Source organism: Cricetulus griseus, assembly GCF_003668045.3.
Source record: "Cricetulus griseus strain 17A/GY chromosome 1 unlocalized genomic scaffold, alternate assembly CriGri-PICRH-1.0 chr1_0, whole genome shotgun sequence".
Taxonomy (NCBI): domain Eukaryota; kingdom Metazoa; phylum Chordata; class Mammalia; order Rodentia; family Cricetidae; genus Cricetulus; species Cricetulus griseus.
In genome coordinates this window covers 218,577,977-218,650,065 of record NW_023276806.1, presented here as the reverse complement: position 1 = coordinate 218,650,065, position 72,089 = coordinate 218,577,977, and the positions used below count along the sequence as shown (strand labels likewise).

At 41.9% G+C, this 72,089-nt stretch overlaps 1 long non-coding RNA gene and 1 pseudogene across 1 annotated transcript; one reads left to right on the top strand and one right to left on the bottom strand.

The window, feature by feature from the left end:
• Positions 1-4,680: 4,680 nt before the first annotated feature.
• On the bottom strand, positions 4,681-5,139 carry LOC100766503 (annotated as a pseudogene).
• Positions 5,140-31,297: 26,158 nt separating this feature from the next.
• Positions 31,298-31,947, top strand: LOC107979434. The gene is made up of 2 exons (XR_003479919.1): positions 31,298-31,441; positions 31,784-31,947. It is a non-coding gene; the product is annotated as an uncharacterized LOC107979434 (long non-coding RNA).
• Positions 31,948-72,089: the final 40,142 nt, after the last annotated feature.

The window sequence follows — 72,089 nt, the reverse complement described above, 5'->3', positions numbered from 1 at the left end:
GTTTGTGTGATGATGACTGATCTTCACGGTCAATCGGACTGGATTGGCAATGACCTAGGAGACACACCCCAGGAATGAGTCTGTGAGGGTGTTTCCAGAGACCCTTAACGGGGGAGGAAAGATCGATCCTGAATGTGGGTGTCATGGGCTAGGGTCCACAATGAGGACAAAGAAACATGAGAAAAGAGCTCAGCACCAGTGTCCTTCTCTTTCTGTCTCTGGCCAGGAGACCTTTGCCTTCCTGCCCCACAGCTGGAGCTGTTCTTGTCACCATCCCTTCTTTGCTATGACTAACTAGAACTCCACAACTGTGACTCAGAATAAACTGTTCTTTCCACTAGTTGTTTTCATCAGGCATTTTGTTATAACAGTTGTACAGAGAAGATATTGAAGGTACTTGAATTACCCAAAGCCTGCATTCTAGAACGATTACCACACAGCAGCTGTCCAACGGCAGCGCTTACCTTAGTGGCTACAGTATCAGGAAGTCAACTAATGATTATTAGTTTCTTTAAGCCATTGAGCTTTGGAAAGAGGTAATTTTTGCGAAATGGTTTAGCTTTGCCCTAAATAACATACATGTGCATGTGTGCCTACCCTGTGCAAGACATAATGTGACTGGATAGCTGGGCTTAGGTATTGCACTGCATAAAAAAGAGAAAGCTTGCTGAGCACAGTGATTTGTCCGCCACTGGTTTCATCTATACATGTATGTGTGTATGTATATAGTTAGCTAGCTACTTACTTATTTATTTAGTTGTTTATTTTGAGATACGGTCTCTCTCTATATAGTATGGGGTGTCTGAGATCTCACTATGTAGACCAGGATGGCCTTGAACTCACAAAGCCCCTCCATCCTCTGTCTCTTGATTAAAGTAACCTCTGCCTGTTGGGATTAAAGACGTGTACCACTACATGTGGCTCCCTTAAGATGCCTTTGTAAAGTATTTTATCCTAGCAATGGAAATGATAACAAAGAGAGTATGCTCATGTTCTTTATATTGGGAGAATTTCAAATAAGAAGTAAATTCTCCACAAAAAAAAAAAAAAAAAAAAGCACGGGTCAGGATTTGAGGTCTGCTTTTCCTTCAGGAAAGATGGACATCCTGATGAGCCTGAGGAGTAAGCTCAGGTTAGACCTGTAGACCCCTGCAACAGAACCACATGAAGTCATTTTAGATGCCACAAAACCCAAGGAGTACAGGACACAATTGTTAGAGCACACTGTGCATTGTAAAGGATGCTTCATAGTTCAGTAAGATCTAGACTGTATTATTAGTGAGTTCAGCTATTCCTCAGAATTATGTCATCCAAACATTGTAACACAAACATACACACACGTTATACCTTTTGGATCCTAAATTATTGTCACGAATCACCCAAAGTTAAGTATGAGAAAGGCAACAACATCTCTTTTAGCTTGACTATTTCATATGAAACATCTTATGGAAATCCCTGGAATTATTGCTCTCTCAGGTGAAGAAAGACCTAGCCCTTGAGACATGCCTCACTCTGCCCTAAGGCAGAGAGAGAGAGAGAGAGAGAGAGAGAGAGAGAGAGAGAGAGAGAGACAGAGACAGAGACAGAGACAGAGAGAAGAGGCCATTATCCAAGTTTCCAAGGGCATCAGAGTAAAGAAGGGGGAGAAAAGTCTGCTCCTGGGCTGGATTCCCGCACAGATGAAGTATGGTACAATAAGAAGTGATCTTGGTAAGTTGATGTCTGCCTACCATTTTGCAAAAATGGATGCAGTAGGTTTGATTAATGAATACACACTCATGAGCCAGGAAACATACCATATTAAACAGTAACCTGCTGATATTGCACCCACAAACATAGAGCGCTTCAGATCAACTGTGCTGCTGAGACAAACTGCAGTGTAGGAAAGATAAGTTTTGATGGTGGATAGATGCTGTGAGGCAGTGGCCAGTGTGTGGAAGAAACATGGCAGAAACCTCGATATCCTGAAATATAAAATGCACTGCACACGACTTTGTAATGGTGGTGGGCCTCTGGGAGTTGGGATCCCCTAAAAGAGGTACCATCGACGGAGCGGATACTGGTAGCAGTTGAAAGGGTGTCAATTGCTCATTTTTCTTTTGAAACAGGTTTTTCTATAACTGGTCTATTGGAGTGAGTACAGAGAAGTTTCTGCAGTAATTAGAGAACATTGTTTGAAGGAAGGAGGTGAGGTAACAGTTTATGGTTCTAGCAGATCCAACTTACTCAGTTACATAGGACTTGGGGTTTAAGTTTTTAAAATTATGTTTATCTACTTGTGTATGTATAAATGTGTTTATATGTATGGGTATTTGTGGAAGTCAGTGGAGAACTTGAGAAAATCAGGTATCTCCTTCTGCCACATGGGACCTGGGGGTTGAACTCAGGGCATCGGGCTTGTTGGCAAACACATTTATCTGTTGAGCCTCCTCAGGAGCCCAGGAGTCAGGACTTTATGAGTGTTTTAGATACAATATCTTTAACGATCTTTGAAGTGAACATTTCAGTTAAAATCACATATATTGGCTGCATTGACTCACTGTTAATCCATCTTGTATTTATATTTGTATTTATAAATACTAGCTGGATATTTATCATGTGCCAGGCTGCAGATGTCCATTATGATCAAAAGAAATAAATCTGTGTCCTTGGGGGACCATAGAGAGACATGAAGAGCCTTGTGTTCATAATTAGGTAGGTATCTGGCTACCTGGACCTTAAAAGTATCAGGCTTTTTGTTGTTAGTGGAAGGGGCTTTCTTTTAGAAGACCATCCAAAGACAAGCTGGGAACATACATCACTTGAATATGTATCTGGAAAACTTAATATTTAGAGGAAGTGGATGTGGGAAGTGCCAGCAAGGCTGAGGTCTTGAATTCAATTCTATCCCAGTGGAGATGGTTATTCTTGAATAGAGTCGCTGTAACTTGGTTTAATTCATGGGCCTGTGCTAATAGTCTCTGATAGCTCCCTGATTCTGTTTTATTATTATTACTAAATTTATGTTACCATTCAGGAGCTAGGGTTACACCGTAGGATTGTTCTTAAAGCCAGACCGAAGGTTTTCAGACACCCAAGACCCAGGAATGTGAAAAGCCGACCCCAGTCTCCTGGAACTAAATAAATCCACAGCTCAGCTCAGATCTGCAAAACCCAGCAGGCAGAGCATATGGGGAACACGCCAAGCACATTTCCCAGACATGCAAAGTAAGCAGTGATCAGCCTCCAGCTGAGAGGCTTTGGTTAAATTCCACCAGGAAGAAGCCAGCTGGGACCCTGCAGCCCAGTGAGACCTCAGAAAGAGTGACATCTCCCACTATATTGCTTAAGCTCCAGCTTGACTCATTTGCTGGACAGATTGTGGTCCCTAAGACAGTGCACGAAATAACAGAGTTTGGTAACAGCAGGAGGCTTGTACCTAGACTCAGTCATCTTCAGTTGCTTGTTGGAGGTAAGCCACAGTACCTAATAGCATTAATAAAAGTCTGAGAGTGCATCTGGGACAGGAAGGGCCACTACATGCCACGCACAAACATTTTATCAAAGATCTTGGGGTAGTCTTTTATCTCATCTTCTCCTTCATTATTTTCACTTGGTTCAAGAACTCTTTGTGTGTGTGTGTGTGTGTGTGTGTGTGTGTGATACAGTGTCTGCCATGGGATTTTGCAGCTTATGGGAATCTTCTTAGAAAGAAAACAGCATTACAAAAGTGGCTACATATGATAAAATAAAAGAATATTGGAAACAAATTCATGATATGGTAAGATCTATGCTTCCTTATTAATACATTAAATAACAATATCGAAGGCCGAAAATAAAAATTGCATCGTTTCAAAATAGGGATGAGACTAGAAGATATTTTTGAGGTGCAAGTGACATGACAGCCTATATATAAAAATTCTACTTGTGGCCTCTTATGTGGGCTGCCCTCAGCTTTCTCTGTTAGAGTAATGAGTCATAACAAGCTCAGCATCTTTTCCTGTTTTGTTTCATTTTAAAGAAAGGGTTGTAATATGTGGCCCAGGCCACATGCATAATTCTCCTGCCTCAGACTCAGCACCAGGATTACAGGTACACATCAGCATGCCAATCTCATTTATCTTTCAACTACACAATAATCTTGTGACTTAGAGACTGCATGCTCCATTCTGTAGATAAGAGGAAAAGCTCCCATCCTTGTCTAAGTCCTCCTCATTTCATACTTGGAACATGGCACTTGACTTATTTTGCTTTTGTCTGATGAGCTGTATTCCTTCCATTCTCTGCTGGCCTAATTTTGTCATCTTTGTCTTCTCAGAGAAGCACTTTCCCATGGGATGCCAAATCATAACTCATGTGACTGCTCCTAGATCAAGAGTAGGGATTTAGGTTCCATGGCAAGGTTCTACTTCTCCAAGCTTTTATTTCTTACTCGAATTTGAGCATTTGGCTGCATGATGCTTAATGTTTTCTTTACACTTTTCCAAACTGATCATTTGTGTGTCAATCAGTGTTCTAGAATGATTCTCTGAGGTATCAGGTTGAACTGAGAGTTTCCTCTGAACTTTGCTACAGCAATCAGTGCCTTAGCACTCATCCAAATCTACCCATTCATTTGTTTAGCACATATTTCTTGTTTTGCTCTCCCCCCCGACACACACAGGTATATAAACTATTTATTAACAGCGAAGGCCCAGGGACTCATTTCTTCTTGGATGTACCCACAGTACGGCCCCGGCGGCCAGTGGTCTTGGTGTGCTGACCTCGGACACGAAGGCCCCAAAAGTGGAACAGCTCCCTGTGGGCTCTGACCTTCTTCCATCGCTCCAGGTCCTCATGTAGCTTGTTGTCCAGACCGTTGGTCAGAACCTGGCTATACTTTCCATCCTTCATGTCCTTCTGTCTGTTCAAGAACCAGTCTGGGATCTTGTCCTGTCATGGGTTCTGCATGATGGTGGTCACGCGCTCCACCTCATCCTCTGTGGGCTCTCCAGCCCTCTTGGTGAGGTTGATGTCTGCTTTCCTCAACACCACGTGGGCCTGTCTCTGCCCCGCACCCTTGGTGACAGTGATGGCAATGGCTATTTTCCGCCGCGCATGGATGTTGGTGTCGAGTACTCTCAGAATGTGCTGGAACTTTTCGGGGATCACTAGAGACATGGAGGCGGCACAATCAGTGGCGTGTAGGCCTCCTGTCATTTCTTGGGTTTTGTGGTAGGGGAAGTAGTCTCTCAAGTTTACCCATGTTCCAATCCCTGGAAAGTGGGAATATGTTAAATTGCATAACTATTATGGACTGAATTGTGTTCCCCTAAATTCATATATTTAAGCCTTACCTACAGTATGGCTGAGTTTGAGAATGGGACCGTTAAGGAGGTAAATGAAGTTAAATGAAGTCTTAGAGCACCGCCTTATTAGTCTGGAAGAAACATTATTATCACAGGAAGAGAAAGAGACACCTGGAATGCCCACATAGGCACAGAGGGAAGACCACCTTTAGGCAGACATCGACAAGCCAAGAACACAAATCTGTCCTGCTAGCACCTTGATCTTGGATTTATAGTCTTCAGACCTATGAGAAAATAAAATGCCTTACTATTGTCTAAGTTTCATAGTCTTTGGTGGTTTTCATGGCATCTCTTACTGGCTAGAACAATGGCAAAGGGGAAACAAGGTGTGGAAGAGACGAGGTTGCCGGGCGGCACATCTTGCCTTTTCCAGATCAGCTTCAGACCTCTGACATCTAGAACCATAAGATAATAAAATTATGTTGTTTTAAGAACTGGTAATTTGGATCTCTATGAGTTTGAGGTTAGCCAGGTCTACAGAGCTCCAGGACAACCAGGGCTATAGAGAAACCCTGTCTCAAAATGCAAAAGAAAACAAAACAAACAAAAATTGATAATTTGGGAGTGAGATATAGTTTAGTGGTAGAGTATATACTTATGATACACAAAGTCCCAGGTTTATTCCTCAACATGAGAACTAAAAAAATAAAATAAAAGCACCAAGCAATAATCAATTTTGTCAATCTGTCTTGGTGGTGACTGGAAACAAATTCAAGTGCTACAGTGTTCAGATTATCACCGAAACATGTTGGTACTACTGCCTACTCAGATCATAGCCCACCGCAAAATGGTAAACTTCCTGTGACTCCTTCCTTTGGAAACTCAGTTAAAAGCAGCTAAAAATGCATAGTCTTACTCTGCTGTCTCTCTGAGGTTCCTTTATATTCCATCTCTTTTTCATACTCAGGGACCTTTGTGATTGCTTTGGGCCCACCCACGTAATAAGGCTGTTCCCTCCCCCCATTATTAGACTAGCAACCTTCATTCCCTTGTCTCTGTGGTCTCTTGATTAATGATCCTCTCTGAATGCAGTTTCTAGCTTAAAACACAGTTTCCAGATGTGGTCCACAGACAGCAGTGGTGAACAAATGATTATCTTTTGTGATCAGTATATGAGGCTATGTGGACTCTACTAATTTTGTAGGGAGAAGGAAATCATTTATTAATTGTGTTTAGCTTGCAGTCTGTTTTGATATTGTAAAAGTATATTAAACTGACCTTTCTTAATGCCATACTTTTAAAATTGATTATTGGAGTTCAAGAGGGCAGAATGCATTTCTCCTTTTTCCAGTATTATTGTATTTATATTTTACTTTCTTTCTGCCTAATGAATTAATTTACAATTGTGATTCCATCAAGTAAAACATCAACAGTTTCCTCCTGATTAAATTCAACATTTATTGAACTAAATGCCTAGCATTGCACTAGATGAATTGGGCCATCTGTAAAATTAATATTCTGTGTCACTATATGTGATTATAAGTTTGATGAATTGGGCAGAGTTAAAATTAGAGCCCTTTCTAGAAAATGTAGAGAATTCATTCATCAACACCTTCTGGGTATTGTCAGATGTGAGCTAGTCTAACCACACAACCTTATACAATCTCCATTTCTTCACCTCATTCCTTGTCCTGAAACTTAGCCAAACACCTTTTGGAAATCCAGACGAATTACGCTGCTATTCCACATCTATGGAGTCATATATTTTAACAAGGAAATGAGCTTAGATTCTATACTTGTATACCTGCAAGAACCTCGTCCTAAGCTTCGAGGGTTATACCAGATGCACACATACTCCCCTCTGCTCCTTTTAGAGACTTTTCTTTCCTTTCTTTTTTTGAAATAGAAAACTAGCAAATGAGAATTAAATATCTGAAAATAAAGTCAAATTGAACCTTAAATTGTTTTCATTTAAAGAGGAGAGGGTTTGTGGCTAGTAAAATTGATAACAGGAATAAAACAGTTGATAGAAAAGGGTTTCAAAGAGAGATTTAGAGGAGACAAGGGAAGAGGTTGTATTTATGGAGTTGTAATTTTCCAAGCAATCACCGAAGTTTTAGTCTGGGAGCTCAACAGAAAGCAGCTTGGTGTGATGGCCAAAGATGGAGATGTGTTAGCAAGGAGGCCCTTTCGCTGTCTGACTCAGCCTGGCGGGGAAATGAGGGCAGCTTTGAGGAATGTGCTGAACTTTACAAGGGGAGAGTTTCCAGCTCTCGGGCAAGTGAAATTAAAATGTCTTCAATGTATGTGATACTCTTATTTCTAAGCCTTATGGTTTAAAGAATTGGCTGGCGTGATGTCCTGACAAACAGGGTGGTGAGAGCCCTTAATGACATCCACAGGCAGTTCAAACACCGCTGCTTTCTCCTACTGCTAGAACATGCGGATGTCACCACAGTGTGAAGAGGCCCAAAGCACTCTGGCTACTAACTTGGGTGGAGCACTGTCTGTCTGTCTGCTTTCAGACCCCCTGCTAGTCATCTTCTTCTTCCAGTTGCTAGAAACATTTTTCTCCTCTGCTCTTCAGATGAGCTGATGCTATCCTTTGCTTCCAGAATAGGCATCTGCTGAAAAAGACCCTAGAAGATCTGGCTCCTGCCAGATGCCCACTGTCCCACTTTACTCTCAAACTTCAGGCCTCCAGGACTGCTGACATTTATTGATCACATCACACTAGTCACCATGGCCTGCTGCTTTATTGACTTGGGGTGTGGTACTTTTCAGATCTCAGGGGCATCATCCACTTTTCCCGGATGTCCCCAACCTCTCTTTCCCGACATTGTGGAGATAGCAGTTTCAGATGCCATTACTTTCGTGGCAATAATGCTTTTAAACAATAATGAAGGCGGGGGGGATGTTGGACAAGCATGAGGACCTGAGTTTAAAACCCTAACACCCATACAAAAGCTGGGTGTAGCTGCATGTGCCTGTAATCCCTTCTGGGGATTGAGACAGGCAGAGCTCTGGGAACTCACTGGACAGCCAGCCTACACAAAATAGATATTTCTGAAAAGTGAGTTGTAGATTCTGCAAAAGTCAATCAACCTATTAGAATTTCAATGACTGTGGAAATGTTGGGATGTTGCAGGCCCAGAGTCTAATCACAGTAATTTAGGACTGTCATTGGTTCTGTAAGCAACTATTCATTGCCCACCTGGGTCTGACCTAACCATCCATGAAACTATTATGTGAAACACTTTTCAATGTATCAACAGGCCACTCTTTTTAACAGACCCCAAAGCTAACAATGCACATCAGAGAGCATCTGAGGTCCATAGTGACAGTAACAGGAAGTAGAACTAGGCTGTGTATTTTAAGGTAAAACCACTCCCAGAGAAAAGTAACTCTCTTTCTTGACTAAAAGCCATGCCTTCGGACACCTTTGCAGCTTCATCATTTCCAGAGGGCAGAAATGATAGATGTGTTTGGGGGGTTCTGATTTCTTTTCTGCTTCCTAAATGTGTTTAGGGTGCTCTTCAGAGCGGAGTAGTGTTAGGGTAAAAACAGTGTTTGAGTAAAAGAACAGAACCTCTGACCTGGGTGGAGACCTGACACTTGAGGGGACCTGGTTTGCTCAGGATGGTTAAGAGACCATTCCTAGGAAGTGGATTCACCTGGAAAAGAATAACGTTTCCTTCCCAGAATCTCTGCTCTCCTGTAGTAGCTAACTCACAGCAGCCACACATAGAAGTCTGCGTACATTTCTGATTTATTTAGCTTAAATGGTACAAAGCCTTTCCCCCTTCTTCCTCCATTCTCCTCCTCTTGGTTTAGGAAACATAAAATACTTTTCTTTTTGGTTAAACGTTATAAAACTTCTGTTTGTCACAAAGAACTCAAATCTTTTTATCTCTCCCGTCGTGTAAAATCTTTATGCAAATGTTCTAATCTCCCACCGTAAAAACCTTTGTTTATGCAAAGCAAGGGCGCTGTTGCTCTCTCAGAATTTATGTGGTTTTAGTGGCTTCCTACTTTACTTCATTTCCTTTTTTGATGATTTTTCTAAAATTAGCCATTCACGAAAGACTGAGGTCAGACACCAGCCTATGAAGAAACAACACAGTAACACACACACACACACACACACACACACACACACACACACACACACGCACGCACGCACGCACGCGCGTGAGCAACACTGGAATAAAAAGCAAGTGCACTTGCTGTCCCTGTGTGTTCTCTCTTCTCCTTTCCCCCCTTAATTCTAGCAGCACTCCCTTAGGACTAGAGGTAAAGTTATCTTGTCAGGGAGGAAGCGTTCCCTGAGGGGCTGGGCTCTTTCTTTGTGACCCTGAAGTTATTTTTAACATGGGCAGACACTGAGATTTTATACCTTATCTGCCTGTGGATTTTCTTTTAATACAATTGTTCTTGAGCTTCCATTCGACTCGTTCTCAAATTCCTGTAACAACAAGACTAAGAACCCCAAAAGGGGATCCCTGATTTCTCCTGTATCTAAAGTACACTCCCCCACTTTTCTGTCATCTGTCCACTTGACGTTTTGTCAGCGTATTTGGAGAGTGTCTTTCTTAGTTTGTGACTTTCTTTGTCCCGTTACTATAAAAAGTTTACAAAATTGCTACTGCTTTGGAACATTGAAATTAAGATAACCTAAACTGTGTTCCTGGACCATGGTCACTCCTATTTGGCTCTAGAATAAACTCTTTCTTATGCTCTTTGAGGTGAGAGCTGTCATTAAATGAAGAGACCTTTTCTCAAGGGAATAAGGCCTAGTCACAGGGGGAAGAAACTAGACATCCTGCTGGTCTCCACATATGTATGCGTGGGAGTGCATATATGTACACATGCACATACATATGCTCACACACAAAATGAATACACAAAAATCAAAACATAAAAAACACTGCCCACAAACAAACCACAACACACACACACACACACACACACACACACACACACCTGCCCCCTGATGGCAAAAGACCTTATTTGAATGCATAGACACAGACACTTAATGTTTTTTACACATTATAGAAATTTATGCTTGTTAAGTAAAAATTGTAGGAGACAACTGTTTTGGTTCAAGCTCTTCTACTAAGTCCTACCAGCTCAATGTAAAATAAAAATGAAGTCAGTTAGTAGGGCCTAGTGTCACACATCTTTAATCTCAGCACTCAAGAGGCAGAGGCAGGAGGATCTCTGTGAGTTCTAGGCCAGTCTGGTCCACAAATGAATTCCAGGACAGCTAGGGCTACACAGATAAACCCTGTCTCAAAAACAAACAAAAACCTGGAGTCAATCAAACCAAATCTAAATTGTTATTGATATCTCAGCTTTCCAGACATGCATGGTCACATTTCCCCAACAATGTTGTTTCTTTGTTGTTTGTGTGTGTTTGACATGGGCATTATAGTCTTTGATTAAACTTAGTATGTAGTCCAAGCTGGTTTTGAACAGATGATCCTTTTGCCTCAACCTCCCAAGTGCTGGGATTACAAGCATGGCTGCCACCCTGAGCATATGTCTATTCATATAGAGTAACCTGGACCCTCTGGCAAGCTCAGAAAACTGTATAACTGAGCCTGAACAGGCCAGTTTCAATCATCGACAAAAATGATGAACAAAAATAATACAGAGACATATTCGGTACAAAGCTGCTTGGCCAATGACTAGGATTTCTCATCTGTTAGCTTAGTCTTAATTATCATAAATCTATATATTTTGTAAGACTTACCTTATAGAGGATGCCTTCCGCTGGCACCCTCTCTTGCTGGTGGCTCACATGGCTCCACTGGAGCAGGTGAAGAGGAAAGGGGACACTTCCTGCTTCTCCTTTCTTAAATATGAATCTCCTTGTATGTCACTTCCTGCCTGGAACACCACTTCTCTACTACATTTCCCAGAATCCTCTTTGACTCCTAGTCCTGCCTAACTTGCTGCCTTATTGGCTAAACAGTATTTTATTTATCATCCAGTAAGACAAACACACAGAAGCACTTTCCCCATCATCTCCTCTTTTCTGTCTAAATAAAAAGAAGGATAACTTATCTTTTATAATAACTGAAGAAACTATAACCATAACTATCTGTCTTCAACTCTATCAAAGACCACAGAAGGATAATATATAAACTCTAGAATTGACAGGACATCTCGCTACCTGGACAGTCACCCAAAGTTCATAAAGCATGTCACCAGTATACCACACAATCCTACGGGACAAGCAGTGGTTGACACATCTAATAGAACACTTAAGGAGATGCTCCACAAACAACCTTGGAAAACTAAACCCCCCAAACATAGGTTGCATAATGCTTTATTAACACTAAACTTTCTTAATGCCAATGAAAAAGGACAAACAGCTGTGGAAAGACACTGGACTACAGAAAAAAACTGCTGAACTGAATCTGCCGGTACACTTCAAAGATGTGCTAACCTCTGTATGGAAACCAGGACATGTGTTACGTTGGGGTAGGGGTTTTGCATTGGTTTCCACAGGAGAAGAAAAACTTTGGATACCATCAAAGTTGATCAAGATTCGAGTGGAAAAGGAAAAACCTCTTGACGAGGACAAATGACAGGTATTCTACTAAGGTATATCTTATAAATTAAATAGAAACCTCACAAAGGAAAGGGAAGTGTTTGCTTTTATCTTCACAGGAAAACTCATCTCCAGAAGTCAAAGGACACTGCATGGGTAGATACTTAAGAAGAGAAGGTAGCTATAACCATCAAACAAAAGGAATGGGCCATATGGTAAACTTTACAGCTGTCTCTCAGAGAACTCTATTTCTCTTTATTTCCTAGTCCCTATTCAATTAAACCAATGCTGGATTTAGAGGTGGATTTGGCTTTCCTCCTCTAAAATCCAAGCACTTTGTTTAACTAAATTTTAGAGTTTCTGTATTGTATCAAGAAGCCAATTGATGTAATACAGAATAAGAGAAGAATTTGGGGACTGTCTTTGTCTTTTCTTGTCTCTTTCTTTCAAAGTGTACACCCTCTCATAATTGTTATTCTCCTGTGGTTGCCTTTCCCAGAATGTGTACATACACAAGCAAACATTTCTCTGCTAACTGTTTATGTTTGAGTCCCACACAGCCAATGAAGACCTGCCTGACAGCAATCCCTGGACACCCCGGAAAGGAAATGGGCCACACCTCCTGGACTGCACTGGATCCAACTTTCTCCATTTCAACTGACACTCAGGCCAGAGGTTCGGGTACTGACTTCAGTCAAGTTGAGGATTTCAAGCGAGATCTTCAATCAAGCGAATCCCATCTAACATGGACTGGATACAATCCATTCAAGACTTTCACTATACTAACGTTTTCTTCCTACAGGACCCCACAAGGATGTCGTTGTCCAATTCAGCAGGAAGTAACTTGGAGAATGCTATGTCCCTTTTCCCCATTGTTGTCACTTAGGATAGTGTATATACCTAGTTAGGGATAGCTTGCTATTGTTTATTGGAAGGAGGTGTTCAAGCTTGGACACCTTTTTCAGATGTCTTTAGGGTTTAGTTAAAATAGATAGTTAGGATGTGACATAAGCAGATTATTGTATCTTCTTATATTTCACCTTTATGATTGTTAATTTTGGATACTTTACACTGTTAAGTTTTAATCCTCTTTTAGACTAAAAGGGGAATTGTAGGGGATGCTGTAGCCACGCCTGTGAGGGCGTGGTCAGGGTGATGTAGAGTGAGAGACATTCAGGTGACCAGTTTTGGTTTCTGTTTCACTTTCTGCAGGCTGTACAGACTGCTGCCGCGACGGCTGGCTAGGTGGCTCTGTAAGTAAGGCTTTTTCCCTATTAAAATCCCTTGTATTTCTCCCTGGTTCTGTATTGGTAATTTCCCACATTAGTTCTTTGAGATATTTATAGTACCAACTACCACAGTCAGTTTTCAATAAAATGGGTGATAATGGCTCTGAGAGCAGAAATGTCATCAGAAGTAACACAGAGGATTAAGTCTTTTTAGAGATAGGGTAACTCATGTTACCCTGAAAAAAATGCTCTCCTTCCTAAGCAAAATAATGGTAGCTCTTTAGTAATGCATGCTTGATTTAATTGAAAACTAAGTTACTATGGCTTAGATCTAAACTTGCTCTAAATGGATGTACTTAATGTCTATAATGTAGGAGCTAGTGAGATTGCTCAGTGATTAAGACTATATATTGCTTTTAGAGAGGACATAAGTTCACTTCCCCATAACAACCTGTAACTCCAGCTCCAGGGTCTGACACCCTCCTTTGGCCTCTGTGCATACCCCCATACATATAGTTAAAATAAAATGAGTATCAGAGAAACATCACCCTTTACAATTGCCACAAACAACATAAAATACCTTGAGGTAACACTAACCAAACAAGTAAAAGACCTGTATTTCAAGAGCTTTGAGCCCTTAAAGAAAGAAATTAAAGAAGATACCAGAAAATGGAAGGATCTCCCATGATCTTGGATAGATAGGATCAACATAGTAAAAATAGCAATCTTGCCAAAAGCAATTTATAGATTCAATGCAATGCCCATCAAAAATCCCAACACAATTCTTCACAGAACTTGAAAGAACAACTCTCAACTTTACATGGAAAAACAAAAGACCTAGGATAGACAAATCATCCCTATACAATAAAGGAACTTCTGGAGCATCACCATCCCTGACTTCAAGCTCTATTATAGAGCTATAGTCTTGAAAACAGCTTGGTATTGGTACAAAAATAGACAAGTAGATGAATGGAATCGAATTGAAAACCCTGATATTTACCTACACACCTAAGAACACCTGATTTTTGACAAAGAAGCTAAGATTATACAATGGAAAAAAGAAAGAATCTTCAATCAATGGTGCTGGTACAACTGGATTTGGACATGTAGACAATTGCAGATAGATCCATATCTATCACCGTGCACAAAACTTAAGTCCAAATGGATCAAAGACCTCAACATAAAATGAGCCACACTGAACCTCCTAGAAGAGAAAGTGGGAAATACCCTTGAGTGAATTGGTACAGGAGACAGCTTCCTGAACATAACACCAGTAGCACTGATACTGAGGTTGAAATTAATAAATGGGACATCTTGAAACTGAGAAGCCTCTGTTAGGAAAAGAATATAGTGAACAAGACAAAATGGCAGCCCACAGGATGGGAAAAGATATTCACCAACCCCACATCTGACAGAGGGTTGATTTCCAAAATATACAAGGAACTCAAGAAGCTAGTCTCCAAAACACCAACTAATCCAATTAAAAAGTGGGGTACAGAACTAAATAGAGAATCCTCAATGGAGGAATCTAAAATGGTTGAAAGACAAATAAGAAAGTGCTCAATGTCCTTAGCCATCAGGGAAATGCAAATCAAAACAACTCTGAGATACCATCTTACTCCTGTCAGAATGGCTAAAATCAAAAACACCAATGACAGTTTATGCTGAAAAGGATGTGGAGAAAGGGGATCACTCCTCCACCACTGGTGGAGTGCCAACTCATACAGCCACTTAGGAAATCAGTATGGTAGTTCCTCAGGAAAATGAAAATCAATCTACCACAAGATCCAGCAATTCCACTCTTAGGCATATACCCAAAAGATGCATATTCATTTAACTAGGACCTCTGTTCAACCATGTTCATTGCAGTGTTGTTTGTAATAGCTTTAGATCTAGAGCAAAGATGTAGCAGCCTACAATCCACACCGCCAGAGAAGCTAGGAAACAAGGAGGACCCTAAGAGAGACATACATGGTCCCCTGGAGAAGGGGGAAAGGGACAAGATCTCCTAAGCTAATGGGGATCATGGGGGGAGGGGAGAGGGAGTTAGAAGAAAGAGAGGGGGAGAAGGGTAAGGGAGAGGAGGATGTGAGGGAGGAGGAAGATCTAGTCAGGGGAAGAGTAGAGGAGAGCAAGAAAAGAGATACCACAATAGAGGGAGCCATTATAGGTTTAAAGAGAATTCTGGCACTAGGGAAATGTCCAGAGATCTACAAGGCTGACCCCAACTAACAATCTAAGCAATAGTGGAGAGGCTACTTTAAATACTCTTCTCTGATAATGAGATTGATGAGTACCTTGTATGCCATCCTAGAGCCTTCATCCAGTAGCTGATGGAAGCAGAAGCAGACACCCACAGCTAAACACTGAGCTGAACTCAGGAATCCAGTTGCAGAGAGGGAGGGGTGATGAGCAAAGGGGTCAAGACCAGGCTGGAGAAACTCACAGAAATAGCTGACCTGAACAAGGGGGAGCTTATGGACCCCAGACTGATAGCTGAGAAACCAGCATAGGACTGTTCCAGATCCCTTGAAAAAGGAGGTCAGTTTGGAGGTCTGGACAATCTATGGGGCCACTGGTAGTGGATCAGTATTTACCCCTAGTATACGAATGGACTTTGGTAGCCCTCTCCACATAGAGGGATACTCTCTCAGCCTAGACACATGGGGGAGGATGTAGGCTCTGCTCCAGATGATATGACAGACTTTGAAGACCCCCCAAGGAAGGCGTCACCCTCTCTGGGGAGCAGAAAGGGGTTGGGATAGGGGGTTGGTGGGTGGGGTGGCAGGGGAGGAGGGGAGAGAGAGGAAACTGAGATTGGCATGTAAAAGAAACTTGTTTGTAATTTAAATAAAAAAAGGAAAAAAAGTAAATAGTCTAACTCATAGTACATAATGAAATCACTAATTCTGCATTTGATCTAAGATTTTCTGGATGTGAAAATACCAAGCAAATTAAAATCCAGGAGAAATTCAGAGTCACATTGATCTTGTTCTTGGATTATGGGCCTCTTAAGAACAAGGATGTCATCTTTCAATTCTATGTAGTCAATATGAAACTATCTGAAACATTCAATTTAAACAAACAAAAGCCAACAATAATAAACATGGGTAGATGGTTCAATGGACCATGAAGCTAAAAAGAAATATGTGTGTATCTTAAGAGGACACATAAAAATCCAAATTCAAAATTATGTCTGGCAAAATGGATCATGATCTCTTAGCTAGTTTGCCGTTCAAGGGCACTCATCACTAAATATTTCCTAAAAATAACCAAGATTCTCTGCTGTAAACAAAAGTTAAAGAACATCATGACAATATAAACTAAACACAAAATATTAAACTATTGCTCACCACAGGTAAACTAATTTTTTTCTTATAAATTCAGGAAATCCATACTGTCTTAATTAATATCATAACAGTCAGATACTGATGACATAACTACCTAGGAGTATTGTATACACAATGAGCAAAACTTTTTACACACTTCTTTTAATCATTTCTTTTATTTGGGGGATTAGGATATCATTACTCTTTCTTCCTTCCAACCCCCCTTCCCTCTTTCAAATTCATGGACTCTTTTTTTATTAATTATTTTTACATAAATATATGGAAATTAACTTATAAAGATGTATGAGGGGACTGTATTATGTAATATGTTTATTGAAGAACAATACTATGTTAATATTTGTTACTGAAAATGGAATTTATAAAAATAAAGAATTTTGGAACTAAAAAAAAATTAAAATGAGTATCTTTTAAAACCCCCAAAGGAAGAAAATCTGTAATGTACAAGTATTCGGAGGTGGTACCTTTGGGGGTGATTGGCTCATGAGGACCTCTGACCTCATCAGTGGACCAATTTATTGACAGATGACTGCATTTTTGTCTCTTCAAAGATGTTTCTTTATTTTATTTGTATGCGTGTTTTGCCTGAATATATGTATCTACACCGCATATGTGCAAGGCCCGTGGAGGCCAGAAGAGGACATTGGAACTCTTGGAACTGTAGTTATGAGCCTTATGGGCAAGTGCTGTTAGCTGATGAGCTGTCTCTTGGGCCCCAAAGGATTCATTTCCTAATGGGCTGCTGGAGGTAGTGCAAGCTTTAAGATGGCATTCCCTTTTGGGGAAGCAGGTCGTCACAGATGTGCTCTGCGGGGACACAGCTGCTTGTCTCTGGTGCCTCCCCTTTCCCTCCCTTCCTCGCTTTCTGGGCTCATAGACTGAGTTACTGTCCTCTCCCACTCACTATACATCATCACCGTCTGACTTACCAGAGACTTTGAAATACTGAAGCTAACCTACAGAGGACACAATAAAGTCCCTGAAACTATGAGACAAACTGATCTTGCTACTTGTAAGTTTATTTTGTCACTAAGATAGAAATCTGACCAACACAGAAGATAAAGAGGAATCTAACAGGGTTTGCACTTCCTTTTCATTTTTTTTTTCACTTACTAGCTCTTCAGAAGTATATGCCGTATATCTTAAAGGGCCAATGACAACATTCTACTCTTTTTTTTTTTTTTTTTTTTTAAGATAGGGCCATCCTGATTGGCTTGGAACTTGCCATGCAGTCCTAGCTGGCCTTGAATGGAAGACCCTCCTGCCTCAGCCACTGTGGTGATTTGAATGAGAATGCCCCTGTAGGGTCATATATGGAAGTCTAGTCCCTTCCTGATGGACCATTTAGGGAAGGATTAGGAAATGTGGCCTTGTTGGAGTAGATGTGGCTTTGCTGAAGGATGTGTGACACTGAGGGTGGTCTTTGAGGTTTCAAAAGTCCTCTCCAAGGCCAGTCTCTCTCTCTCTCTCTCTCTCTCTCTCTCTCTCTCTCTCTCTCTCTTCTCTCTCTCTCTCTCTGCGCTCCAGCATCATGCCTGTCTGCTTCTCAGCATGATGATCATGGACTAACCCTCCACAACCGTAAGAAAGTCTCCAATTAAATGCTGTCCTTTATGAGAGTTGCCTTGGTCATGATGTCTCTTCACAGCAATAGAACAGTCACTAAGGCAGCCACCGAAGTGGTAGGCTTATAGGCATAAGTTCCCTTGCCTGGCATTCTCTTTCTTCATCTGTAGCATTTAAACACACTCACTTTGTGATTCTTTGCATTATAAATGATAATAATATTCATTATAAATAATCTCCATATCAGGGTGATGAACTGCAAAGACAAAACTCAACTGGTGATCGGGAGAGTGAGCCACAAATCTGTTTAGAACAGCATACAGAGGGATAAAGAGATCAAAAATAAAGGACAGAGTTTCGCCATGTAACAGTGCTGACTGTCCTGGAACTCACTCTGTAGACCAGGCTCACAGGCTCACCTGTCTCTGATTCCCCAGTGCTGGGATTAAAAGTGCATGCTGCCACTGCCCAGTTAGATGAAAGTTTTTAAGTTACAGAATCTTTTTAATAATATGTGGTTCCCCTTGGTGGCTCTGAAGGAATGAGATAGAGGAATGAAGGCAATCTTCATGTCAACAACAGCAAGAGAACCTGAAAAGCTAAATGACCTCTTTTTTTTTTCATTCATTTATTTAGCTCATAAATAAAGTCATGCACAATTATGATACAGAATACAGTATGTTCACAATGGCATGGCTAAATTAAACCAATTAACATGTTATATCACACATATTCATCATTTTTTGTTTTGAGAACACTTAAAGTATACTATCTCACAACTTTTAAAATACAGCAAATTGTTACCAACCATATTTATCATGCTCTCAGTAGACCTCAAGACTTCACAGAGTCCATGCCTCTTGTCCAACTGCAGTTTTATATCCTAAAACCAATCATTTCCCCATTGTTAAAAACCCACATTGAAGCATAATAGCCACAATTCTGCTCTCTGTTCCCATAAGTTCATCATTTCTAGGTTACACATAAAATTGAAATTGTGTGACATTTGTCTTCCAGTGTGTCACTTTTTTTTGGCAAGCATATAACTTTACTACTTACTAAAGATGAAATCAAATTTGCATGCACAGGTGAGCACTCACTGAAACACCTTGGATTCATCACATATTTGAGTTTCAATTAGCATATATATATATATATATATATATAGAGAGAGAGAGAGAGAGAGAGAGAGAGAGTGAGAGAGAGTGTGTGTGTGAGAGAGAGAGAGAGAGAGAGAGAGCACAATAATGGCAATATGTTATGCATCAATAGCAGCAACACCTTTTCCAGGTTCTGCAGTCATTTGAACAAAATTGTAGAGACATCTAGCACTCTCCACTTAAAAAACAAAATACAACAACAACAACAAAAAACAAAAACAAAAAAACAAGCAAACAACAACAACAAAAAAGTAAAAAACAAAATCCCGGAAAACAGCACACTTCTGTTACTCTTGTGGTACTTGGAACCATTTTTTTTTTTTTAAATTAGCTTCTCAGTCATCATTTGGGAGGAAACCATTCTGAGCAACATCATTAAAAACAGCTCTGATAAAGCATGGTCACTACTATGTATCATAAAGCAGGTCCACATATGAGTGAGTACATATCATGTTAGTCTTTTTGTGATTGGGTTACCTCGCTCAGAATGGTTTCTTCGAGTTCCATCCATTTTCCTGCAAATTTCAAGATTCCATTGTTTTTTTCTGCTGAGTAGTACTCCATTGTGTAAATGTACCACATTTTCTCTATCCATTCTTCGGTTGAGGGGCATCTAGGCTGCTTCCAGTTTCTGACTATTACAAATAATGCTGCTATGAACATGGTTGAACATATGTCCTTGTTATATGAATGTGCTTCTTTGGGGTATATGCCTATGAGTGGAATTGCTGGATTTTGTGGTAGACTCATTCCCATTTTCTTGAGGTCTCCATACTGATTTCTACAGTGGCTGTACAAGTTGGCACTCACATCAGCAGTGGAGGAGTGTTCCTCTTTCTCCACATCCTTTCCAGCATAAACTGTCATTGGTATTTTTGATTTTAGCCATTCTGACAGGAGTAAGATGGTATTTCAGAATTGTTTTGATTTGCATTTCCCTGATGGTTAAGGATGTTGAACACTTTCTCATGTGTCTTTCAGCCATTTTAGATTCCTCTATTGAGAATTGTCTATTTAGTTCTGTACCCCAGTTTTTAATTGGGTTGTTTGGTGTTTGGGGGGACTAGCTTCTTGAGTTCTTTGTATATTTTGGAGATCAGTCCTCTGTCAGATGTGGGGTTGGTGAATATCTTTCCCCAGTCTATGGGCTGCCGTTTTGTCTTGCTGACTATCTCCTTTGCCTTACAAGCTTCTCAGTTTCAGGAGGTCCCATTTATCAATTGTTGACCTCAGTGTCTGTGCTACTGGTGTAATGTTCAGGAAGCGGTCTCCTGTACCGATTAATTCAAGGGTATTTCCCACTTTGTCTTCTAATAGATTCAGTGTAGCTGGATTTATGTTGAGATCTTTGATCCATTTTGACTTAAGTTTTTTGCAAGGCGATAGGCTTGGGTCTAACTGCAGTCTTCTAAATGTCTTCAACCAGTTATGCCAGCACCATTTGTTGAAGATGTTCTCTTTGTTCCATCGTATAAATTTGGATTGTTTGTCAAAAATCAGGTGTTCATAGGTGTGTGGGTTAATATCAGGGTTTTCAACTCTATTCCATTGGTCTACCAGTCTATTTTTGTGCCAATACCAAGCTGTTTTCAGGACTATAGCTCTGTAATAGCTATAGGGATGGTGATGCCTCCAGAAGTTCCTTTATTGTATAGGATGTTTTGGCTATTCTGGGTCTTTTGTTTCTCCATATAAAGTTGCTAAATGACCTCTTAAGCCTGATGACATATTCCAAACAAGATAGAAGAGCCCACAAACCACACAAAATTACAACATTTTGGGTCAGCAATGTCACATCTAGCTAGATAAAGAAAATAAGTTGGGGAGAGTACTTCTAGGACCAAATAAAGAGTCTCAGTTTCCTTATTTGCAACATTGGATGAGAGAAGACAGGTAAAATCTTCATTGTTCAAGGCAAAAAGCTATTGAGTTTACAACTGAGATCTAGTAAGAGTTGGAGAGTTCCAACCAGCTGTGGGCATGATTCACTGTTCCTTCTACTTGACTTGTTGCCAGTAGCATGTGTTTGATGGAAGTGAACAATCTTTCCCCACATATTTGGGAATGAGGCAAGATGAACTCTGCCACTGGTACCAAGGTCTTACATTATGCTCCCTTATGTAGCCTAGCAACAAACTAAGTCAGGAAGAGCTATGGTATCTGTCTGTAGTTGATACCAGAGCTAGAAATAGAACTTGCCCAAATGGCTGACATTCAAAATACACATGTTCTCATGCCAGCAAGCCCATACCCCTGACTGGAAACTGTCATTGCTAAATTCCTGATGATCCAGATTCCTTGTAAATGACTAAAGGGCATAGTGTAAGCTGTCTGTCCTGGCATACTACTGTAGCTGAATCCTGCTTGACTTTGTCTAAGTGTGACCCTCGAGGGAGACCAGAGACGTCAGGGAGCACTTCCGGTGAACATTCTCCAGTACATCAGTTGTGTCCCAGGATGATGGTGCTGCTGTTGGTCCTTCAGTCTCAAAAAAAGTAGACCCTTGTCTGTACTAATTGTAGTAGTCTCATTGCCCTGGACAGTAGTTGTTTTACAAAGGGCTACATGTTTCATCCTGTCCAGTTAGAAAGGAGTCTATTGGTTGGCTTAAATGAAAGGTTTCTTTTCCTTGAAAGGAAGAGGTACCAGGTGGTGGTGGTGTACATCTTTAATCCCAGCATTCAGGAGGCAGAGGCAGGTGGATCTCTGGGAGTCTAAGGCTAGCCTGATCTACAGAGCAAGTTCTAGGACAGACAGAACTGTTTCACAGAAGAACCTTGTCTTTAAAAATAAAAAAGATAAAACAAAAAACCAAACGAAAAAAAAGAAAGGAAGGAAGAGGCAAAGAAGTCCTCTTGCTTTGGATATTGTCATGTCCATCCATGATTCCTGGACTGTCCTATCTATTGTCTAGAGGATGGTTAGTCCACAGTTGAACAGATAGGTAAAAGACATCAGAATAGGTGAGGGGTGGGCTCTTTCCTTTATGGGACCAGGAGTCACCATGTCTCAAGCCTTCTTGGCAAGGGAGATAATTGAGTATATTTGCTTCTTAATTTTATTGTAAATTAAAAATTATTTTATATGTACCTATGCTTTGTTTGCATGTGTATCTGTGTACCACATACATGCCTGGTGCCCAAAGAGGTCAGAAGAAGGTGTTGGGTCCCCTGGAACTGGAATTATGAATAGTTATGAACCACCCTGTAGATGCTGGGAATGAACCTAGATCTTCTACAAGCCAATAAGTGCTCTTAACCACTGGTCTATCTTTCCAGCCCTATTATTTGATTTTTTTCAAAAAATATTATTTATTAGTGTATATATATACATATATATAAATAATTTTATATGATTTTATATAATTTTGGGTCTGGAGAGGTGGCTCAGTGTTTACAAGTACCCATATCATAGAGTCAGAACTGCATGAAAATCCAGCTGCAGAATATCTGAAGCCCTCTTCAGGCCTTTGCAGGCACCCACAAGCATGTGAAGAAACATACACATAAACACATAAGATAAAAAGAAAACAATTAAAACTATGGAATAAGTACTCAACAATTTTTTAGAAAGTATCTTGTCATAAATAAGAGGACTTATGCTGGGAATGTAATGATTTCCTTGAGTAATTTTATATGTTGCTATGATTTGGTTATGAAGTGTACTATATAAAGGCTCATGTGTTGGGGACTTGACCCAGCCAGTTCCACTATTTTTGATGTCATGGAAAGTAAGAGATAGATTCTAGTTGGAGGAAGTATGTCACTGGTATCTTGCCTCTGTTCCCATTTTTCTGCTTGCTCTCTGTCCATCATGAGGCTGAAGAAACTACTCTACCATACACTCCTTCTACCATGATGTTCTGCCCAAACACAAAGGTCCACGAAACCATGGACCAAGTCCTTTGAAACTGTAAGCCAAAGCTAGTCTTTCATCCCTCAAGTTGTTTCTTTGTTTGTCCTGAGCAATGAGTAAATATCTAGCACGTGGCTTCCTTGACTAGGCCACAGGATAGCCATATAATCTGGTTAGACATCTGGGGATGTCTGTGAGCAGCATTGTAAAACACAGATTGAGTAAAACACATTGCTTTCCCCACTGCGGCTGGGCATCATCCTTGATTTCATCTCCTATGAACGAAAGGAGAGTTCTCTCTCCTCCTGAGTGCTAGAGTGGGGAAGTCTGTCTTTTCCTAATAGGAACAAGAGTTTTGTTTGCTTTTTTTTTTTTTTTTAGTTTTTAGCTTGTAGTTCAGTGTATTGTTGGCCAGACCCATCGCTTTTTGGTCCAACATGAAGCATAGTGTCATGGTAGGTAGAGAACCTGTGACAGAGCAAAGCTGTTTACCTCACGACAGCTGTGGAACAGAATGAGAGAGAAAGGCAGGAAAGGGTCTGGAACAAGTCATTCCTTTCTACGAGAACTTTCAAAAAATGGACTTCCTAGTAATCCTCACTTCCTAGTTTTTACCTCTTCACCAGAATACCACCAATTATCTCTACTGATGGATCAAGCTATTGATGAAAGGAGAGCCTTTGCAGTTCAGTTCTTCCCTTGAAGCCCCACTTCTGAACACCATGGTACTGGGAACGAAGCCCTCAACTGTAACACAGTAATATAAACCCAGAGACAGATATTGGGGTTAAAGTTGGAGATCTGAAAAGCCAAGCAACCAAGCCATCACAGAGCTCTTACCTCTACCAAGGCTGGGGAGAGCCTATCCTCAATGTGGCTGGAGACTAATTGTCAGTGGCTGGAAACTGAATGCCAGAATGAATCCAGCCTGAGACTCTGAGCTGTCTTATATACTTCTCTGGTGCTGGGATTAAAGCCATGCCGTCCCACGTGTTGGCATCAAAGAGTTAAGAGTTCTGTTTCTCTTTTCGACTGATTCACTATCATGTAGCCCTGGGTGGCCTTGAACTCACAGAGATCCATCTGCCTATGTCTCCTGAGTCCTGGGATTAAAGGTGTGTGCCACCATTGCCCAGCTTCTATAGCTAACTAGTGTGAGTGGCTTTGCATTTTGAACTTCAGTGGCTTTATTAGATCATAAATAATATATCATATCATCAGACTCAACACATGAGTCTTTTGGTCTTTGGTGGTGGTAGGGTATGACAGACAGCACTTTATACCTAAACCATAATACGCATATACAAGGAGGTCAGCTTTTATGACTTTGTACTTGACCTGGGACCTATCTCATTGATTCTCCTGGTTCTAAGAGTTTCCAGTTAAGGCCAGAGCACTACCACCTGCTCTTATGGATGTCTGTCTCTTAACTGGCAGGTCACGAGACTTCTTAGCTTCCATAACTGTGAGAATCAATTTCTTACTCAAGAAACAGCCTAATACAATAGAGGAGGCAGCAGTCAAGTTAGGTCTTAAAGTAGCATGGAATTTTAGAGTAAAAGAGCAGATGAAGAAACAGGGAAACACAAATGGAAAGCTGTGTCCATGGTGCATAGTGAATAGACAGTGATTGTTTTCCTAAGAAATGTTAAGTTCCCCAAGTGCTCTTTGGCCTCTGGTATTCTTTGGAAATGAAATGGAAAACTATTGTTGTACATATGTGCCCAAATGTAGGGCATATGTGTCTCCCAGCTTGGCAAGTCTCTCTATATCCAGAAAAAAAAATAAGGATGTTGGAAAAGGTCAAAGGAAGGGCACCTTAAACCATCGAAGGGCAGAGATACTTCTGGGGATATGATAATAGACTAGAAAATGAAGGGTTTTCCCATTGTACTGACAAAGAGAAGAGCAGGAAGGCATTTTGAGAGACTCACTAACTCTCAAAAGAGCAAGGAAAAGGTAAATATGAATTAGTTCACCAAAGACATTTTTACTGTAGTGGAGTTACTGAAAATCTTACTGTCTTAAGGTTAAAAACAGTGGCAAAAATAAACAAAAGCCTATGTTATTTTCCCATCTTACTGAGTAGCAGTTTCACATTACCACCAATGACAATTGGTTAGTAGGCCCACAGATGTCTTTGTGCGCCAGTGAACTCATTGATGCTATGCCACTTTCCTAACCTTTTATCCGGTAAGAATAGGAGCTGAATGCTATAGAGTTGTGAAGAGGACTTGCTCTTTTATTTATCTAATTTCACTTTAATCTACTCTTAGTTTTTGCTATGTTGGTGACTGAACCCAGGGTCTTGTACTTTCTAGAGAAAACATTATTTTTGAGCAGTCCTAGCCTGGAATCTGGTCATTTTAACTTTTTTTTTAAAAGATAGGTTCTCATATAGCCCAGGCTGTCCTTGAACTCACTGTGTGAACTCCTGATCCCTCTGCCTGATCCTCCTGATTTTGGGGATTACAGGTGTGTACCCCTTTGCTAAAGTTTATTCAGTGTTAAGGATTGAACCAGGGCTTCTTGTAAGCTATGAAACACTCTGCCACCAGTTACGTCTCCAGCCCCTAGAAGACATTTCTGAATTGTGGTGAGATGGGTCACTTTCAAGAAGTTATTGGGAGGAGGTGATGCTGTCCTCGTGGAAACTCAGTTGCAGGCAATTGTGGGACACTCAGAAGGCAAGAGCATGGTTCAGACAAACTTAAAGAGAACAGCATTGGCCTGGGACCAGGTTGAAAGTGGACTGGACACACAGGCAGGAAGGAATTCCTTAACTTTTTTTTTTTTTTTCCAGCATGGGAGTTATGCCAAGACATGCAGCTTGGTCTAGAGGCTGCAATTAAGGGTAAACTTTAAAGGGGAAAATGAAATAGAAGAGAGTTTGACCTTCTTTTGAAGTTATAATGATATAATTTGCATGTTCAGCTCTTCAGCTTCCACCACACCACAGTAAAATTATGTCCTTTCCAACATGTAGAAAGTAGATGGCACGCTACAAGAGGAAAGCAGAAGACGGGCTCACAGGATCACAGTGTAGACGGGGACACAAAGGCCACCTGAAAGTCTGAACCGTTCACTGAAGGAGCCTCCCTTCCTGATTTGTTTGTGGGCCTTTTTCTCTGTAGACTCCGTGCTAGAAACGGGACATGCCAAGATGTTTGAGAACTCTCTGAGATTTGGTTCTCCATTTCTCAAACGACTACACCAGGGGCTGGAGAGATAGCTTAGTGGTTCAGGGTCCTTATTGCTCTTGGAGAGGAATCTGAGTTCAATTCATCGAATCCACATTAGGTGGATTCTAAAGTTGCCTCTAACTCCAGCTACAGGTAATCCAATGCTCTCTTCTGGCCTCCAAGGGCACCTGTACTCACATGCACTCATACTCACACACACAGATACACAAGGTTAAAAACATTAAAGACTGTCATATTTCTACCATGAGTATTTTTTTTTTTAACGAGAGTTGATTTTTGATCATCGGTTGATTGAGGCTACTATTGACATTTCCTGGGCAAGTGTCAGCATAACAACGTTATAGAAATTTGGGCATAAACTTTGGAACGAAAAATTGATCTGTGCCAGATGTGAGTCTCACATGCCCAACGAGGCAGTTACAAATTTGGAGAAGCGATACATAATTATTCAAACCACCGACCTGTCTCTGTTTTACATGCCCATGTGTTTACCGCCCAGTTTAGTGTGCTCTAAATTCCTTAGGTGTAAGGTTTTGCAGGTTACCTTTGCTCAGAACTGTTGCTGGTTTGAGACATGGTCTCTTTCTGTAGCTCAAGCTGCATTCAAACCCACAGGCTTGTGCTACCATGCCCATCAGAGCTTTTAAGAAGTTGTTTTCTGGAAGCCCTACCCCTTCGAGAGGTGGGAGCCACCACGGTGAACAAATATGCGGAGATACGGGAAAGATAGAACAATGGAGCAGGATGCGCACTGTGGAGAGAGGCGGAACTGGACACACGATGGTGATGACAGGCGGCTGAGGTGAGCAGTGGAACGTGTCGTTGCCCAGTAGAGACAGTGGTGCAGGATGCGGTAGCCTGGAGCTTAAGCACACGCAGACTCAGCCCCCGAACACGCTGCCCGATGCATGAACTCGACCTCCTCGAAGGACCGCTGTGGTCTGTGATGCCACCAGAGGCCATGCTGGTGTATATGGTCCGTGCTGCTTGCTGTACTGGGCCATGATGAAGCCCACACATGGGTGTTCACAGTCTGTGCCAGTGACAGAAGCCATGATGATGTGTGTGGTCTGGGCTGCCTCTGAGGGTCTTGTCTGGATCTGTGGTATTACTACAGCCAGGGTCTGTGTTCATGGTGTGTGCTGTTGCCAGAAACATGAGGAAGCTCTAGCTGACTATAAAGAGCAAGGAAACTACTTTTGCAGTGATATCGATGACTGCAGACACACAGCTGGGAAAGAGGGACATGGACACCCCCTACCCTGCCAAAGTAACAGCTGAAACAGGAAGCCATTAAAGAGAACTCTTAAAAAGTGTGATAAGGATGCTGAAGTGTAGCTCCCCACGATTGATGGTGGGGGTACAGGAGGGGAAGGACTCAGTCCTATGTAAGGGGCAGACCATGGAGAGTTTGACCATGCTCTAGTGAGTATATAGATAACACAAATTGGACTTGGTTTTTTATTTATTTTTCTATTATTTTTATTTGGGGGGGTCGCAAGGGTGGGGGAAAAGACATGGGAGGACCGAGAAATGATTGCGATCAGAGTGCATGATGTGAAATTCCCAAAGAATCAATACAAACAATATTTTTTAAAAAGTTGTTCATTATTTTGGAAGTTATACAGTTACAACACTGCTCAAAAGCCTTTGTTGTCTACAGTGGCACAGTCGCCTTGGTTTGTGTTCCAGCTGATGAACTGAAATGCAATTGTGTTTAAATACAGACCTGGTTATTTCACTACATCTTCTAATGTACTTATTCCCAAGCATTTACATATTGGAACACACACTATTTTATACCAACCATTCTGTTTGTATTTCTAATTTATATTATTCTTGAGGTGTGGGCATGGGATGTATATGTATATACATGTTTCTGTGTATACATTGGTGTGAGTGTGTATGGAAGCTGGAGTTTGATATTAGGTATTTCCTTCTGTCACTTTCCATTTTGTTTTTGAGACGTGGTCTCTCACAAAGCCTGGATCTCATTGATTCAGCAAGACAGGTTGGCCAGGAAGCACTAGGGACCTTCTTATTTCCACCTGCCCAACGCGGAATGATAGGTGGGTTGTGCCATGGATGGCTTCTTACATGGAGCCTGGGGATCCAAACTCCTCAGGCTTGTTTACCAAGAACTTCACCAACTCAGTTTCTCCTCACACCCTCTAGTTTATAATACCCTCCAAAAATTATTTAAATTATAATTATTGTTATCATCATCATCATCATCATCATCATCATCATTATTCTGTTTGTGGTGTGTATGTTTGTGTGTGTGTATGCACACGCATATGAGGGTGCACGCACATGCCTTGGAACACATATGGAAGTTAGAAGACAACTTGTGGGGTTCAAGTCCCTCTTTCTACCATGCAGGCCCTCGAGATCTAACTCAGGTCATCAGGCTGAGGCGTTAGTGCCTTAGTCCTCCAAACTATTTTGCGAGCTCTCATTTATATTTTTCTTAAGAAATGACATTAGCTTAAGAAAGTCAATGGAGTATATATATTCTATTGACTATAAATATTAGTTTAGGATTTAACAAAACGTTTGTTGTAGAATGGCTTGGGACCTGACGGGCTAGTGAAGCATTGCTCAAAAGCTGCCAGAGAAGGCAGGGGTCAGCAATGTGGGCGGTGGCAGACGCCCATCGCCACACCATTGTTGCCCTCCCTGACTTGAGCGAAGGAAAAGTACAACCACTATTTAGGCCAAGGAGAGCCAAAGAGGGATGTGGGATCTTCTGGGGTTGACCGCAATGCCCTGATGCAAGAGTTTTTGTCTTTGGTTTTTGAAACAGAAGCTTTGGAATTCATAATACCAGATGATCTGAAAGAAAATTCAAAACAAAACCCAGAACCTCCCGGGCTTCTCAGTCAACAGGGAAGGAATTTCATGTGCCGAGGAGGAGGCAGAGTGAGCCGATGTCAGGCGGGGTCAGACAATGTCTTCTTTCCTCTGCAGACTTAACAAAGTAGATACAAAGCTGCACATATGGAGAGCATGGGCCAACATTTGTTTCTTTGCATGGAAAGGCTTGATTTTTTTTTTTTTAAATCTTGAAATTTTCCTGCCTGCAACAACGCCTACAACCTAACATCCTGCCTAAATGAACTTGGAGAACATCTCATTTCATGAAATAGACCAGACACAGAGGGGCAAAATACTGTATGAGTCAAAAGGGCAAAGGTCAAGGGAAAGGAAATGGAAGACAGGCTGCCAGGGCTTGGCAGAAGAAGAGATGCCGTTGATTGCTTTATTAGATTAATGAAAAGTTTAGGGTGTAATAGTGGTGATGGCTACACAGCGTTATGAGTGTACTTAATACCACTGAATTATACACTTCAAATGACTGCTGGAGACTATATTATGTATATCTTATCAGAACAAGTTAAATTAAAGACTAAATCTTTCCTCAAAAAAAGAACTTAACTTCCTAAAACAAATCTGTTCCTTCATCAAGCAGACTTTAAATCTTTCTTATTGCATTCCTCTTCAGACTCTTTGATTTGTGCCATAAACACCATTTTCCTGTGTGTTTGAACAATAAAGTCCTGTGAAGGAAACTTCTCCAACTTCTCCATCAACTGACTCCCATATCTTCAAATGCTCTTTTCAAAGAGAAGCAAAAAGGATGATTTTCTGACGTACTCGGAAGTCTATCAGTCCCCAATCATGTTTATTTACTTTTTATTTCACGTGCATTCATGTTTCACCTGCATGCATGTCTGTGTGAAGGTGTTGGGTCCCCTGAAACTGAAGCTGCAGACAGTTATGAGCTGTTATGTGGGTACTGGGAATTGAAACTGAATCCTTGGGAGGAGCAGTCAGTGCTCTTAACCACTGAGCCATCTCTCCATCCTCTCCAGTCACATTTAAATGATGAGGATGGTTTGAGTTTCACTTTCCTGACTCAGCTAATCTTCGGAAGCAGGTTGGTTTCTTTGGGCATCTGGCGGTGCTCATGGACCCATGCACAGGACCATCTTTAGACCTTCTAAAAATTTTTTTTAAACTGAATGCACTATTAAAAGAATTTGTCACTTTACAGATAAATTTTGCTTACAGACACTTTTCTTACAAGTGGATTTAATGACATACACAGTGGATCAAGAAGGTATAAATTGGTATGGGGTAGCTGGATCAGTGGGTAAGAGCACTTAGACTTGTTCCACAGGATCCAGGGTTTGGTTCTCAGCACATACCTGGTGGCTCACAACTGTCTATAGCCTCAGTTCCAGGGGATCTGACCCCTCTTCTGACCTCGGAGGGCTCCTGCACACTCATGGCACACGTACACATACTTATCACACCCAGAGTTATGGGCCATTTCCCCTGTCATCTCCTCACCAAGCCTGACTCTGAGGCACCATTTCGCTAGCCCTACCTATACTTAAAGTCAGGGCTGTGGAGAGTTCCTTCCTTCCTTCCTTCCTTCCTTCCTTCCTCCCTCCCTCCCTCCCTCCCTCCCTCCCTCCCTCCCTCCCTCCCTCCCTCCCTCCCTCCCTCCCTCCCTCCCTCCCCTCCCTCCCCCTTTCTCTCCCTCCCTTCCTTCCGTTTTTTCTTTTTTCTTTTAAGTGTATGGGCATTTTGCCTGCATGCATGTCTGTGTACATGTGTAGTTCCTGCAGAGGCCAGAAGAGGGCATCATATTTCCCCCCCTAGAACAGGGGTTACAGATGGTTGCAAGCTGTCATGTGGGTGCTGGGGGTGGAACTTGGGTTCTCTAGAAGAGCAGCAGGGTCTCTTAACTCCTGGTCCATTTCTCCAGCCCCTCGTGCAATATTCTTATCTCTCTCTCTCTCTCTCTCTCTCTCTCTCTCTCTCTCTCTCTCTCTCATAAAATTCCTGTCCTTAAAGTTTAGTTACTGGGTCAAAGAAACATGGAGTTTCATTGGGTAAGCAAACAGATCTGTGCCAGGTGTCACCAGAACTTCTACTATGTCATTTCGATGCCAGGACAGGGGCCAGCAGCAGCTCCCTCCATCTCCTTATCACTCAGGTAGAGCAACAGAAACTTCAAAAAACACAAGTTGTATGTACATGTTTCTTTTTTAATTTTACGGACAAGGCTAATCACAGTCTTTGTGCTTTATCAGAAAAGTTAATGAAGTTTCCGTCTTCAGAATTTGGAGAGAATAGTAAACAAATTATGCTGTCACTCCTCCTGGAGTGCCCCGAGGGCTGTCACACCAAGCAAACACTTGATGGCATGTACAGGCAGAAGGAGCTGGAGAAAGAATGACATGGTGAGTTTGGAAGCATGTGTGACTGGAACGACAAGTAGAATCAAGATGCTCTAAGGGTTGCAATTTTAAGAACTGTAGGAAAACTGATGTGTGGCCACCCAGGTGTCAGTGAGGTTGTGGTGCTGAAGTCTCAACGGGATGGATTCAGCTCTCAGAGTCTTTCGTGAGTCCAGATGGAGACGGGCATTTGGGGAGGTCGACTTTCAGCACTGCCTTGCGAAGCTGGGTGAAGATTTGAGATGACTCTGATGAGAGCAGATTGGACTGAGAAGTCTTAACAAAGTCAGGGTAGAAAGGAATGGTTCTGTAGTGATACTCTGTTTTCTTCTCGACTCTTTGCAGCTGCTACACATGCCTGCTCACAGAACCTGGGACCACTGTCACTTGGATCATGACCAACTACCAAGATGGGAAGAAGGTTAGAACCAGCTGGCTGGAAGCCAAGTTGGAAGTTGACTTTAAGATGGCGACAGGCTGTTGGAAATAAACAAATCAGCTCATTTGGATAGAGGAGTCTTGTGATCCAACATGACAGGTATAAAATACTGAGAGAAGGAATTCCGTAGCTCTGAGAACAACTAGGACAGTTAACCCAACAGCCTAAATGCCGCTGTCTCCCCTGTTGTGGTCACTGGCAGGGGAGGGTTCTTCAGCTTTCCCCTTGTCTTTGGTAAAGCTGTCCTGGACTCAGGCTGGCGTCTTGTTGGACAGTCCCCTCTGACTCCATCTCGAGAGGCATGTGGGGCATAGTTAGCAGAACTATGTGGTCAGGGAGGATTCAAAAGAGCTGGGGGGGAGGTAGCCACGTCAAGGCCTGGCTTGTGCAGGGGACCTTCCCTCACCAGGAACCACTTGAGGCCTGACCCTGGTACAAGGCCACATGGAAAAGCTGGCCAAACATCCCACCATCAGCGGAGTACAGGAAGCGGTCTGCAATGTGGCCACACCGCCCATGTGTTACAAAATATGATACCAAGGGGGAGAAGCTGCTTTCTTCCTCTTCCAAATTTCTAGCCTTTTCTTAACAAATGAATTTTTAAAAAAAATTTTTTCCAAGTATGAAGAATGATCTAGAGTAACTTGCCTGTTGGCTGATGAAATAAATGACTGATGAAGGTTGGGAGAAGAAATGGCTAGGTTGACATTTCTTTCCCTCAGCATTGAGGGAACACAGAGACAGACAGCTTGTTTCATACTGGTCAAGAGCATGTGGCTTGCTGGTCAGGGGACAGGCCAGGGAGTCAGAAAGTCTGGGTTGTATTCCCAGCTTTGGCACTGACTCATGGGGTGATCTTGACCAGTGGCTGCCCCCTCAATGCCTGTATCCAGAAAGCAGGGATTTAATGACAACCCCCAGAAAGGAATGCTTGAGCAGTTTCTAGGCATATGAGGCTTGATACTTTGAGGTCTCAGGCAAGCAAAGATGATAAGAAGTCCAGGATGAATTTTCTTATATAGGGAAGGGTGGTTGAGAGCTTTTAGAAATGACTAGGGAAGCGAGCAGGATAAAACCCCAGGATTGTTAGAACCAACCTTTGATACATGGCTTAAAAACTCTCACATCTCTGAAGCCACCTTGTCACCTTCCAAAATTTCATACTCTTGGATCCTCTGAGTTTACTTGAAAACAATTTGAAATTAAATTCCATGACAATGACTCATCTCCTGCCAGCCACTAAATATTAAGGCGGAAACCTCTTGTGACATTTAACACCATGGCTTCTCTAAGGTCTTGTATTAGATATTTTACAGGCTTATAATTTGATACGTTGTCTCTTGTAAAAACCTAGAGCCAAAATGCAGATGCTTTTCATCTGGAAAAGAAATAGTTGAATTTGAGGCAAGAACATTTGTCTTTTGCCAGGTCTGACCTTCTGTTTTCCCTACAGGCATTAGATAGAGAGAGAGAGAGGGGGGGAGAGAGAGAGAGGATGATGGCATAAAAATGATAACTAGCCTGGTGAGATGGCTCATCAGGCTCCCAGCACCAAGCCTGACAATTTGAATTTATTTCAGGACTCATGAGGTAGAAGGAGAAAACTGGCTTCCTCAAAATTGTCCTCTGACCTCTACATGATGCCACCACAGCTTGTCCCCTTCCCATATGCATCACTCAAACACATCCCCACACCAATAAAATGCAACAATAAAAAAATTAACAGCCACAGCTAACTAACTGAACAAAAGTCAGGAATGGGATTCTGATCCTGACATGTCCACTCTCGTGAGTTAGAACTTCCAGCTGTGCCAATCAGGTTTTGTATCTGAGGGGCTATCTCACCTTTTTTTCTGTCGCCCATGTATCTGGCTGTCATCTGTCTATATCATCTATCTACAAATCCTTCCAGTCATTTTCATGTGGATGAAGCAGAGAGACAGAACTGGGACATATTTCCAGCCAAGCTGTGTGGGTTAGTGACACTGCTGGGTTGGGGATGCTATTTTTGGTTTTGGTCTAGTCATTAAAAAAAAGAAGGCCTTCAAAGTTTGGATGAAAGCCACTCTGTAGAGTTCCCTTTGATGCGCCCTTGCTTTGTGCCCATAAACCCTCTATAGATACCCAGTCAGTCAAACACTCCGTTCCTTAGTTTTCCTTCTTACTTAAGATTTACTGTATTTTGTCATGTATTTTTTTCATGTAAGTAGTTTCATTTGAAGAAAACAAAACCCTGCTAAAAATAGTTTCTACATTTAAGAGTTACTTTTTCTTGAGAAGAAAATAGCTTTTTAAAACTCTGAAAAAATACATGCTTACTAGAAAACATTATGTAGCATGCAAAGTATAAGGAAGCTTCATCTATGATCCCAGCTACCAAGGGGAGTTATATATTCATAATTACTTTTAATGTTTTGACATGTTTCTATGGAAGTTTCTTTTATCTGTACATTTTCTTAGACATCACATCAAACATTATTTTTTTGAAAGGGGCACATTCATTTAAAAATGGGTTATATATATGTATACACACACAATACACACACACACACACACACACACACACACACACACACACACACATCCTGAAACATATATCTCATGAACACACAAACCTTGCTATGTAAAGATATAGATTTTATAATTTTCAGTTGTTAAACTTTATTCCAAATTCAGAAAGCAATAGTCATTTTGTTGTAAGTTTTCTGGGTCCTGACTTTTATAAATAGCAATATAGTGAATTTTTGTATGTGAAAATATTCCATAAAGTTAGTCTAGCTGTACACACACTCACATTTTTAATATTGGTCTAATCTATATTAGGCAAAACGAAGGCACTGAGATGTTTTGGTTTCTTCTAAAACAAAGTAGTACACCTCTAGTGCTTGGTCATGACCTTTGTTGATGAGGCATTAGACTGAATGACCTGAAAGGAATAATAACCAACCAACGAAAAATAAAGACAGCCATGTGATTGGCTCCCTAGATGGATAAAGTCCGTTGACTATTTCATTAATTTGTTAATTTTATTTATTAGTTCATTTAATTACATTTTTCAATATTTATTTATTTATTTATTTATTTATTTATTTATTGGAGACAGGATCTTGTTATGTAACCTAGTCTAGCTTGGAATTCACTCTATAGCCAGGCTGGTCTTGAAGTCTCAATCCTCCTGCCTCAGTTTTTTGGCAAAATATAAACCTGTTATTCATATCACTGAGGATTATTCTTTTCCTTCTTCCATTTTAAGTTTTCAGAACATTCACATAACACTTATTTTTAAATAATGATAAGACACAGAAAAAAGTAGAACAAAATTGATATAGAAGTAAAATGGCTAACCCGGAAGCAATTATAGCACAGCCTAATTTTAATTTGCCATGGGCCCAAGAAAGATCTGCCCCTGAAGGGTGAAATTAAGTTGTTCAAGACCGTTCCTTTGATTTTACTCAACCAGTTAAGGAAGAAGTCCTATTATTTTTGTAGATAGAATGGATTGATCTGTTGCACTGCACAGTGCTGGCCTGTCACTCACTGTGACAGCACAGAGAGGGGCCCTTTGATCTCCAGAAAGTTGCAGCAGCAGACAGGAATCACTGCATGAGAGGGCTCCCATCCCAGGCTTTGGGAAAGACGGTGTAGTCCATAAGGAAAACTAACCCTGGGACAGGCAGGAGCAGAACCTATACTGAGTCATTCTTCCACATAATAAAAAGAATGGAGACCCAAGATAAAGGCTTCTCATTTCTAAAAAGTATTCTGTCACTTCCTCGAGATTCCACATCCCTTCAGAAACTAGGAACATAAACCGAGAGAATCTGTGCGATTCTTTTAATCAAGGAAGTCTGCAAAGCATTAACTAATAGCCACCCAGAAACACTCAGATCACCCATCATTCTCTATGGAAGAAATAGAGGCGACAAGAGGTAGAGCCCACGAAGCTGCCTTGTGACTATAATGTGTTGTACCGCTGTGGCCTATTACCATGTTTAATGAAGAGCTGAAGAGACCATGGCTCATTGGAGACAACTGTTTATGAGAGAAACATGATTATAAATAGAATTAGATGGGCTGCTCTAGCACAGCACTATTATATGGACTATTCTGATAATCGTTGCTTCCTGTCTCCACTCCTTCTCTTTCCACCCTCTCCCCACACCAGGACACACTTTTTCACAAAGCTTAAATTACTGCTGGAAGTCTCATGTTGCCGGGAAAAGAACATTCTCTCATTGAGCTACCTTCTCAGCTCCTGGTAATTTTTTTCCTGATTAATGTATTTCAACTTCCAAGATGTGGCTAAGAAAGAGTACACAAACTCAATATACCAAGAGTGGAAAAAAATTGACTCAAATTTATGAGTTTCCACCTGCATTTTCCCAAGTACTGAGGTTAGAGATGTGCACCTCCATGCCCAGTCTGTTTGGCAGATTTTTTGTGTTTTAAAATTAATACACAGGTATTAGATACTCATTACAACATTTTCCAACAAAGTGTGTTTTAGTATATTGTCTCTCCCATGCTGCCTTGCCAGTGCTCCATCTGTTTCCTCTTCCTCAAGTCTTTGACAATCATTTATTTAGGTTGGTTGGACATGGAGAGAATGAAGGGCTCCAGAAACTTCTGCCGAACTTTGAACCCGAGGCTGTACTTGGGCATTGCTTCATTTGAGTGTCAGGACACACTGAGCTGTCCTCTGCCACCTTCTATATAATCCTTTAATCCAAAGTACATGTGGAGCAGAATTTTATTTCCCTCCATTTCCCTACCATACATAGAGAGGCATCTTCTTTTTTTAAAATGATTTATTTTCTCTTCCTCGATGGTAAGTGTTGTCTACTCAGTTTTAAAGAGCAGACTATACATTTTATACATTCACTCATTCATCAGTAATGGAAAGTTTTAGATGTGTATGCCCGTGTTTATAACATGCATGCATACACATGTGTGTGAGTGTGAGTGCCTATGGGCAATATTTAGCGCTGGTTCCCACCTTCCACCATGTTTGTTGCTTGCTGCTCGCTTCACGTGCCCGGCTAGGTGACCTGTGAACTTCTAGGGATTGTCCTGTCTCTGCCTCCCATCTCATCACAGGGGCACCAGAATTATCAATATGCAGTGCCACGCTCCATTTTCCACGGATCCTGGGCATTCACATTCACGGCTTCAGGCTTTTGTGCAAGCACTTTACCCACTGAGCCCAGCAATGGAAATGTAAAAAGTGTATATTAATATAAATTAATTATGCCTAATGAAATTCAAGCTTTCTTTGTTCTCTAGCCAGCTGGTCAGACCCGACCATTTATTTTATTTTTTATTTTTAAATTTTTGTTTTATTAGTTCAAATTAGGAACAAGCTTGCTTCACATGTCAATCCCTTCTCCCTCTCTCTCCCCTCCCCTCCCCCGCCCCCCTTCCCACCTGTATCCCATCCTATCCCCCCTCCACTCTCCAGGCAGGGTAGGGTCCTCGACCTGGGCTCCCCAAAATCCACCACATCATCCTGGGCCGAGGCCTGACCATTTATATGAATAAAAAAAAAAAATGCAACTGCTGACTATGATGGCTGGTTGAGGGACACACATTCTCTGTCTGCCACTTACGCATTTGGAAATCACCAAACGATTTCGGTATTAGAATCATTCTTTGCTTTTTGCTGTTGTTTGTTTGTTTGTTTGTTTGTTTGTTTTGGCGCATCGTCTTGCCACAGCCCCCAGGCTGGCCTGCAATTCCCAAGTCCTCTGACTTCATTCAGCCTTTTAAGGGCTGGAATTACAGCTATGCACAGGTACATCTGCCTAGAATCATTCTTGAATAGCAGTTGTAAGGATTTGAGTTTACGTGGGAGAAGAAATCCAGTTTGAAGTTAATATATAACCTGGTTCTTTTACATGGATAGCTGAACATCCCATTTACCTCTCAGCAGAGAACAGAGAACCTCAGGGGTAAAAAAAAAGAACCAAAAGGAAGTTAATAAAGACTAGGAAACAGGTTCCTGCCTAGACCCAGCTTTAGAAGTCGGACCAATGACCTGTAGATGCTGGGTTTCACTTGGCATCTCCAACATGATGAGCTTGGTGCCTAGTGAATGAATAAAGGAACGAATGTTCAGTGGCAAGGTGAGAAGGTGTTTAGTAAATGTTGTTGGGGACAGCTTCATAAAAGTGACAGTGGACTCACACACTGGGGTGGTGTGAGGGTGTGGGGAGTAAACTTTAAAGCATTTTAAAGAGAGCCCCTTCGAGGCTTCCCCCCTGCTCATTGGTCCAGTGTCAGCCATATTTTCCTCCCTGCCATTGCATGGAAGGCAGCCAATGAGCTCAGTATCGTCCAGTAGACGGCGCTGTTGTACTCTAGCCTTGCCAATCCGCTTAGGCCATCCTTCCTCACCTTAGGTTTTGGTAAGGACTACAGACATTTGGGAAGTACTTTTTAAAATTAGATGCAAAAATATCTACTGAGCCCACTTCTGTTTTCAGAGCAGCATAGTAAATAAAATAAAAAGAAACATTTATGTTTCCCCTGTTCTGGTATCTAAACAACCTCTGCATGGGATCCTGACACCTTTGGCTGAAGGAAGTATCCAGTGTGTGTGTGTGTGAGTGTGTGTGTAAAATAGTGGTCAAGTATCTCCAGCATCTAACCGCCGTCCTGTTTTGGTTGAGGGCCCCAAGTCACACACTTGGTGGGAGGCCTGGGACGAACAGAGTGGGTCTCTTTTCAGGGAGGAGAGGAACACTAGACCATTGTGAAGCAAGGTGTAGGGGCTGCTGCTGGATGGCTGAGGGAATGCTGTCCCCAGATACCCACTACCAAAGGATCTACAGGGCAGCACCAGCTTTGACCTCAAAGGGACTGAGGCAGATGCCACCCTGGCCTGGGGTCAAACTGTGTGTGGGGACAGGGAAAGGAATGTAGACTTTGGCTGAGTGAAGAGAGGAAATCTGGACACCTAGGGAAGGCAGCTGCCAGGCAGCAGTGTAGGAAGCACCAATCTGACAGCAGTCTGGGAGGTCTTTCTTATAAAATTTATAAAAGTGAAGAGCAACCACAAACTGCCGAAAACGCTCAGAGTGGGGCCTACGTGGTGGAAATCCTTATTTTCAGTTGGGAGTTGGTGCTGGTGAAGTTGGATTAGAGATGGGAATGTATCCATGTGAGCCTAGAATTGTTCCATCCCCCAATTCTGATAGATTTTAGAACTCGGTCTTTTTCATTACCCTAAAAAACAGGTCGTTGTTCTCATCCCGAGTCTCTCTCTGGGTTGCTGTGACAGCCACACACGGGAAAGTTTGTCAGTTCTAAAGTCTTCCAAAAAGACGTGAAGCCCTGCATCAGCTAGAGACAGGGCCACTTGGCTCTCATCATCCAAATGCTTCCATGTCATAGCACAGAATTCAGAAATGTTGTAAATAGTAAATACTTAAAAAAAAAAGCAAACAAAAGACCAGCAACAGACAAGTCAACAACAGAATCAAGGCAAATGCAGGCCGTCACTGACAAGCATCTCAGCGGAAGGGTTTTATGCTACCGTGCACCATTCACTGCGCTGTTTTCTTCCTATCGGGAGTATGAAGCCCTTCACTCAGAAACCTTCAGCATTTAGCTCTTCCATGGTTGTTGCTTTGGACTTGGTTAATATAATCAGATACAATCCAGAAAAGGCTGGTCTGTGACCTCAGGAGTTTGAGGACGCAAGCCTCTGCCAGGTAGAACAAGATAAAGATGAAGTGTTTGCAAAAACCTAGAGGGCTCATGGGATGTGCTGCATGTCAGGCTGATTTCTAGATAAGCAAGAGAGCAAGGAGTTAAAAGCAATAGCTGCACTACGAAGTAAGACTTTGCAGAATAAATGGGAACTCCCCAGACCAACTGAAGTAGCCTAAAAACAGAACAACTCAACAGAAAACAAGTGGATGGTCAAAGACTCAAATCCTTCAGGACGCACGAGAGCGAGCCACCTTTAACGTTTCCTATAAACAAACAGGCACACATTAAAGTCAACCTAGCAGTCTTTGTTCCCAGATATTTTTAAGCTGTTTCTACTCTAGCAACTGGAATACAGAATTCAAAAAGCTGGCTGATGAAATGAATCCAAGTCAAAGTATCAAATAATCACCGAGTCCAGGAACCGAGGGTAAATTCTAGAATGTGGCTGTGTGGTTTAGTTTTGGCTTCCCCTCCACCACAGGGCCAGCTGCAGCTCTTCTCTCCCATAGCTCTGCTTTGCCGCTTTGTTTTATGCTTCATACAGAAGAAATGGCCACCAAAATTGGGGTATCCTGTGGGAAGTGAAAACTATAGGCCCTATTAAGCAAATGAAGAGATAAACATCATCACCAAGCTCAACTCGAGTTCTAAATGTCTAGGGTTAGGGAAGAAGTTAGTTACAAGGACTCAGTAGCGTGATGAAACATTATGCAGCCATTTAAATGAACAGAAAATGTTTACCACACCATGAAAGAGAGAAGGAGAGAATTAGAATTCAAAGGGAGATTGGACATAGTCTGAAGGCCAATGTGGAAACAAATGCAGAAAGGAAATGGGGGTTATGGTCATTCTTGTTGATAGATTTAGTTATCTCAGTACTGTTTTTAATTGGATTTTAAATAATTACATTGTGTTTTTAATGTCTTAAGGATTTCTCTGTGTAGCTCTGGCTGTCCTGGAACTCGCTTGTAGGTCAGGCTTGAACTCACAGAGATCTCTGCCTCCTGAGTGTGGGGATTAAAAGCATGTGCCACCACCACTGTCTGGTTCATGTTGCCTTTTTTTTCCTGGTTAAAAATATAGATGTTTTATGGTGGAAGTGCTTCTGTGTATGTTTATCTTATTGGTTGTTGAATAAAGCACTGTTGGCCAATAGGGGAGCGAGAGGATTCTGGGAAATGTAGTAAAGAGAAGTCTTGTGATCCAGGCAGGAAGTGACATAGCAGGCAGACTCAAAATATAAGCAGGGACAAGCAGAAAATCGCTTTCTTCCTTTTCCCCCTCCTCTCTTCTCTGGGAGCCGCCATGTGAGCCCAACAAGAGAGGACACTTGCCACTGGCATCCTCAATCAGATAAGTCTTTTTAAAATATATAGATGAATAATTATGGTTGATACTTAAGACAGAGATAGCAGATAAGAAATCTTAGTCATTAGCCAGCAGCATTGTACCTAATATAAGTCTCTCTGTGCTACTTGGGACCTTAACGTGGTGGCGGGTGGAACTTGGGCGGCTGGCAGAAAGATTTATCATTGCAGATGTTCACTCAGGCAGTGGTAGTGCATGCCTTTAATCTTAGCACTCTGCAAGCTGAAGAAGACAGATCTTTGTGAGTTCAAGGTCTTTGTGGTCTACAGAGTGAGTTCCAGGGCAGCCAGGGCTACACAGAGAAATCCTGTCTCAGAAAACAAAACAAAACATGTATGTGTGTGTGTGTGTGTGTGTGTGTGTGTTTATTTCTATATGTCTATCTATATATGAGCACACACACACACACACACACACACACACACACACACACACACACACACACAAGTATGTTCAGGCTGCCATTTTGAGCTCAGAAAAATGGAAAATAAATAAGTAAATTCCTCTCCAAACCTTTAATATTCAATTTCAGTTCAAGTTGGCTTTGCTTGTTTTATGTCTCCTCTTCTTCTTACCTCATGCTGTCCCATGCTTTTCTCTGGAGGAAGTCCCAGGGTCTGCTACCACTGCCCCTGAAGTGCACTACTTTTCATATTGAACGGATATTAAATGTCGCCCCTCAAGTGAATACTGCAATAAGGTTTTAAAAGGCACAGATGTAAGCAGTAGGAGAAAATAGTCTAGGATATCCTTCCAACTGTGTTTGGCTCATAAATAGTTTGCCTTTAGAATGCACTGCAGTCAGTGCTGGCTCCATATAAGAAAGGAAGAGACGGGTGCAAGAGACTGATATGAAGGGCCCTCCATGTTCCGGAGCTTCCTCAGGCCAGTCTGGCTGACGGCACATGGAACTCACTGAGGATTCCTCAGCTTCCTCTGCACCATGGCACTGTTAGTGCTACAAATACACACTGAGACTCCCAGAAGCACAGCCGTGGCTAAGTCACTGCTAGAGCAGACAAGAGGCTGGATTTGAACCCCGATCTTCTCACTTCATATCTAGGACTTTTTTATTCCAACTGGTTTCAGTAAATTGAATTGAATTGATTTATCTTAAAAAAAACTTATTATTATTTGTTTTTGCAGGGTCTTATGCAGCTCTGGCTTGCTTTGAACCTGTGATCTTCCTGCCTCAGCCTCTTGAATGTTGTGATTATAGGATGCGCCAGTGTGACTGGAGGCTTTTTTTTTTTTTGAACAAAAAGACTGTGTATATGTGTGTGTGTCCTTTCAAATTTAATAATATCGTGTAAAATATTCACATCTTATAGCAAAAAATATGAGATACAAAAGAATGGAAACAAAACAAACCAGAAAATTAAAAGTAGAAAGTCAGACTGGGAAAGGTGAAGTCATCCTCCTGCAGCAGATGGGAACGAACACAGAGACCGTTGGACTACACACAGCTGGACTACATGCACAGAGCATCCTAAAAGAGATGTCTCCATCAAATCCCCCTCCCCCAGAGGACTCTGGAAACCCTGCAGAACATGTGGCAGAAAGAGTGTAAGAGCCAGAGCAATCTTTCCATGACTCCATGGAAAGAGCATCTTCCAGACACAGCAGGACTGACACACATATGAACTCACAGAGACTGTGGCAGCACACAGGGTCTGCCCAGGTCCCAGTCAGATGGGGTCCTGGTGCTGAGAGGGGGAAGTGGACACGATTCTGATCCTCACCCTTAATCCAGAAGCTATCTCCAATTGTCAACTGCTCACACAGGAAAGATTAGTTTTCTACAAAGGAGTCTCACTGCTTATATAAACCACCCTGAAGGGTGGTCCCATGCCCAGCAGTCAATGGGCAATGAAAAAAGATCTCAATGGTAGTTTTGGAGACTTTTTGTTTTTTTGTCTCATATTGCATTACTTGGACATTCTTTTTTTTTTCTTACTGGCCTTTTGCTTATATATTATTTCCAGTTTTGTGTTTTTATGGTATGTGTGTTTCTCATGCTTTTTCTTCTTCTGTTTGTTTTGTTTCATTCTGGTTTGTTTTTCTTTTCTTTGTCTATTTACTTTCTAAAATGAGAGAGAAAGAAGTCATGGAATTGGATGAATGGGGGTGATCTGGGAGGAGATGAGAGGAAACAGATCACAATATATAGTACGGAAAATATTGTCAATGAAAAAACAGAAAAATGGAGCCAATGAGATAGAGACACAATCATAAAGGACTCCAGCTAAATCATTTTACTTGTAAGTTCAGTCTCTGCGTTGGCAAATATAATGCTACCTGATTCACAAGAGGCACACCAGTTCCAACTTGACTGCTATAAGTCTAGGTGTGATCTTTTAGTTGTACCAGCTAGCAAAGGATTCTGGGCTGGCAGATTTATGGGCTTGCCTAAGTAGGAAAGTTGTACTTTCATGGGGGCCAGACATGTTCTGTCTCTTTTGATGATGGCCTGTTGGAGCCATAGTGATTGACACATCACTCAGAGAGGTCCAGTGCTCTGGAAGGATCTGAAGGCAGAAGGAGAGATTGCAGTTGTTTAGTGAAAGCGGGAACTAAAACATTAGCTTCTCTTTAATCTAGGTCATTTATTCTGGGTAATGAAGGCAAAATAAATGTTATCTCAGAAGTCTGGGTCCTTCACTGAGGCCCTGGGTAAGTCTGGGCAGGCGACACTGCACTATTAGATTTAAACTAATTTATAGGTGAATGAGGAAACAGAATTTCATTGTGTGATGCTCCCTCCAATTCTCATCTCTGTGTTGAAAGTGTCTTGCTGTAAGACCCCTAATTTAAAAGTTGATCTGAAGAGTCAGGACTGAGGTTAAATGTTTGTTAACTTGAGCAGATCAAGGCTGGTAATACCTTCTCCCTCAAGTATCAACTTTTATTTTTCCACATCCATGATCATCCTCATCAATGATATTTTTGAAAGAACTGAAGATGTTATGAACTTTTCAGTATGACAGGCTCAAGAACTACTTAAAGAAATGCTATAGCACTGGAAAAATAAATGAAGAGTACAAGTGAGAAAAGACGCTGTAGAGATAGGAGTAGGTAGACGTTCTCTGGAGGGAGAGATGGAAACAAAAGATTTATTCTTGTTCTTTTTGTTTTGTTTTTGTTTTTGAGACAGGGCTTCTCTATGCAACAGTCTTGGTTGTTCTGGAACTTACATTAGACCAAGCTGGACTTGAACTCAAAGATCTGCCTGCCTCTGCCTCCCAAGTGCTAGGATTAAAGGCATGCACCACCACGGCCTGTCTGAAGATTTCTTAGTTAATATGCCACCCAAATGTTTACTAAGTTCAGGACTTGTACTAGTAAGTTTCCAGGTATCATTTGGTTATAGATTTTGTGATATAAAAATACATATGTATAAGAATACAGTGTAGGAAACAAGATATTTTATTAGAATTCAAGGGAGAAGTTAAAGAGTCCCTTTGAGCCGGCCGTTGGTGGTGCACGCTTTTAATCCCAGCACTTGGGAGGCAGAGGCAGGTGGATCTCTGTTAGTTCGAGGCCAGCCTGGTCTCTAGAGCAAGTGCAAGGATGGGCTCCAAAGCTACACAGAAAAACTCTGTCTTGAAAAAAAAAAAAAAAAAAAAAAAAAAAAAAAGAGTCCCTTTGACCACAAACGTAAAGGACAATGGTATAAATATCTCTGAGGAGCGGAAGTATCAGGAAATAGGCCTAGGAGTTTGCTCAGGAAGTAAGTACTTGCCTTGCAAACACATACATGACTTTGTTCCTCAGAAGCCATGTAAAAGGGTTAGGTCTGGTAGTGTGCTCTTGTAATCCCACACCTGAGGAGACAGAAACTGGAGGTCCCTGAGGGCTCAGTGGCCTGCCACTCTAGCCTACCCTGGGGACTCCAGGCCAATAAGAGGCCATCTCAAAGGAGGTGAGTAGCTTTCCTGGGGATGACAACTGAGGTATTTCTCTGGCTTCCACATGTGTACCCTCACACCATAAACATGTACACACATTTAAAAATGTGCCAGGAAAGAGCACGTGACTCCAAAGTGACACAAAAGTTTAAGAAACTGAGGCCAGGTAAAGGCTGTGGAAGGCCTCTTCTATGAACAGAGGACAGTAGACAGATACACTAATTCTGACTGGGTGCCAAGCACAAGAAGTATACTTTCAGGATCCTGTGATCCTTGGGGCATCTCCCAGACATCTGGCATCCTTGAGACTTGACTTGTTTTGTGGGTTTTTGCTTTTTGTTTTCAGAGGTCATCTGGCTGTTTTTGTCACTTGGCCAAACAGAAAGTCAAGTCATATTTTTTAATAACCTAATGAGGTGATGAGAAGTTTAGAGGTACTGGGCAGGTTTTAGTTGACCTTCGAAACACATTTGAAGGGGGGCATCTGTCTCAAGGTCAGGTCCACAAGCAGGAGAAGGTCACAGTAAGAGTCAGGATGTGTGGCCAGGCCCACACTGGGCTTCTGAGCTCACTCACAGGGAGACCTGGCATATCACTTACCACTCTGAACCTCGACTTCCTTAACTCTAAGATGATGTCTGCAGAGCTTGCTCTGCTTTCCCAGAGTCTTACAAGGACCAAATTAAGTGATAGCTTATTTAAGTTAATGCTTTGTTCTTCTAACAGCAGGGATGTCTTGTGAGTTTTCAGCCCTTCGACCTCCAGCCTCTAACATCGTATCCAGCAGGCACTTGATAAATTAAATTACATTGCACAATGCTTGCCTATCATGCTTGTTAGAGCCCATCTCTGCATAAATTGGTGTAGTGGCACTTGCCTATAATGCTGACAATTTTGTGATGGAGGCAGGTGGATCAGAAGTTCAAGATCATCTTTGGTTACATAGCAAATCTGAGGCCAGATTAGACTATATGAGACAATGTCTCAATTAAAAAAATGTTAAATTGTGTTATTCTTTAAGCAAACCACCCTGCATTGCTTGAGCGTCTTTAATGAAAGTTAGACTGTCCCAGAGGGCACTTATTCCTTTGGCCCATCATACCAGATCAGGCTGCACTTCTCTGATGAAGTACAGTGTTGTCTTCCTCAGCTGCAACCATTGATGGGTCCATTATATCATGTGGCTTTCCTTTGGCCCCCATTCATTAATATCTACACAATGTCATTTGTCGTATGGAGGGATTTGCCCTTCAAGATCACAAGGTCTGGTCTGTGTTAGTTAACAACTACCCACACTGGGCAGCTTAGCACACTACTCAGCAGGAAATCACATTGGAAATGATTTGTTTGATTTTAGTCTTGTCATCCTGGGTAGCTCTGCATTGCTTTATCTGAGCTTGCGAAACAGCTCTGAATGTGAGTGGTCAGAATCAAGTCGTGTTCTCGCCCTTCATCACATTTGGCACATTTTCTTTCCGGACACATCCAGTGGATATTGTGCAGACATTCTCCAGCTAATCTCAGGAAGACTGAAGTCTTTAGAAGGCCACTCTTCATATTTAGGGGTAAGTGGCAAGAGCAGGAAATGCTTACTTCTGTTTGGGTTGTGTTTTCTTAGCTTGGAGAAGAATTATAACTTAATGGGATTGATTAATGACCCCCACAGGAGACACAGTCCTGTAGCTGGGACCGAATGGGTTGAGTGCATAGTTTGCTTTTCAATCTCCCAAGATTTTTAGCAGTTGTAAAGCATTTACTACCCAGTTTACTTTGGGGAGGTAGATTCCGTAATTTAAAAATGTGCTTTGAATGGAAGGCCCAGGGCTTTCTGTAGAGGCTTCTGGAGACTGTCACCTCCAAAAGAAAATGACAATGTCTCATCTCACAGAGAACAATTAAGTTCTCGTGCAGTCACTTTCAGAACTGTTGTCATCTGATTTGCTGATGTAGAATATTTATTAGGAAAAAGAGAACATGTCAGACTGGCTTGTTGAAGATGCCAACACCTTAGCATGAAGACAAAAGTTGAGCTATGGGTGCCAAGAGGCTCAGCCCCTCTTGGTCTTGGGATACTGTGACATGCTTGGTTGATGGCCTTCTTTGAATCTTTCCAAAGCTCCTGGCCAGATAAAGTGCAAGTCCCTGGTGAGTAGGAACTGGAGCTTGTCCTTAGTCTGTCTCCTCTTGATAGTGATTCAATATATTAGATGTTGTCCATGAGTACATTAATGCAACAAGCCATTTGCTGTGTTCTTCAGGAAAAAAAAAAAGTGAGCTAAAGCAAACTCCTGTTTTCATAGAGCTTTCTTTGTGGTAGCAGAGAAAGCAACCTATGAGCAATCAAATGAAAAGACAGAGCTATCTGTGATTGCTTCAACTGCAATGGTGGTGGGATGGGATTCAGCTGCTTCCAGCTATGGAGAGTGCTTTGGATTAGGCGGCCGGGAGAGGGTACTCTGAAGACCATTTGAACAGAGGCTTGACTGGAGAGGGCAAGGGAGAGCGTGAATGGATCAACCTGGAAAAGGCAGTCCAAACAGATGGACAGTACAAACAGAAGAAGTGTGCAGCTGTCATAAAGAAATTGCTCTCTGTAGTTTAGCTGGTTGCAGTTTATGTTGGAACACCAACTCTGTGCCTTGATTGGCTTTCATTGTTAACTTGACACAACCTAGAATCACCTGGGAAGAAGGAACTGTTGCTGAGGAAGTTTCTAGATCACATTAGCATTTTAACATGCCTGTGAGACACTGTGTTTATTGCTGTTCTATGCAAGAGGCCCTAGCCCACTGTGGATGACACCATCCCTATGCAAGAGTTTCTTGGACCTATGAAATCCTGGCTAGGCATCAGCCTGTGAGTGAGCTAGAAAGCAAATCAGTAAGCAACATTCCTCCATAGTTTCTGGTTCAGCTCCACTTAGTGCCTGTCCTAACTTCCCTTCATGGCTTGCCACCTGGAAGTGTAAGCCAAATAAAACCTTTCCTCCCATAAGTTGCCATCGGTCTGAATATTTTATCATAGCAAAAGAAAAAAAAAAGCAACCCAGAACTCTCTGCGACTTCACTTTCCTAAAGCAATACTAAAGACAGTGGTTTTCACTGAGAAGTTCCGGTTTGAGCTGGGGATGTAGCTCAGTGGAGGAGCGCTTGCTGAGCACGTGCAAGGCTTTGGCTTTAGTTCTCAGCACCTCGACAAACAGAACACAAAGTAAAGCAAACAAAAAGCCAAACACACACCTTCCTGGGAGTCAGTTAAAATGTTACGCCTTTCTACAATCATTCTTGTGTTTACTTCTCACATAAACTCTGCAAAATTCGTATGATTCTTAAAGCCGCTCAAAGCCATTCTCCCAACAGGGGGAAGAGACTAGAAGTGGTTCGTGGGCGCCAGGATTCAACCGCTGCAATTTGAATCAAGGGCCAGTAGCATTAATACCAAATAAAACTTGGGATGAACAGAGCCAGCTGTGGGGAAGCCGGGGTTTCTGCACTTGGAAGGTTCTCCCTCCGCTGTCTGTGACCTCCTCTGCTCCAAACCCTGCTTGGGGCCTTTGCAGGTCATTTGGAATGGCGGTTACCAGTGGACTGCCACCTCCAGCTCTGAAGTTTTTTTCCCACAAAAAATCACCCCTAGCTCCCAAGCCTTGGCAAAAGCCCACTTCGGTTTAGGTAAAGTGACATACCCAGCGCAGCAGAAATGCCAGTGGACATTGAGATTCTGTGCAACTAGAGGCAGCTGATAAGCCTGGCTCTGCACGAGAGCTGCTGTGTGACCTCAGTCAAGTCTTCGGATCCAAGAGCCTCTGTTTCGATTCTACTGCATACCTTGCTAAATGTGGTTTCTCCTGTGTAAGCCAAGTGAGGTCACAGGGAATGATAATTATATAAATAAAACAGAAGCAGTATTTGAGCATCCCAACATTGTCATAAGCATGTTGACTATGAAAATGCATCACTGTGAGGAACTTCTGCGCCTGGTTTACATCTCTATTTCTGATCTCATGGGTCCATGTTACATCTGATTCTTCAATTCTCACTTCTCTGACCAAACAAAACCAAACCAAAACAAAACATGGCCTTTCGTCAATGGTTTAAAACTTGTTCCTCTGGAAACTAGATCAATTAGAGCAATACCTACCTTTGGAATTGAAGCTACGCAGCTGCAATTCTACCAAGTGCATTTACTTTACTGTAGAGAATATTCTTAGCCAGAAATCAGGAGAAATGAGATTTTGGGTTTTGTTTTAGTTTTGATATGGGATTTTACTGCATTGCTCGGTCTGGGCAGGAGCTCGCAACCCTCCTGCCTTAGCCTCCCAAGTACTGAGATTATAGCTATGCATCTCTAAACCCAGCTGCAACTGGGATTGAATTGACCAATTCTGGTCTAACTATAAAGTAAACATAAATTAGAAAGCCAAAGCTCTTTTTACTTTGTAGAAAATATTATTATTACTTTTTGATGTTGTTGTTTTCCGAGACAGGGTTTCTCTATGTAGCTTTGGAGCCTGTCCTGGAACTCACTCTGTAGGCCAGGCTGGCCTTGGACTCGATGGAGATTTGCCTGCCTCTGCCTCCCGAGTGCTGGGATTAAAGGTGTGTGCCACCAACACCGGGCTGTAGAAAATGTTTTTTGAAGTATCAGTTTGCAGCCCAGTATGGTTTGCCATCTCAGTGTGTATGCATGAGTCTATGTACATGTGTGCACATGTGGATGTTTTATGTATAGCTGACTGGCTATTCTGAGCATCTTTGCTAAAATCTGTGTACATTGCAGTGCACACACTCATGCACAGCAAATAACTGAGTTAAGAAATGAATGAACTCTAAGAGCACTGAGGACCCCATCATATAGTAACCTGATGTTCAAAGGTCTACAGTATATTAAGTGCTCAGGTTTGGTACCAGTTCCCTGGGATTGGAACCCTGGCCAGGTTACTCAGCTTTGAGGCCATGGAAAAGTTATTTTCTTGGAACCCCTCGTTTTTCATTGGCAAAATGAAGGAGGTAATGAGACCCACTTCTCAGAGTGGTCCAGTGAAGGTAGGACCTGATGTATATTTTTACTGTAATGGCTATTGTCGTTGGCTGTGACACATTCCCTTCCAGTAACTCCATGAAACAGGAACTATTACAGGGAGCAAACTGTCTGAGGTCACTCCTTGAGGACCAAAGCAGCTGACCACCCATCCTGTATCTATCTCTGTTCCAAATCCAGACTCAAAAACATCACTCTGAGCTGCCCCAGGCTTGTTTCCTCTTCACAGCGCTTATCTGCCTTTACCTGCTTCTCCTTTATCCTTGCCTTCTTTTCTCCTCTCAGCCCGCTTCCCAATCCAGTTCCAATGAGTGGCAAACATTAGCAGAATGGGACGGCACTGGGCAGTCAAAACTGAGGACCCAATCCCTTGTTTCCATCTAATTCAGTTTCTAAGAACTACTTTGGTGATCATGATGTTTTCACTGGAACAGACATTAGCAGTGGTCTTGAATGAATCCTTTCATATTAATGATTTTTTTTTTTGTTTCTAACTTACTAAAACCATTCTATTTCTAAGATTTGGAGAATCTTGTGGTCTTGGAAGCATTTTTTTTCCCCCAGCTAATGTGCTATCTCTTTAGAATGTATTCTTCCTCAGGTCCTGAGGAAAATCTGAATGGGGTCTAAAGTGATCACTTGCACCTGGGTGTATACTGACACTTCTCTCTGTAGGGTTTGACCTGCCTTCTCTGAAGGTAGGGTTGAGAAGGTTGCCTCCACCATGTCTTTCTTTCCCAGTAACGGTAGTGAGGCATGGCTGCATTCTAAAGAGAAGGAGGAAAATTGCTTTTCCATCCAAAAGTATAAGACTATGACTCATGCTGGATGGGTTCAGAGTACTGGTCCCCAAATCCAGATTGACAACAAAAGCTGAGGGATCCTGGGTAGACAAGGTAGCAGGTTGGAATTCAGAGGTCTGTATCTAGGGGGTGTAGGTTCACTGGAAAGATCTGAGAGAGAAAGTTGGAGATAAGTGCTTAAAAAGCGGAATTTTTAAGAGTAACAAACCAACCTAAGTTGCTTGTCCTGAGTGGCTTTCCCGGTCCTAGATAATCGGAGGAACTCCAAACTCCAAACTCAGTGAATGGGGAATCCAAAGAAAACCAACCCAGCCCCCTAAACAAAGTGGAAATTTCCGTCTGCCCCGAAGGGCTCCAACCCCAGCCATAGAGGAAGCAAAGGGCGAAAACAGCTCTGCCTGAAATGACCTCCTATTTTAAGAAAAATCAACAGCCCCAAAAGAAGGAAAGGAAAAATAAAGTTCCACCCAGAAGGAAATTGTATGTAAACAGCCCGAAGGAAGCCGGAGGTCTGAGAAGGCTAGCACAGGGAAGGGAGCAAGCAGGGAAAGGCACCATTAGCCCTGACAATGTCAGCTCTCAACTTTGCTGCACTGCTCTGTGATTGACAAGAAGGGCTTGAGGGTGGGAGGCGCCAGACAAAAGCGAGCCGGCTAAAAAGTCCCCTCTGCAGCGTGCAAACTTTGATCTTTGGAGTTTGCTATTCTTCCCCCCCCCCCACTCTCACCCACCCCCCACTCCCACCCCACCCCCCCACTCCCAGGACTTTGCTAGTGTGTAACCCAGGGAAGAACAGCAACCACAAAATGTTGGCTGTAATTTTCTGCAATTTGTCACATGCCCTCTGAGAGCCCTGGTGAGACGGTTTTCTTTTGTTTTTAAGCTGCATCCTGTATGCTAGCAAAGGTAGTTCAGGAAAGATAAGAGGAAATTGGAATCTTCCTTCAGTGTTCCCAGGTTTGGGGCTGTATGAACCCACAGGACCCTGTGTGTGTGTGTGTGTGTGTGTGTGTGTGTGTAAGCCAGAGGACAAAGTTGTCAGGAACCATCTACCTCTTTTTTTTTTTTTTTAATTTTTGCATAGGGTCTCTGGACAGTCTTGAACTCACAAACTAGGGTAGTAAACTGTCCAGCTAGACAGCTCCAGGGATCTTCCAGTCACTACTTCTAGGACAAAGTGTCTGCAACCACACCCTGACCTTATTTATTTATTATTATCATTATATTTTTAATGTGAGTTCTGGGGAATCAAACTTAGGTCCTCCTGCTTACAGAGAGATGATTTTGCCAACTGAGCCGTTGCCTCAGCCCCCCACAAGCCTATTTTAATTTTACTTAGGAACCTGTTTGGCCTAACACAGCCGAACAAACCCATCTTATGCTTAAAGATCTAATGCTTAAAAATCCAGAGTTTCCAGGCAAACTTTGATTTTTAATCGTTGTTGATAACGTAGATCTCAGGCTGATGGGTGTGTGTGTGTGTGTGTGTGTGTGTGTGTGTGTGTGTGTGTGTGTGACATCTTCTGGGGCTGAGTACCCACTGCCACCTTCGGCTTGAACACGCACCTGATAACTTGACATTCCCTCAGCCCACTTGCTTCTGTCTCTTCCTGCTGGCCCCTCCCATGGGGATTTGTATATTGGTCCATAGACATGATTAGGGAAATCTCATTTAGTTCAGGGTGTCACAGACTGTTGGGACATTATGGCTGTGTTTGGACTTAACACAGAGTTTTGACTGCTGCTGGTGTTCTCTCTGGGACAAAGGGAATGGCAACATCTATGTCCTGTATCTCTCCCATAGTGTTTGTAAGATTTCTGCTCCAGTATTTAAATTGGGTCCAGAATGATAGCATTCACCTCATCTTTAAACCTCTTTACAAAACCTGAAATATGGAATCTTATTGACTCCTCAGAAATCTCATTCTACTCTCACCTTCTTGTCATAGATACTTTATAGGCAGCATCTGGGATAGTTCAAACAGAGCCCAAAGTGAGCAAGAGAGAATAGTCTAATAAACTGTGTTACATGGTTTAATACAAGCCCGTGAGGCAATAGACATCAGTGTGGTATTTCCTTAACATTCAATTATTTATTCGTGCATCCATCCATCTATCCATCCATCCATCCATCCATCCATCCATCCTGCATTCTTTCAGCTCTATTCTGAGACTTCCACCTGCCTGCCTTAAGAAGCAGCCTGTAGGTATTCTGTCCACCCCAACTGGTTTTTACAATCTCATCATGGATTTTTACTTACCTTTACGGCCTCTTGGCCATTTTTGCAATTCAGTGGAGACCAGTATATAACCAACCCTTTCACACAAAATGGCCTGCCAGCAACCCAGGGGTGAGCTGCTTTTCAAAGGTCTCCTACCCTTAAATGAACCCCCTTTCCTGCTTTCAGGGATTCTGTTGTTGGAGCCACAAGGACCCTTAAGAAAAATCCTTGGAGGGAGCTGGTCCCTGCTGTCATTGAGACCCAAAAGAGAAGCTCCAAGGCTGAGGGGCTGCTCCCTAGATGTCATGAGGTTGCTTGTATTTCAAAAGAACTCTGTGGCTTTTAGCCTCTCTAATAAAGCAGTTTTGAGAAAGCTAAAAACGTAATCTGCCTTTTAAATCTGCTGTTCCTGCTGAGCCTAAATGGGGCTGCAGCAAAATGCCTGGCCAGCATTAGAGTTCCCTCAAGTCAATCAACTGAAATGGGGTTGCTTGGGGGCCTGAAATATATTTGAAAACACTCTGGGGGTGGTGCAAAATAACCGAACAAAGGCGAACTGCATGAAAGGAAGAAGCAGGCCGAGGCTTCCAAAGCTAAAGAGTCACTTCTGTGTTTCAGAAAGAATGGAAACTGAAGTAGGGATGCCGACCTTAACTGTTGATCTGTCTGATCAGAATGGTGGCTTTTTTGGGTTTGGCATTGAAAAAAATATTATTATAATGAATATGCCTTCAAATATACAGCATGAACTAGCTAGGGATGCACAGTGTGTTTGAATGAATGCCCAAGAACCCTAAGAGGACAGGCTCAGAACAATGATAAGGTGAAGATGGGCATGGCTGTTAGGCCATCTCACACACTTTCCTGATCCCATCAGAAAAGTGGAATAATTCTCAATGACTTGGTTCTTTGATAAGGCAAACTCTAGTTTCTGCATATCCCACTGGGGGAAAAATCAACACGAAGAACACTGAGAAGAAAACCTCTTGTTGAGAAACTTGTTTTAGAAAATGAAGGCACAGTTAAGAATGGGGCCCACAAAGTATTATGTTCTTAACAATTCCCTGGAAGATAATGCATGGATGGATGTGACTTAGGGAAAGGTTGACCTATGGTGAAATAGAAGTCAGTTTTGGATCACCCAACAAAAACCTAACTTATTTGATAGGGTTGGTTTGTTCTATCCCTAATAGACATCTTGTGATATAAAGAAGAGGAGCAGAATTCATTTTAATACATTTTTAATAAAAAAAATTTTAATTTTTAATCATTCAGCATTAGATTTACATGAAAGGCCTTCAGATTATAGTGACAAACTGAATTTTATGCTTGGATATATGGCAAGAAGACCAATAGCATTGCAGGAGGATGTTGGAGGGCCCTTCTCTCTTCTTTCACTCTACACAAAATACACTGAGTAGACCATCTTACCAGAAAGGTTTTTTTTCTTTCTTGGATGATACTGTGGAGGTAGAAACTTGAGTGCACTACTTCTGCCAGTATGCAATTTCTTGCTGTCCTTATAAGGCCAACGTGAGTGTCGGATGCAATGCCTCAGAACACTTGAGAAGGTGAATGCATATGAGCAAATTGCAAGGGATTGAAGCCTTGGTTTGGTAAGAATGGAAAAATCCCGATGCTTAGCCAAGGCCCTTCGGAAGGACTTTGATCTGGATATCTCAGGAGAGTGAGCTTGAGCCATTCCAGCATTCTCTGGTTTTGGACAGGCAAAGAATATAGTAAAGAAATAAATGAAATCCAAAGTTTTTAATGGGCTTTTAGAACTTCCACTTCTGGCTTCAAGTGTGAGACAAAAGGCAAATAGATATTGTCCTAAAAATGCTAAGCCAGGAGTTTTTTGTAACCTCAAAAAAACATTGGGGTTTGATGAGGTTCAGCTTTGGGGCAAGTTTCAGGACAGTGTTTGTTCTAGCAACTTCCTCCCTTCTCTGTGGAAAGTCTGTTGGAGCCTGTGGTGGCTCGGGAAGCCAAGCTCTGAGGGCTCTAGGCTTCAGTGTCATGAGACAGGCTCCAATCAGTCATTTGTGTCTCTGCCCACATTTTCTTCAGTGTGTTCTTTGGACTTAGGCCTTCCCAGACAAGCCGGTCCATGAAGGAGAGCCCAGACCTTTCTCATCCAGTTCTTTCTGGTGGAGCCTCCTTGTTTGTGCCCCACCTCCCAGCATCTCCAGAATACACCGGTTCCTGTTTGCTTAGAAGGGAGAAGCCCCATTGCTGCTTCATTTCTGCCTAATTCCACCATTCAGGGTGTGCCTTGGATCTAGGAACTGTTCTTATATGTTCACTCAGGGAGCTGAGTTGCATAATTCCTTCCCTACTGTCTATGTCCTAGTCTCTAGGATATATATTCCCCCAGGAAAACTGGTGATGTCTGTTGTAAAACAAAGGGAGAGGATGCAGGAATAGCTAAGGAGGAGTGCAGCACCTCCTGATTTTGTGGATGCAAAGTTTTAATCTCAAAGGCCAAAAATAAGGGAACTCTTTGAAAAGAGGATGGAGAACAAAACAGTATTTTTGTGAGATTCTTGTAAGTATTTTGTGAGACTCTTGCTTGTCTGAGCCTGTCACCTGGTAGAATGCACTCAGGTAGTGCCCTGGGCAGCCCAGGATTCCATGAATTCTAGCCTGATGCAGGTGCAAAGGACCCCTTTAAAAGAAAGACCCCTGCCCACTTCTGCTCTCTTTCCCTCTCTCTTTCCCGATGATCCTCTGGGGGAGACAGGACTTTTCTGTCTCCCTCTTCTCTTCTGTGCTCTATCTCAGTGTCTCTTTACCTCCGTTATCTTTCCTTCCCCCTCCCTCCCCCTTTGTAATAAAACCTCTCACTTAAGCTCTGTCTGCCTGGCATGTTTGTCCCTCTGCCACGGTTACCCTCGCCTGCCATGGAATCTGCCAAGGTCCCCCATGCAAGGCACCCTCAAGCTTCATCATAACAACTCTAACATGCTTTAAAATTCTGTGCTAGGGGGCTGGAGAGTTGGCTCAGTGGTTAAGAGCACTGATTGCTCTTCCAGAGGACCTGGGTTCCATTCCCAACACCCACATGGCAGCTCACAACTGTCTGTAACTCTAAGATCTGACACCTTCACACAGACACACATGCAGGCAAAGCACCAGTGTACATAGAAAAAAAAAAAAGAAAACTGTCTACTAGATTCTTCATGTAGGACCTCATGTAAATTTCACATCCATGTAGCAGTATATGATTCCTGCTGTCATGAAGATTGCTGGAGTTAGCACAAAGGAAGCTCCCCACCTCCACCCACCGAATCTACTCCTGTCATAATTAGTGTTGAAACATTTGCCTATATTCTATTAAGCACACAATGACATACTTTGTAAGACACAGTATAGGATTCTGTTTGCCTTAATAAATGGAATATAAAATTTAGAAGTTTTTAAAGCTACTGTTACACTAGTTCTGAATTTATCCTCAGGAGATGCAATGCCAGGGATTGGAACTTTTTAATCTTTAATTTATTTTTGCACTAGAAAACTAACAGTTTTATGTACTGACATTTAAAGTTTGAATGGTACATTAGTGTAATTTTCAAGATTTCAACATGAACATCTATTTCATATTTTTTTTAAAGACTACAAAATTACTTCTCTTTTTGGGTATGATAAACTCTCATTGCAGCAGAGTTCTTGTTAAAAAATCTTTTGTAGAATTCATATGCTAAATATCAAACCAGGTAAATGTCAAGCTTTGTAAAAATATAAGGAAATTAGTGCTTTCAATTTCATTAGCATATAGAAGCAGGAGTTTTGTGGCATACATTTGAATACTAAAAGTTTTATGGTGCTGTTAGATTGCAAGAGACATTCAGCAACTCTCTGGAATGTGGAAATCATCAAGCTGGGTGTCCTGAGAGACTGACTCCCTCTCTCTAGATGTTTAGGATCATTTAGTAGACCAGGAACCAGTAGCACTTTCTGTAAAAGGGTAGATGGTAAAATGTTTGGTTTTGCAGGTTACACAGCTCTGTATTTAGCTTTGTTCTTACAGAATGAAAGTTATCATAGACAATACAAAAAAAGGACGTTGGTGGCAATGCTTTAGTAAAATTTTCTGAACGCTGAAATTTTATAATTTCACATCATCTTAAAGACATAAAGAAATGACATATATAGCTTATAGACCATACACATCTTGTGGAATATATATAAAGAAGAGGTTAATGTTGTTATCATATATGTGATTGACATATAGGGAATATGAAGTTGAGTCTGATATTTCATAAGTCCCCATTAGAAGGAAAATTCGACTACATCAGAGCTCTCAGGTAATTTGACAACAAGCAAAGCTGAGTGTGCCAATCTATTGTTCAGATTGCTTCCAAGAATGGATAATACATTATAAATGATAAAAAAGTATTAATGGAATATGATATACAGTAATGCTTTCAATACAGCCATACCTCATTTTGATTATGCTTCATTATATAGCACGTGGCAAGCACTGTATTACATTTTTTAAATATATATACACTGAAGGCTTGTGGCAACTCTGCTGTGAGCAAAGCAGCAGGCACTATTTTCCCCAGGAACGTGTTCTCGTATGTCTGTGTCAGACCCTTCATTGCTTGGTGCTTGAGACCTGACCAGGGTTGGGAGGGAATGAAGACAGAGCACTTTCACAGCAGAAAATCCGGGGTCGGATAGGCTGTGCTTGGCTGCAGAAGGTACACCAACTATGCAACAACCTGTACCTCAGCTCACTTATGTATAGCACAGGGAGGAAGAGTTCATCTCAGCAAGAGAGTTTGGAGGGGAGCAGTCTCAGCCTGCTGTCATCAGAGTGAGGAAGTTGCAGTTGCTAATTCTTGTACACCCTGTCCAGTCATTAGTGAACAATCACTTGCACATTGTCAACATTTGCACTCAGACCAGAGACTCCCAAATCACTCCGACTGCTCCCTCAACAGGCTATTCTCCACCTGTCTCTCTTTTATTGAGATTCCCCTTTCCCTAGGACACAATAATATAGAAATTAGATCAATTAACTCCGCAGTGGCCATTAAGTAAGTGTTCAGGTGTAAGAGAGATATGTACATTTTTTCCTTCAAATCCAAGGCTAGACATGAGTAAGTTTGGTGAGGAAGGAATATCGATAGCTGAGACAGGCCCAAATCTACCGTTTGCACCAGGGAAGACACAGGCAGTGAGAGCAAAGGAAATGGACTTGAAGGAAAGAAAAGTGTGAATCCAGTTCATACTCTAGTGGGCGAAGCGGCCTGATTGTGGAGGTGGAAAGTCCCAGTAGACTAGAAGGGAGTCATCATAAACCCCCATAAATCAAAGCTTAGTTCAGAGCAAGATCCTAACTCCTTTTACTTCTCTAAAGTCTAAAAGGTGAGGAAGCTGCAGAAGGAAAGTATAAGGTAACATACTGGTTCACGAGTTTTAGGGAAAGAAACCATGTTGATAACGCAAAAATGCAGGGTGAGGCAGCGAGAGGTGATTTAGAACTGATGCATTTTGGGAAGATGTATTTAAGATCAAAGGAAAGTGGCTGGCTACACTAAACAACCCCCAGCTTTGCAATGTGGATAAAACAGCCTTCCACTGGAAGAAGACACCAGCCAGGGCTTTCATAAGTAGATAGAAGTCAAAGCTACTTTCAAAGCTTCAAAGGTCAAGATGACTCTTTTGTAGTGGTTAATGTAGCTAGTGACTTTCTGTTGAAGCCAGGACTCCCCTATTTTCAAGTCCTGGGGCCCTTGAGAATTACACTATGCCCACTCTGTCTGTTCTTTTCGTATAAATGGGAAGGCCTGCACAAATACTTACAGGAATGACTGAAGATTTTAACCCCTGTATCGAGACCCACTGCTCAGCAAAGAGACTCTTTGCACTTGGTCAGCTGAGAGCTGACGATGTGTGATGACATTGATGCTGTCATAGCTCTAATAGCGCCCACTTACGCTAATGGAGAAACTTGACCTTTCAAGTCACGGTATTTAAGAGACACACGTCACTGTAGATAGTGTGATCTTGCTGATGAACGTGGGGAAGGAACTTGAACACCTTCTGGAAAGTGTGCTAGGTGCTGCTAGAGACTTTGTGGTTCCTAGGAAGGGGTCAAAATATTAATACTGAAGAGGGTTTGGAAGAAGTCGGTTCTAAGTCTCATGGGTGATTTAGAAGAACTGAAAACATTAGGGGAGGAAGTGACTGCAGATGTTGATTGCAGATGTGGTATGCAACAGAGCTAGAATGAGAAGTGGAGCCTGAAGAGATGCCGAATTGCTGTGAAAGATGGTAAAAGCAGGGTGCAGGGAGCATCATCATCTCTTACAGCTGACCAAATAAAATGGTTTGGTTTTTTTTTTTTTTTGCGTATCAGTATGTATTGTGCTGATATTTGGGTGCCTTTCCAATCTCTCCTTCCCAACTATACTTATGAATGCATATTTTTAAAACATCAGTTTCTGAAATAGCCTTTTGTACTCCAAAATGCGTGTGCTGTTTTTTGTTGTTGTTGTTGTCATCTTGTCCATCAGTATTAACTATTGTAACACTGTGCTATGTTTTTTCGTCCTCTGAGACAACAGTACACATAAGAGAGGTAATGTTTGTTGGACTTTTATGTGTTTGCTTCATTCCAGATTGATTTATTTTAATTATTATCTTTTCAAACAGTGGGCATCACTTGTATTATTGATGTATTTGGTATATATGGATTTGGTGTTTAATAAAAGAAAAGAAAGAAAATGGTTTCTTGAGGTAGACCCCTGTTGAAAAATGCTGTGAGCATTGTTGAAACTACTATAAATGATTTAGAATATCACTTAAGCTTTATTGATAAAGCAGAGGCAGCATTTGAGAGAGGACTGACTCTCCTATAGTCACCAAGATATAACGTTCTCTTTTCCTTTCTAAGCCAAGATTTCTCTGTGAAGCCTTGGCTGTTCTGGACTCGCTTTGTAGACCAGGCTGACCTAGAACTCAGAGATCAGCCTGCCTCTGTCTCCTGAGTACTGGGATTAAAAGTATGTGCCAACACCACTGGACCGAGACCATAATGTATGCAACCCACTTAATGGAACGTTTGGTATCTCTGAGGTATGTTTGCTTGCCATTTGTTGGAACTCTGAGAATGAAGGATGGATATTTCAATATTTCTAATAGGTTAGTTTTGTCCTTGAGACCCAGGGTGGATGTGAGCACAGGTTTACCATACCCAGTCCAGCTATTGTGCATATTCACTGACTCCTATGGTCTCAGTTATTCATACTATCTTTAATTCCTTTTCCTATTGGCGTTGGTCAAGGCAAGTTAGGAACTCTCTTCATGGTTTTGTTGTTCTAGCCTTGTCTGTGGGCAATTGTCATTTTTCACGTGTCTTCAATGCCTAAGTTAAACTCTAGTTCATTCTCTAAGTCTTCTTTGACCTTCCAACAAAAATTCTTCCTTTCTTCTGGCTTTGATGACATGCTCTATCTTCAAAAGCCTATCTGATGCCATTTGGATGGCCAGGTGTAGATTTTCTCTCTCCAGTTAGTCTCCTGAAGGCAGGAATCTCCATTTGTATCCTATAGGACATCCAGTTTAGTACTGCGAACAGCTCTCTAGAAATGCAAACAGCTACAATGTTGAGAACTCAGTACTAGACAAAACACCAGGATTCAGTATCACGAGTAAGAGCTGTCATTGGAGAAGTTTTAGATAATAAATGGGTATAGTCGTATAATTGGGAGGAATTATATTTTCATAAAAGTTTGTAGAATGTGCACTCCCATTCACTCATTAATTCATTCAGCAGCTGCATGTTGAATATGAATAAAACAGCAAATTCCTGCTTTGGATGTCATAATTGTGAAGTAATATAGACCTTATAATTAGTGTGTATATATAAGAGAAAGAAAAATGAGAGGGAGGGAGAGAAAGAGGGAGAGAGAGAGAGAGAGAGAAGAGAGAGAGAGAGAGAGAGAGAGGGAGAGGGAGAGGGAGAGGGAGAGGGAGGGAGAGAGAGAGAGAGAGAGAGAGAGAGAGAGAGAGAGAGAGAGAGGTATATATATATATAGTAGAGCAGTTAATAATAAGGGCTTGAGCAATGGAGCAAGGTACAGGGTGCAGTCTGGATAGGAACATCTTTTAAAATTTTTTATTTAAATTAGAAACAATCTTATTTTATATATCAATCCCAGTTCCCTCGCCCTCCCATCCTTCCAACTGTCCCCTCATCTCATCCCCCCCTTCTGTTCCCCAGGGAGCGTGAGGCTTTCTAGGGGGATCATCAAAGTCTCTCACACAATTTGGGGTGGGGCCTAGGCCCTCCCCCATGTGTTTAGGCTGACAGAGTATCCCTCTATGTGGAATGGGCTCCCAAAGTCCATTCATTTGCTATGGATAAATACTGTTCTACTACCAGAGGCCCCATAGATTGCTGAGGCCTCCTAACTGACACCCATGTTTAGAGGGCCTGGGTTGGTCTATGCTGGTTCCCCAGCTGTCAGACTGGGGTCCACGAGCTTCCACTTGTTCAGGTCAGCTATTTCTGTGGATTTCTCCTGCCTGGTCTTGACCCCTTTGCTCATCACTCCACCCTCTCTACAACTGGATTCCAAGAGTTCAGCTCAGTGTTTAGCTGTGGGTGTCTGCTTCTACTTCCATCAGCTACTGGATGAAGGCACTAGGATGGCATATAAGGTAGCCATCAATTTATTTTATTTGTTTTTATGTGCAGTGGTGGTTTTGCCATGATTGTTGGGTCCCCTGAAACTGGAGCCAGAGATGGGTGTGAGTTGCCATGTGGTTGCTGGGAATTGAACTCCGGTGCTCGGGAAGAGCAATCCGTGCTCTTAACCTTTGAACCATCTCTCCAGCCCCAGGGACATCTTTTTTAGGCAAGAAGGCATTAGAACAGAGACCAAAGGATGGGAAGACTGAACTACAGGCATCTGAGGGATGGTTCAACAGCCTAAGACTGAAAACCTGGGAATACTGAAGTGGTGGAGGAACAGATAGAAAAAGATGTGGGCATTTTTCAAGTCACAATAACAGCTTTGAAGGTTTGCAGAATAAGAATGAAACCAGTTGATGTTTTTGAACATAAAGTGACATGACTCACCTGATGTTAAAAGCTTGTGTAGGCTGTGAGGTCCAGCTCTCTTTTTTGACAATATCTTTTCATAAGCAGGTGATGTGTCTCACTTATATAACCCCACGCCCCTTTCCCCATCATTCAGGTGGGCAGGCTCCTATTCAGTATCCATTAAATAAGTGATATTTACCCAGTATACTGGCTTAAAAATAGAAAAGTTCCCTGAGTTATCACGACTCCAATGATACAATTTACTTGTAGAACATTCTGAGATTTTTCTATTTATTCAGTGGAGAATTGTTTTGTTTTGGTTTTTTCCTCAACATTAATCTAAAAACTAAGGCTTTTGTTGCAAAAAATGAAAAAGTTACAGCCTTTATTCACATGTTGTTTGAGTATCATACTACGAAAGTTTTGAAACTCAGGCCAAGGGAAAGACATAGGATTCTAATTTAGGCCCTGTAATTCGTTAGCGGCATGATCTTTGAAAGTGAAATAACCACACACTGTGGAACATTTACTGTGATCAGCACCTGCTCACTGTCTCTGAAGTCAAGACTTTCACAGTTTGACAAAGAAGACTTGACAAAGACAAGGAATAGAGTGAGTGAGGTGGCTACTGAGGAAACTCAGAAAGGCCCTTGACAGTAACCACACCATCTTGAGTTCCCCATAAGGGGAATAGAGGACTCTAAGGCTGAGGTCAAGTGGAAGCCCTATCCATACCATAGAAGTGTCATATGTTCAGGGAATTGTGAGGTTTCTTGGAATTGAGCTGGGGTACAGTTGTCAAGCACAAGCACATGCTGTTTTGTTTGCCACAGTTTATCTTTGGGGAAGCCATCCATTACCTGTTCAGTGTGGTTTCCATGGTTGGTCTGGTGTTGTGTCTGCCTTGTCAGGTAGGTTATCAAGCATGATCTTTATCAGTCACTTATCCATCTGGACCATGCAAATGAGTTACGTAGAAGACTCCTGTGGAATTTCCTTAAGTGAATTCCACAGGGAGAAGAAGTACATCTCTTCTTCCTTAGGATCAGGAGATGTAAGACTTTGGGTTTGGATATGACAATGGCCATGTTTCCTGCCAACCAGAGGGAACTTGCCTGAGAAGGAAGTAAAGTGGGACCATAAAGCTCACATGTGGGCAGAAGATGCATGTACAATAGCTAGCCATCTCACTTGAGGACAGTGTTTATAATGCCCAGGAGCACTGAATTCTGGTGGACTTCCAATGTGTGGGAGTTCAGCAAGACTCAAAGAAAGTAAAAGATGACCCTGGTATAGCCACATCTGGGTAACAAAGGGAGGGAAGGAGAATGGATGTCAACAGCCCCAAATGATGATGCTTTCTGTTCAAACCAGAATTTGTTACATGGCCAGGGAATCCTATCACTTGTTTTTTTTTTTTTTTTTTCTTTTTTTTTAGCTATTTTGTTAATTTCTGCATTAGTCATTATGATAAAAAGTATTGGTAGGGTAGGGTCAGGAAAACACAGGTATCCCATCTGTCATCTTCCTTGCAACCTTTACTCACAGACTCTTCTGTGAGAATATGTGCATATTGAGAAGTAAAATTAAAACCGTTGAGTTAGTTTGTACAAAAATTCTACTGCTGTGGTCAGAACACATGTATATATGAGCTACTTAAACAGCTAAAATGTCTTTATAATTAGCATGGGCTTTTGTTTACTTGAGTGGATACTTTGAAGTGTTTTAAAATGAGTGCTTTCTCCTGGGAATCAAAATAGTCTCTTGAAAATTTTATTGACACTAATAATTAGCCTCCTAGGTTCTTTGTGTGTTGACAATGGAAAAGTTAATTGCTCTAATTTTTAAATTAATGAAGTTTAATTCTGATTTTATTGTACTCAATTTCTTAATGAATCAGAGAGAATACAACCATGTAGACGGTCTTGCCTGTGTGGGGAACATCTGTTAGGAGGGAATTCTACTTGGAAAGCTTGTCTTTGCTGTTCTCCCATCCTTCCTTACTGCTCCCTCGGAAGAAGAGGGGCTTCACTTCTTAAAATTATTATTAATTAAATGTATTCATTTATTTTACATCCTGACTGCAGTTTCTCCTCCTATTCCCTCCTCCCAGCTCCCCACCCCACCCCCAATCCACTCCTCCTCTGTTTCTGTTCATAAAGGGCCAGGACTTCCATGAGTGTCAACAAAGCCTGGCATAGCAATTGGAGGTAGGACGAGGGGCTCCACTTACCATCAAGTTGAAAGAAGCTGAGCCTGTAAAGCCCACTACTGCCTCTTGACTTCATGGCCACCAGTAGGTGCCATGTTTTGCTTATTCTATTCTCAGGGCCACATTCTTCCACATCAAGTGATAACATGACAGACATGGGACCAGTTGTTGTCATTCTGTGGTGACCTGTTAGGAAGCTTACTTGTTTGTGAGAGAAGCCACCTTATCAGACCGACCACCTTCTCTGATAGATTCGTGGTGTTTTATTTGCTGATTTTTAAAAAAAGGATATTGAGGCAATTTGCCTTTAGATAACAGTAAAATTTCCATCGAGCTTTATAAAGGTGACATGGGCTCCCACCCACTGTACCCTCTTCTGGGTCTCTCTCATTTGGTTCAGAAGTCAGGAGGGCAGAAAAAAGACAGATGCCATTTGTTTAGACCACTTGACTTTTAAAAAGGTCAAGTTTGTTACCCTACTATTGTTGACCAGCAAACTCTGGGCCAAGATCAGCTTAGCTTCCTCCCTTCCCATTTTTGTGTCATTCTCTCTTCACATCTTGTGTGGCTCTGACAGCTTAAGTTTAGAGACATTTTCTTCATTGTTTCCAGGTGTAAAAATAAAGGCCAGGTGAGTGAAGGTCTGCAGAGTGCCATGAAGCAGATAGGAGACCGGCAACATGGCTGCCCTGCCAAGATGCAGGCATACCCTTTCCTGCCCCTGTCTTTCAGAGGAATGGGAGACACTCCAAAGCAAATGGGCCCAGGGAAAGTCTTGGTGTTGGTCTAGAGAGTAGATTCTGCAGTTTATGCTGAAAATGGGAGGTGCTTGAAATGAATGGCCAGGTTCCTCGGAGAGTTCATTGAGGAATTTGGAGTTTTGTTTTCCAAGATCTTTTGTGATAAACAATTCCTACCCTAACCTTATTTTTCCTGGGAGCAAATTGGTGGCTGCAAATGAATAAACTTACCCCATTGCTTTTGTTTGGTCTGTGCTTTTGAGGCAAGGCCTTACTGGTTGGCCTGTACTTGTGGGATCTCTTTGCCCCTGCCTCTCAAGTGCCGGGCTGTCATGTGAGCATACAGGCCCCACTGTTTTCCAAGGGCAACGAAGAAGGGACCAAAGAACCTATTTCAGAATCATCCTTTCTTTTCTGGTTAAAACAAATTCTCAAAACAGGCTTGACACACACTTGCTGCTTAAAAAATCCACAAGCAGCCTTCCTCTGGCAGAGGTGACTTGGTCAACTAATGAGCTCCAGATAGCCTGGTGGCCGGCAGGCTCCACGGGTTTCATCTAGCCCTACCTTGGGTTTCCTCTTTTAATGATGTCCAGAATAGATCCATTCATCTATTTTTAAGCTTTCTAAACTTAGCAAGAGGAAAACAGAGCAGTGAGTTGAAGCTATAGGCTACTTTATTACCCCAGTTATTAGCCTGACAAAAAAAGTGATTTTCCATTAAACAGCAGTGACAGAAGAGGTGGAAGGTCTGGAGGTCAATAGCTCCTGTGATACAGATCCCCTAAATGTAGCATCTCTCCAGGGACCGTGGGAATGAACCACTGACAAGCTAATTGCTCTTGTTCCCTAATTAAGCAGGCTTTGCTTCGTTAATAGTTTGCCACAATTGGACAACATTTTTCAAGACTTGAAAGATCCACCCAATGGCAATGAGTGAACAACTGAAACAGAACCAGCTGCTTGTTGTTGATGAGATTAATTGAGTAATTATTATTTCATTGAAAATAAAAAAGGAAATGTAGCTGCAGATCCACCGCCAGTCTTTTCTTGGGCAAAATCTCCTCAGAGAAACACAAAAGCTTTCTATTAAGAAGAGTCCACGAATTTTGATCTGTTTATAAAGAATTCCAGCATGGAATTTAATTTATAATTTATTTAGCTTTTAGCTATTTTCAATAAAATATACTTTTCACACACACACACACACACACACACACACACACACAATATATATTATATATATATATATATAATATAATATATATACTTAACATCTGTATATATCATTTAAAAGACTAGCCATATGGATAGAATTTGAGCGGGCCTCTGACAATATGCTCCACAGGTACCTAACTTTATAAAAACCAACTATTTCAGTGAAGTAAAGTGTGCTTTGAAACTTTTGGCAAACATATCAGAACACTGTGTTTGGTTTAGTTTGACTTAATAGCTGTGATTTTTGAAATTGTTCAACTGGTTTCTTTAGTGATGAGTGCAAAAGACAAAAATTTGCATCAAACTTCCATGAAAATTCTTTTTCATGTGTCATAATTAAGCATTAGTGTAGGTTTTGAAGTTTAAAAATTGGTCACTATGGACAGTCTATGATTTCGCTGTACTTAAGCCTATTTTTTTCTTATCAAAAATGATTTCAACTGCACAACTCAAACTGTCAGAAAAAAAAAATGATGCCAGCTGTCTCAGATATGATAGTCCTGGTGGAGACTTGATAGACTTCTAGTAAAGGTCTGGATATTTGCTGACCCTTCTTTCAGTGGGAAATAAGATCATACCATTGGGGCATCAGCTCTCTGGTAGAGGATGAAGAGGGGAGTCTATCATTCTTCCAAACTGGGCTGGCATTACTGCCCAAGTCTATACGATGAGAAAAAACTCTTGTGCAAAGAAAGTTCAGAATTGGGATGCTTAGTTTCCTCCTGCTGGCAGCTTGACAAAACTTTGCTCAGGGGAATTTACTCCATTCTACCTATTTATGTAAGGTGAGGGAATAGAGACATAACAGCAGCACCATTTATTGAGTATTGGCTGGTGCCCAGTACCAGCTATAGCAATGCACAGGATTCTAACCAGGGCCTTGTGAGGGAAGAGGTCTGTTCTTGATAAGCCATGGATCCTTTACAGACTCTTATCAGAGACAGAAGAGTCTAACCCCGGATCCTCTGGCTGTACAACCAGGATCACCCATAGTGATGACGGCCTTTAGAATTGAAATGATTTGAACAAATAATGACTCAGAGAGAAGAGAAAGATCAAGCCAACCTGGGTTATTGAGTGGACAATCACTCTATGGGGAAGCTGCATTGGTCATAGAATCCAGAGGCTATTGTCTTCCTAACCTTTGCTCTTACACGGAAGAGCCCATGTGGCACCTACAAGGGAAGCAGCAATGAAAGAGACAAGACAAGGCAACCTTACAGAGCAGACGCTAACTTGTATTAGTAGAGGCCACACCATTAAATCAAGCTCAAGATGGGCGAGGGAAGAGGAAACAATTGTACCTGGCAGGAAAATCCACATAGTGGCCAGCAGAGAGCTCTCAGTGGTTAATCTCCAGCAAGTTACTCCATGCCTGTGATTGACAGCATGGAGGAGCCAGAGTCACTGTCTCTCCATAGTCAGCCTGGGCTGATACAAGTGTGGGAGGGCACTCCAGCACTTAGGTGGAGGTGGCGAGGCTACAGGACCACCACAATAAAGTATTGCCGGGCTAAGCCAGCTTCTGGCCTCCAGTGCCTGTAACTTCTCAATGGAAAGTCTGAATGTGTGTGGCCTTTAGATCCTCCATCTGCTCATGAGGACACAGAATTTCTGACTTGCAGTTCTCACTGCAGCAGGTGGGCTTCAGCCCCCACACCCCCTCGGGACCAGATACACCCAAATGCCTCTGTTTCGCATCCCATTTTTCTGGGTAAGTCTTAATTGAGGGAAAGAGTTCCTTGATTAAAACAGAACAAAACAAAACATAACAGCTTTGGAAACCGGTGGATTAGAAGACCCCTTTGAGCCTGTGCCTACTCTGGCCATTTGTTAGTAGAGGAAAATTGAGACCCTGAGAAATGAGAGTTCTAATGGAAAAAAAAGAGAGTCAGGCTTGATAAGATCTTCCAGAAAAAGGCCAGGGCCAGCTGCACCCGGACTCTTTGATTGGCCAGTGACCCCAGTGGGTCACAGTTGTAGAAGACCCTGACGTCACTCATTCACATGCAGATACAACCCAACTGGATTAGTGGCGGGGCTGGAAAGTCTCCCTCAGGCTTCTTAGCCCCAATCCTCAGAGGAAGATGCTCCTTTAGGCTTGGGTTTTCTAATTGCTGTTTTGTACAGGTTTATAGTAGGGGCTTAATATTAAAAAATGCTTTGAAATGCAAATGTGCTGCCAGTTATAGTCTTCGTAGCCTAGCTCTAAATCTAAACCCTACTGTAGGAGAGATTATTGTAAGCATACTTCTGTTACAATGAGCTTCAGGCAAACTCAAACCAAAACATTAAAAAAAACACAATGTGCCTGAAGCAATTCTCTCTTGGAGAGTTGAAAGTCTTTCCTGAAAGTAGATAATTGCCTGCTTACTGCCTCGTCTGTTTGTATTGTGTTTTCTTAAAGTGGTGGATGACCATATTACCTGCAGAGGTGCATGCACTGGGGCTTACCCTTTGAATAATTCATTCCCAGAGGACCGTATCAAGGGAGATTTGTCTGAAGAAAAAATATGCAACTTCAGAAAGGGGAGAATCAGAAAGTAGTCTTAGAATTAGATTAACAACAAAGAAAGAGGAAAAATTTATATGTGTCTACTGTATACTCTGTCCTGGTGTTTGTATTATAGTTCTCAGTATAGGACATAAACAATCATAAAGCCCCCAAACCATGACTGTATTGTGCTGTCCCTTGCCACTCTGTCAGGATTGTAAAATAATAATTTCCATAGACAAGCACCAAAGAGACTCAATGCCTTTAACTCTATTATTACTATTATTATTTTATTTAAAGATAGCATTTGGTTATGTAGCCCTGGCTTGCACAGAGATCTATCTGCCTGTATCTGCTTTTTGACTACTGGGAGAGTTGGTGTTTGTTTTCAGTTTTTCAATACAGGGTTTCTCTGTGTAGCCCTGGATGTCCTGGAAAACACCCTGTAGACCAGGCTATCCTCAAACTCAGAGATCCTCCTGTCCCTGCCCCCTGAGTGCTGGAATTAGAGGCCTGTGCCACCACTGCACAGTGAGAGTTGGTGTCTTTTAAAAGTCCCCCACATCTGGTGCTCTGTGAGGCCTGGGAGGGGTGTGCAGCATACTCTGTTGTCCCTCTTTACAGTCCTAATAGGATACGGGATATGGCACATAGAAGGGATTGGAATCGACATACAGAACGTTATCACTCACCATTTACTGAATAGCACGATAAGCCCAAAAGTCATTGTGTCAAAGTAGCTTAGGAGTGTCTACGGTTGAATCTGGATCAGTCCTACAGCATTTAGAAGATGCAACCCCATGGCAGAGAGCAGGCTAAAAGCAGAGCACACAGTTGCATAGGTGTTGGCCTCTACAGATCACCATGAACATCTGATCATGTTCAGATCCTTCTTCCCCCAATAAGAAATGCATGGAGGGCAGTGGCCAGGCTCTGGGAATACAGAACGACTGCTCATTTCCTTTGTGAGTCCCACCTGTCCAAGCCTTCCAAAGGAAGTAGGTATTGAGTGGGATCCATGGACAGTGCTGCAAAGCCAAGGGCATCAAGTCTGTCCTATTGTTTTCATGTCTGTATAAACTCAAGCTCCTTTGGTTTGTGGGCCAATTGTGACTTCGTCACCTTGGACTGCTAGATCACCCCAAGTTCTGGCTTCTTTGAGTGCTCCAAGGTTTGACCTTTCAGAACCTAATGTCAGTGTAAAGAGTTGAGTTGCGTACTAGTATTCTAATTGTTTGTGAAGAATCAGGACAGCATATACAGCCCTCTATCTGGACCATGCCCTCTGTCCAGGGAACCTTTGAATAAGGTCAAGTCAGGAGATGTATATGGATTGGGGGGGGGTGGAGGTAGGGAAGCTACACAGCATCCCTCCCTTCCTTCAGGCTCACAGAAGGCCAGCCCTTCGCTTCAGCACAGTAAGTCCATGACGCTATATTATATGCATTGTATTTGTTTATATGTTATATATATTATATGCTGTAAAAATAAAGCAGCGTGGGGAGGTGATTACAAAGCCTAAGAAAGAAAGAAAGAAAGAAGAAAGAAAAAAAGGCGTGCAGACTTGGCTCCGCTATGATAACTTCTATTTTACCTCAGCAAACATGACAGGCTTTTTTGTTAACACAGGTGTCCTCTTGATTCTCTCCCTCTCTGGTCTCTGTCTCTCTGTCTTTCTCTCTCTCAAATGTACACACTTTAAATTTTGCTCATGGCCCTCAGCACATGGTTAACAGGCTCTTCTTGTCTGAACCCCCAGTGTCCTCCCTTGCATTCAGGAGGAAGGGAATCAAAAGGTAAAAGATGGGTTTGGCCTTCAAGTGAGAGGCTTCTGTTGCCTCATACATTCTAGCTGTGGAAAATGTGCCCTGGAATCCTAAGATGGTGAGTGGGTTGGAGATCACAAAGGGAGGTTGAGGATTAGGGACTCTAAATGAACATTTGAATTCATCAGTATTTATGTGACATTATCCAGAAAATTATATTTCTACTTCTAATTGTATGGAAATATTTGTAGGACTTAACAATTCAGTTGATTAGGTTTTAATGGAGTACACACCCCTATATCCCGGGGAACCTGTTTTCTCAGCAGGAGTATGGTAGAAATAGAGTTCTGAAAGTATTGCTAGACAGTACTCAAACTCACAACAGAGGATGCTAAATATATTAAGTCTCTCTCTCTCTCTCTCTCTCTCTCTCTCTCTCTCTCTCTCTCTCTCTCTCTCTGTGTGTGTGTGTTGTGTGTGTGTGTGTGTGTGCTAATGGTTAAAATTTTCTCCCAACACACAGTTACTATAGGTAGAGACATGCACACACAGACACACATTTACCTATTGGGTTAATTTACCTTATTTAGATCTCGCTTTTTCACCATTTCTTGCTGCCACTGTTAGGTAGGTTCCTGGAAACTGTGTGAGTCCCATTAGCTGCATTCCCATCGCTTCCACACAGCAGGATACTCTATTATTTTATCAGCCACATTCAACTTTACAAAAAGATCTGTTTCTACGTGGGCTGATACTCGGAGTACTGATTTCAGACCAAACCCTGCTGCTCTATCAGCCTTTTCATTCCTTATGCCTGAATACAGAACCCCAGAAAGCAGGGGATGAATGGAAATGCAAGGAGCCTCTCAGCTCAGTAGATGCAACAATTGCTTCACAAATCTCACTTGTATGGAGGTCAGAATCGTGAAAGTAGCTTCCTGGTACAGAAAAGTGAAAGTGTTTTGTAGCAGATGATTTTCCTGTGACACGGGGCGCTGGGCTGGGGGTCCTGGGGGCAGCCTATCTTTTCAACTACTCCAGTGTTCGCCCTTTTAGGACCTAGCATGAGGATGCTGAGAAGTTGAGCTCTTTACTAATATCCTAATTTTTTTATGCAGGGATCAGAGGAACACACATAGTTCTCTGTTCTCCATCTTTCACTGTTCTTATTTGCATACTGGCCGAGAGCAGAAAGTGCTTGGCTAAACCATGCTTTCTAATAGATGGTTCTAAGGTTAATAAATTAGTTAAAAAGTTTTAGAGATAGATTATTATGCATCCCACATGGAACTTGAAGAGATCTTGAATTCCTAATCCTTCTGCCTCACCTCCCAAGTGTTAGGATTATAGCTGTGCACCACCATACCTGGTTTATGTGATAGAAATGAATGAGCCCAGGACTTTTTGCATGCTAGACAAGTGCTCTACCAACTAAGCTATGTCCCAAGTCCATAAACAATTTGAATAAATAAATGGAAAACCTGTGTTCACTGCTTCTTAGTTGCCTGATGACTTTTTGTTGGACGTATAATTGGATATTATGGGTCCTAGTAACTGGAGCTCACAGGGTAGGTCTCAACCATATGCATTTTCAGTTATTTAGATTTGTTTTGTTTTCCCTGTCCCCCAGAAAAGCCTAACCTGTAGATGAAGAGTTCTGGGCTGAG